The sequence below is a fragment of the Opisthocomus hoazin genome, chromosome 8, assembly GCF_030867145.1.
Source record: "Opisthocomus hoazin isolate bOpiHoa1 chromosome 8, bOpiHoa1.hap1, whole genome shotgun sequence".
Lineage (NCBI taxonomy): Eukaryota > Metazoa > Chordata > Aves > Opisthocomiformes > Opisthocomidae > Opisthocomus > Opisthocomus hoazin.
The window spans coordinates 15595018-15660410 of record NC_134421.1 but is presented as its reverse complement, the minus strand read 5'-3'; the positions used below and the strand labels follow the sequence as shown (position 1 = coordinate 15660410).

General features: G+C 56.3%; 5 protein-coding genes across 7 annotated transcripts; 1 reads left to right on the top strand and 4 right to left on the bottom strand.

Annotated features, from left to right (window-relative positions):
- The first annotated feature begins 2642 nt into the window (after positions 1-2642).
- LOC104332388 (urotensin-2 receptor-like) lies at positions 2643-3789 on the top strand. Its single transcript, XM_075428314.1, has one exon. The coding sequence runs from the start codon at positions 2683-2685 to the stop codon at positions 3787-3789; it is 1107 nt and encodes a 368-aa protein (XP_075284429.1). The 5' UTR covers positions 2643-2682.
- A 2467-nt stretch (positions 3790-6256) lies between these two features.
- On the bottom strand, positions 6257-9800 carry LGALS1 (galectin 1). Its single transcript, XM_009937785.2, has 4 exons — positions 9731-9800; positions 8423-8502; positions 6864-7035; positions 6257-6465 (listed from the first exon to the last, which is right to left on the bottom strand). The coding sequence occupies exons 1-4, from the start codon at positions 9737-9739 to the stop codon at positions 6322-6324; spliced, it is 405 nt and encodes a 134-aa protein (XP_009936087.1). The 5' UTR covers positions 9740-9800; the 3' UTR covers positions 6257-6321.
- Positions 9801-34360: 24560 nt separating this feature from the next.
- Positions 34361-36698, bottom strand: PDXP (pyridoxal phosphatase). The gene is made up of 2 exons (XM_075428328.1): positions 36099-36698; positions 34361-35895 (listed from the first exon to the last, which is right to left on the bottom strand). Exons 1-2 carry the CDS (start codon positions 36670-36672, stop codon positions 35570-35572), a joined length of 900 nt encoding a protein of 299 aa, XP_075284443.1. The 5' UTR covers positions 36673-36698; the 3' UTR covers positions 34361-35569.
- Positions 36699-37236: 538 nt separating this feature from the next.
- SH3BP1 (SH3 domain binding protein 1) lies at positions 37237-47957 on the bottom strand. Its single transcript, XM_075428486.1, has 19 exons — positions 47871-47957; positions 47541-47664; positions 45671-45713; positions 45201-45305; positions 44322-44398; positions 43638-43749; positions 43463-43539; positions 42818-42953; positions 42089-42157; positions 41602-41692; positions 41169-41311; positions 40969-41080; positions 40792-40873; positions 40039-40119; positions 39815-39931; positions 39259-39356; positions 38941-39070; positions 38658-38773; positions 37237-37933 (listed from the first exon to the last, which is right to left on the bottom strand). Exons 2-19 carry the CDS (start codon positions 47600-47602, stop codon positions 37575-37577), a joined length of 2010 nt encoding a protein of 669 aa, XP_075284601.1. The 5' UTR covers positions 47603-47664; positions 47871-47957; the 3' UTR covers positions 37237-37574.
- Positions 47958-49750: 1793 nt separating this feature from the next.
- On the bottom strand, positions 49751-60578 carry GGA1 (golgi associated, gamma adaptin ear containing, ARF binding protein 1). Of its 3 annotated transcripts, XM_075428605.1 has the most exons (18): positions 60470-60578; positions 60122-60206; positions 59754-59829; positions 59126-59224; positions 57693-57816; positions 57071-57171; positions 55898-55978; positions 55338-55475; positions 55114-55195; positions 54604-54711; positions 54150-54305; positions 53274-53338; positions 52953-53131; positions 52556-52836; positions 52095-52264; positions 51732-51842; positions 51447-51557; positions 49751-51326 (listed from the first exon to the last, which is right to left on the bottom strand). In XM_075428605.1, exons 1-17 carry the CDS (start codon positions 60498-60500, stop codon positions 51447-51449), a joined length of 1998 nt encoding a protein of 665 aa, XP_075284720.1. In that variant the 5' UTR covers positions 60501-60578; the 3' UTR covers positions 49751-51326. The 3 variants fall into 3 exon arrangements, with proteins under 3 accessions (XP_075284720.1, XP_075284722.1, XP_075284723.1); XM_075428607.1 differs by lacking the exon at positions 49751-51326 and having other exon boundaries at positions 51336-51557; positions 54604-54708; XM_075428608.1 differs by lacking the exon at positions 49751-51326 and having other exon boundaries at positions 51336-51557; positions 60122-60202.
- Positions 60579-65393: the final 4815 nt, after the last annotated feature.

The following is a 65393-nucleotide window of genomic DNA, read 5'->3' as shown; positions in this document are numbered from 1 at the left end:
AGAGCAGCCAGTGGCGTGTCTGATACTGACTTTGGAGTCTCTGTTGACTTTACTAGAGTGTAGGGGTTGATGTCTGAAGTTAACTAATGCATGGATCTCTGCTCCCTCACTCTCTCTAGCCCTGGGACTTCCATTCTGCCCTATACATTACATATGTATACATTGTATATTATGTACGCATACAATTTTATGCAGTAGTAGGAAGTGTGTATGTTCATGTCCTTGTAGTAACAGTTAGCCCTAACCGCTAAATCAACCCATGATTCATATCGTAAAGATCATCTCTTAAATCTCTCCTGGGAGAGCTGTGTTTCACATGCTGGAAGGACCAGCTGGGTTCTGCTGATGACTGTAGAATCTGATGTGTCTGCAGTTTTATGCAGGCAGTGTGAGAGCAGGCATCTAGTGTGTTAAGGGGAGATAACTGGAATTAATGAGGCAACCAGTATTTTAATTAGCTTCTAAAGAAATGAATTAAAAAATCTGACTATAAGTTATTTTTACTTCCTAAACAAACTGAGCTGCTCACTGCTAAGGCATGAGGTCATTCCTTGAAAAAAAGCACAGACAATCGGAGCAAGGAGCCATGGCTATTGATTGCATTTCCCAGGGCATGTGGACAGTGTATCTTCCCATCAGACCCAAGTGGGCAAAGTCTTCATCCCCCACTGCTTCTCTGGAGGCCCCTCTCTGTGCTGAGACCACCACAAACTTTTGGGACCATCAACTTCTGGGATGAGAAGCAGCACCACTCATCCTGCTGCCATGGCACGGTGGGGCTTTCCACCCAAAAGTGTATTTTCACTGCAGTTTGCTGATCTCTCCCAGTTTGGAGCACGACCATCCTAAAAACCGAAGGCTGTTACAAAGCTTATGTTCCAAAACAAAGTGCCTTTCGGTTCTGATAACGTGAAAATGGGGCAGTCCATTAAAAAAACCCTCAAGCCCCATCTAAACAACCTGCACATTCAGTTCTCGGGTGAAGAGTAGAGAGTGTGACCCAGCCATGCCAAGAGCTGATACAGGTAACCCAGAAGGAGGCCTCTGAAGTTCCCTCCATCAAAGTCATACGTGCCATACACTCACTCCTGTGGCACGGTTGTGCTGAAGCTGTTGCATGCAACTTGTTGCTCTGGAAGGTGCTTGGGTCCTACTGCAGCAAGTGCAGTAATGGTGGGATGCTTTCTTCTCCTGTTTGCTGCCACGTTATTGCTACTGGAGATGAGTGGAGGCATCTAGCTCAGCCACAATGAAGCTAATACATCAAGGATGCAAAAGAGCATGGCTGGAGTGGCCTGAAAACCCCCGGGAACTAACAGCAGAGTGTGTTTGGTAATGGCACGTGTGTTGCTGCTCTGCAACTTCTGTCCTGCTGTCTGTTCCCTGCGACGAATGAGGCTCAGATGTGGGCGAAGAAGGAGCACGGTAGTGTTGGGTGTAGAAGCATGGGGACATAGGTGTCGTGCAGTGATGCCCCGCTAGAAGGCGATGGTGCCTGCCTGACAGGCTTCTGCTCACGGCTCTGGGGTGAGGCAGCAAGTCCTGGGGGTTCGAGGGAAGGAGGGGGAAAGCTTACAGAACGGGGATGGTCTTTGAGCAGAGGGAGGAAAGGGGGGGGGGTGTCTAAAACACCCTTTGAGTCTTTAGGAGCTTGATGCTGCTGGGGGCAGGGCCAGGTCATAGCCAATGTGAGATGTCCTACTACCTGGTGGGCTTGCTTGCAAAACCAGAGGCTACATCCATTGTCTATACCTCAAGGGCCCCTGATGTCCTTGGAAGGGAGTGGGGGAACAGGGCCTCTCAGCCCAGCTTGGCTAAGGGGCAAGGAGAACAGTGTGGCAGCTCCTGGTCTACTGCACTTTCAGGGCTGGCCCTTGTTTCCCTTCTAAAGCCACAGCGTGATGCTTTTCCCCTCCCTTGCCACATTAGGGAGTCTTGTCTTTCAGTTATTTCCTCTCAAATGAGGACAACTGTGCAAGGGGTAGTGGGAAAAAAAAAAAGGGAAACAAGAACAAGATGGAAGAGGGAGCAGGAGGAAGGTGCAGGAAGACACAGGGGAGGAAAGCGTGGCTGCAAGAAAAGGAGGGAGCCAGCATGGCTCCTCAGCTAGCAGCTAAGGGGCCAGTATAAACTGGGACTGTGTTCACACTGGTGTGTGAAGCTGTGAGTCAGACACATTCCTCTGTGCAGTGGGCAAGGCGACTCCAGGGGCTGGTTCAGGGGGGTAGAACCCACCTCTCCAGCGTCTGTCTGAGCTGAGAGGACACAGACTTCAGAGGAGAAATCCACTTGTCCACCAAGTCTGCTGGTTTTTGTGGGCCCAGCGAACGCTGAAGAAGCAACAAATGAGGACCTGGTGAAGAGCAGAGACGTTTCCTCCTGGCTGGCAGAGGTTATTTTGCACCTGTTGGTCTTGAAGAGGAGGGCAGTGTCCCTTTCTCAGCCCTTTGATGGTTAGGGGAAACCGCTGGACAGAGCTTGTGATGGACAAGATCAGCAAAATGGACTGGGCAGCTGGAGGTGAGGAATAGACTTCTCTACAGTACCCTGTGTCTGATGAACTCTTGCCATTCTTCCCTCTTGTGTTAAGGCTAACCGTGTCCCACACAGCGAGGGGGGGAAGGCAGGGTGAAGGAACGGGTCTCTGACAGCCTGACTTGCTCTTGCTCGCCTTACGCAAAGATGTCTTATGACCCTTCCTTCATCAGTTCAGGGCATGAAGAGGATCCCGAGGGTGGCAGCTTCTTGGAGGAAAGCAGCGGTGGGGGTGATGACAGTAGTGTCCTGGGAGGGGACAGCCCGGTCACGGGGCCGCTGGGTGCAGTGCTGCTGGTCATGTGCCTCGCTGGGATGGTGGGGAACATCTACACCGTGGTGGTGGCCTCCGGCAGGGTGACGGGCCGTTCGGCGGGCTCCTTGGGGGTCTACGTGATCAACCTTGCCCTGGCTGACCTCCTGTACCTCTCCACCATCCCCTTTGTGGTCTGCACCTACTTCGCCCATGACTGGTTCTTTGGGGATGTAGGCTGCAGGCTTCTGCTCAGCCTGGACCTCCTCACCATGCACACCAGCATCTTCCTCCTGACCGCCATGAGCCTGGAGAGGTACTGGGCGGTGGCCAGGCCGCTGCAGGCCAGGCGGGCCGGCAACACTTCCCGCAAGGTGGCCAGCACCGTCCTCTGGCTCCTCTCGCTCCTGCTGACGGCCCCCATGATGGCGATGACCCGGCTACGGGAGGGGGGTGGCCCCCACAAGCGCATCTGCGTGCCCACCTGGACGCCAGTCACCTTCCGGCTCTACCTGACCGTGCTCTTCGCCACCAGCGTCCTGGCACCCGGCCTGGTGCTGGGTATCGTCTACGCCCGCCTGGCCCGCGTGTTCCGGTCCTCTGCCTGGGGCCCGGGGCTGCCGGCGGCCAGCCGTGCCCCAGCCCGGAGGCTCTTCTCCAGGATCTCCGCCATCGTGGTGGCCTACTGGGCCTGCTTCCTCCCCTTCTGGGCCTGGCAGCTGGCCAGGCTGTACTGGGGCGAGGGGCTGGGCATCGGCCCCGCCGCCCAGGCCTACCTCAACTTTGGCGTCACCTGCCTGGCCTACGGCAACAGCTGTGTCAACCCCTTCCTCTACACCCTGCTCGCCGGCAGCCACCGCCGGCACCCCAGCCGCAGCGGGATGGGCACGGCACGGCCCCCGGTGCCCTCCCGGCAGGCCGTGGGGAGCCCGGTGGGAGGCCACAGCATCCCCGCAGCTTTGGGAGAGTCGTCGGGGTCTGTGAGGGAGAGCGAGGGGTGAGCAGCGCCCCAGGGTGGGAACATCTCCCAGCCTTTGGCTGGGCTCGAGTCGAGAAATAAAAAGTGCATCACCTTCCATGCCGGCGTGCAGTGTCTTCCATCGTTATTGTGGCGGTGCCTTCCCCACCATGCCTTCCCCTTCACAAGGCTGCTCACCCTCCTCAGCTGGGGGGAGGCTGCTTGTCTTGAGGAGCCTGACTCCATCCTCAGGTACTTCAGCCCTCGCACACCAGCCTCCACCTTGCGCAAGGCTGGGGAGTGGGTGGCAGGGAGCAGTCAGCCTTGATAAGTCTAAATTATAGAGCTGGGGAACCCTCGCCACCCCTCACCTCCTCCCTGGCAACAGGCCAGGCCATAACAAAGTCAGGACAACAGTGAGTCACGGATTTCACAGGACCAGTGAGTCACTGCAAGAAGCAGCCACGCTAGCAGGAGACCTGAATAAGGTTCATCCTCTTGTGGTAAAGCTCATACGCAGCTTTATTCCCCCCACCCTCCACAAAAAAAAAAACACCTGTGAAGAATCTTTCTGAAAAACGACTTCCAAGTGCAGTTAAGAGATGTTGTGAGATTGCTCTGAAGTACAGCTCAGGGACATCAGCACATTTGCTCCACTTTCAAGATCAGTCCAGCAGAGGAAGCTGCAAGGAGAGAGGTCTACTTTGTGTCCATCATCACAGCTCATGGAGGGGCCCCTCACCAGCACCATGTCCCTGCTGTGGTTGAGGAAATCCCCAACTCTCTGTCCTACCAAATGGACCCCAGTCTGCCAGACTGTGTCAATGCCACTGCATATATTGGGCCAGGTATCTCACCCTGAGGCCATCTAGCCTAGCACGGCTCACTTCCACAGAGTGAAACTCTCTTCTCATCCCTAGAAAGTGTGGCCTCGTCCATATCACCCCATGGGAAGAGTACCCAAGCTATGCTATGCCCCAGCCATATCTATGAACAGGGTGGCAATGTAAGCTGTCGTGTTTACTACTATAAATACAGCCCTAAAGAGCGGGATGTGATCATCCAGAGCAGACCGGCTTTGGGCAACATGGGGCTTCAAGAGAGATCCAGCTGCAGAGCCTCAGGTTGCTTGTATACCCTAAGTGTTCCTGGCTCCCAGCTCAGAAGCCCATCTTGAGCTATCATCTCCAACTCGTCTCTTTCTTCCTCAGCCTCCCAGTTCTCAGCAGCCAAGCCTCCTTCTGCATGGGTACCTGAGACACGGGACCTGGCAAAGCCTCACAAATTACGGAGCAAGAGTGGGAGGTGCTGCTGCCATAGTAGCAAGTTCCTGTGCTCCAGCTGCTCTGCGACTGCTTAATGGGAGGAACTGGCCCAGCCAGGCCTATCAGGAGTTCTTGTAGGACACCAAATTATTTGTACTTCGTGTTGCTCATGGCCAAACCTGGAAGCGAGGACACAAAGATTAGGTCCTTCCATCCCAGGTCCACCTGGTAACTGCTGTGCACTGTGAAATGGCCAGCTCTCACCTTTCCTGTGCCCACCAGGCACAGCCTGCCCCACAGCAGTAGTCATTGCTGCTGAAGTAGAATTAGACTGGGAGAGCCCTGAGGCAGCTGCTGGCTGACACCTTGGGTAACAACCCACAGCCCGGTAGGAACTGTGCTGTAACATCACACATGCCTCATGGTCTCCAGACTCCTCAGAGGCTAGCCTCAGTTTAGACTGGGAAGTGCTCAGGCTCACTCGGGCTAGTATGAGTGAAGGGGTAACAGAAGCATAGTGGACACATCTGTAGCATCCCCCGCCCCAGCTGGGCACAGCTACCTCTCCCAGCTCTGGATGGACCAGGCAAGCTGCATGGGGCAGAATAAAACCAGATCCCTCCTGGTTACTTCCCTCGTGTGCCACATGAGCTAGGGCCCACCAGTATTTGTGCTTCTGCAGTTATTGGAAGAAAGGGTTTGGAGGAGGAGCCCACTGCATGCTCCACCACACCCAGCAAGGCATCCTTTTCTACTGCTGTCCCAATGCAGCAGCAAGAAGTCCCAAGAAGACATGGGAAAGCTGTATCATAAGTAGGACCAACCTCTACAGAGGGCTGCAGGCCAAAGCTAGCACAATTAAGGACTTCTCCCTCACTCCATGCCTGAGTAGGCTTACCTAGCACAGCAGCTCAAGGCTGCCTGAGGCCAGCGAGGGATGCTTAGTTTATGGAAAGAAAGATTTAATCCACCCATTTTACTCATGCAGGGTAAGGTGTCAGTCTAGACCTCAAGAGTGGGTGACTGCCTAAGGGACCCATCCAACTCTCTCCCTTAGTCCCATCATTTCCTTCTGAGGCATTTGACCCTCAACTTCCTCTCCATCCAGGACTTCAAGGACCAAGGCTGGCACAATCTTCCCCCCCCAAATGGTACTCAAGCAAACTTGCTTACCCTCCTCCCCCCACCCTGGTAACCAACCCATGTGGACTACCAGTATGAAGCAGATCAGATTTTGAGACTAGGTAGACCAAAACTCATATTTATTGATTTCTTTTTCTGTATCTTTGAGATGGAGGTGTTAGAGGAAGTTATTCCCAGCTGACGGACTGGAGTGTGAAGTCCCCTTGTGTATCAAAGTAGTCAAAGACAGAGAGACCAAGCCGGTTCGGGAATGTGAACTGGTGGCCTGGCAGGTGGACTGTCAGATCATTTTGGTTGATGGCAAAAGCAATCTGGCAAGACAAATGAAAAAGTCAGAGAAAGTTTCTGCTGAGATACCCTCAAGCCTTTCCCCTCCACAGCACTGCTGTGCCACCCTCTGCTTTGCAGGGTGAACATGTTCAGCAGCATAACCTGCTCTTCAACAGCAGGAGTGTTATTCTGGTCTCCCAAGAGATACCTATTCCCTGCTCAGTTCAATAGCAACGTCCCTTTGAGCTGGATGGAGCTTGCATGTTTGATCCCCACCCTTCATCACTGCCCAGAGCCCTGGGTGGTGGCACCGGCCAAGCAGGAGAAGCCAGCTACCTCCTGTACAGCCAGCCCTGAGACAGCCTCCGCAGTTGGGTGCCCTGTGCCAGATACCCTTCCTTCACTGGGACGCGTACAGAGAGTGCACCCCAGGCCTCACCTCTGCTGTGCCCCCCTTCTGGAAAGGGAAGGTAGTCTCCCTGTGCTCTGCACCCCACTCTTCCACCTTCTTTGAGTTGCACACGATGGTGTTCACATCACCATGAGCTTCAAAACGGGGGTTGAAGTGAAGTGCGAGGTTAGAAGCATCCTTCCCCAGATTTATCACAAAGCTGCAGAGAAAGAAGACACCAATACTGTTTTAATCAATACTATGGTAGCATGTTGCTTCTTGCCATGAAGATCTCTGGTTCTGTTGCTTCAAGCCCAGCTGAGGATAACCAAAGAGAAACCCTTTGCTAAACTGCACAGCTTCCCTAAAAAGACAGTGCTGTGTCAGCAAGGGGTACTCTTCTCTGCTGGGGTGACAGACCCCACAGTGCCATCCCTGGGAGAGACACCACAATTTCCACAAAGCTTTTAACAAGAGAAAGGTTCAGCACTTAGAGCCCTGGACAGGGAGTTCTCCTGCACCCAAACCAGCTCCCAAGGAGTCAGTTGCTTGCCACAGATTTCCTTTCAACCCCAGACAGTTAGCTGGTGCTGCATGCTGCCTGACAGCCACTGCCTTCTCCCCGCCCTGCAGGCAGCTGAAATAATTACCATGTCATTAGCTATCCCAAACCATCTGCAACAGCAGTGGGAGGAAGCAGCTTCCTAGCCCAATGTCCACCTTGCCTCCAGGCCTCTTACCCAGATGGGAAGACAGAAGGCATATTATTTGGCAAGAGAAAGCCCAGGAGGCTTCACTCCGACACTATCAAACTTCAAAGGCACTGGGAAGAGCTGGGACACGTTTCCTGGAACACTGCTAGTGCTGGTACAGCAGCTATGGGCTCTGCCTCACCTGCTGAGGAGCCCCACCAGCTGCAGACCTGCACAAGGGCTGGGACCTGCTGCAGAGGCTTGCCTGGGGCCCCAGCCACCCTGGTCCCTGCACATTTAGGAGTACATTTCCACTTAATCCCACCTGCCTACTCACCACCTTCCCTCCTTCCTTCCCTACCAGGATCTGAGAGGCATCTCCACTGGGTGAGATCAGACCTCAACATGCTGAGACCCCCTGCTGCAACACAGAGCCTTCCCATTTGCAGCATCAGCTGGAGCTGTGGCTCAGAGCATCCACGGTGCCAGAGCACCCAGCACCTCTCAGCTGCTTGGGCCATAATCTCCTCCTGCCCAGTGAAGCGAGGCACTGTAATGGTGTCCCCGCTCCTGGGCCATCTTCATGCAGGGGAGAGGATGTGGCAGTGGGGATGGTCTCAACCCAAATCTCAGTATAGGCGTAGCTTCCATTTCCTTTACCCTTCGCTAGAGAGGATGTGGTCACTGCCAGAGCGTGCAGCTGGAGCTTCACATCTGCTTTGGCTTAGCCCCTTGGCAGCACAGTGTGTCTGCAATGTGCGTTAGGCAATGACTCACTGGCAAGCGCTGCTGGTGTTAACCCCTTCGAAAGCTGCTCCTCTCCTACCCGAGGGAGGGACTCCTTTCAGTCCCCACCAGAAAAGGGCAACTCAGTGTGGTGCCTTGCCCGTGCCTGGGCAGCACAACACAGCTTACCTCTTAGCATTTGGTGCAATTTTCCCCTTGGCAATGAGGCGCTGGCCAGGCTTGAGACCCAGGTTGGTGCATACTGGTCCCTGGGGAATGTGGAGGCAGACACATTAGCTCAGTACCTGCTGACTCAATTGCTCTGACTTGGCACCTCTCCCTGCTGCTTTGCAAGACAGTGCATTACTTCGGATCTCTGGAGAGACAGGGGAGCTCCCTTCCTCTAGGGCACTGCACCAGGGACATCCCAGAGAAGTTACCCCAGTCACATGGGTCATGTGCCTGATTTCCCAACCTTTCTCCTGCTGCTCTCATCAACATATCTGTATTTCACAGCAAAGTGTAAGCACCTGCAAGCTCCCATCACACCCACCCTGTCCCAAACACACCCGTGTGCCTCACGGGTCTCACATCATCCCACACAAGCCAGGCTGCACAGGGATGAAGCCTCCACTCCCTTCCCCTGGCTTGGATTTGAACTTCAAGCCTTGCCCAGGTCCAGGGGCTCAGACACTTTGCTCCTCAGCTCTCAAGGGCTTGGCTTTTTTTTGTAGGCTCAGCATTTGCAAAAATATTCTTCTGTTCCATGTACACGCCTTTCCCCACCTTCTCTCTAGGAGAACTAAAGTACCCTGGTAAAGGCATATGAACACATTTTCTATCACAGCAGAGGCAAGACCCAAGAATCTTTCTTCCATCCCACTTCAATAAATAAGCTTGCACTTGGGACAATCCCTGATTAATCACCCTCAGTCTAATGAAAGGTAATTTAATTAAATAAGTGCAATCACTCTGCTGACACAAGCATCTCCCCAGCAGTCCTTGACACTCTCAGAAGGACACTTCTGCATAGCACACTTACTTACAAGAAAGGGAGAAATAACGATCCAGTGATTCATGAAAACTTCAGCCAGGAAGCAAGCAGCAAGGCTGCCCAGAAGAGGTTCTCAGCAAGCAATAAACATTACCGCAGCTGCTTTCCCAGAGCAGAGCTGCTGTAAAACAGGTTACCCCAGCTCGGGAGCCAACCCAGCAAGGACCCCCCACGTACCTCCCCAAAGGGATCCTGAAGGGAAAAAAAAACCTGACTCCTGCCAGAATAAGAAATAGCAGCCACCTCTCTGTAATGGATGCAGGAGGGATCCTTCCTCCCCAGCAGCAGGCACCCAGCTCTAGGACACCCTCTGACACAGGGGCTGATGAGCAGCTGGAGGAGGATAGTGCAGGTCCCCTCACACCACGCCAACACATTCCCCACAGTCCCCCTCCATGAAGAACCATGTCCAGCAAAGCTGCCCCATCCCCTTCTCCACTCACGCAAGACATGGTGCTGCTCTGCAGGCTGATGCTCCTCTCCACCAAGGTGCAGGAGTCCTAGGCAAGTAACTGCAGGGGCCCCACCCTTGCCTTTAAATAGATGGAGAGCTGGTTTGTCCCAGCCCTGCTCCACCCCACCCACCAATCAGACCGAGGAAAGGGTGGGAGGGCTTAGTTCTGGGGGGAGGCAGAGCTGCCTCCTCCCGCCCTCACCCAGGCTCCTCTCCAGGATGCGAAATCCAACCCTTCCAAGCAGGCTGCTGGCCACTCCCGGAGGAGATCCAGCTGTGTGTGGCCACAAAGCCAATGGAAAATAGTTTTACAATGAATGTTTTACTATCCAAGGCTTTTATCCCACGCAGAAAATGGTCAGATGGATGGAGACTTGGCGGGAAGGTTCTGGGAGGAGGCCTGGGCTCTTCAGCTCTGGTTAAATCAGGAGCAGAAGAAATATCACTGAGCGAACAGAGTACCTCAGAAACTGTTTGTGGTCCAGGTGAAGCCCCAAGAGCAGAGGATTGAAGCCAGATCCAGGGTCACCCAGCTGCACTACCAAGCCTTGCTGTCCCCAGAGGCTGCCCAGCTGCTGATCCACCTCTTGCCACTCATTCTTGTAGGTATCAAAGGAGGAAAAACAGTCCTTGTTCTGCAGAACCCCTAGACACCCTCAAAGCTGTGCAGCTGATCTTGGCTGTAGAACCGAGACACACTGGACACACTGGGTGTGGGCTGAAGAACAAGGGGATGGGGAAGGAATTATCCAGGAAAGTTCAGTGCCTGGCTCTTCCACCTAGCCTGGACACACTGAGGGGGGGGACGACAGGGACAGAGGTGGGGGGCTGAGGAACAAGGGGATGGGGGCAAAACGCTCTATCACAATAAGCTATAGGATATATATGTCTTTTGTCTGCCTCCATGCTCTCTTTGTGGCAAATATGATTCACTCCGAGTGAAAGGATTCCTTTGGAAAAAGTTACCCAATTACTACATGGCTCAACTGTAATTACACTGAAAGAGGAGGGAAAAAATTCAGGCAGTGGGCCAAGCCTGCGGCTTAAAGCTCTCCTTGTCTTGCATATTTGTCTCTAAATCACAAGACGCTTCGCGATTTCCTTAAGAGGCCCAGAATTGAAACTCACTGAAACACTTTCTTCTCTTTCTATGAGGCCCATCTGTTCCCCATGTCCTGAGGACGTGATAGTCCTCATCCAGAGGACCTCATGCCAAGCAGAACCCCAGAAGCTGTCACTCCTGGGTGTTTCCAGTTGGTGCCATCAATGTCAGCAGAGGTAGCAGGGAGGACCTCCTGCCTGCTGGAGCTGGGGATGACATTGCAGGCTCCAGCCTTTGCCCAGGTTTGTGATCACCCTGTGACACAAGGGGGTTGGAGTAAAGGCCAAAGTGGGCTTCTTTGCTCTTACATGTCCGCTCCCTCTTTCTCCCTCTTGAAACCTGCCTCAGGGTTTGGTGCTTGAGCCTGATCCCTTCCATGGTGTGCAGTACAAGGAAAAGTGCTCCATACCAGCGGGAGAAAAGTAACTAGAGCCAGCTTTCTCTGCCCAGGAGATGTGTGTAATTAAATCAATTCCTTTGAAATCCACGATTTTGTGAGACCGAACCCCTGCAAAGGACCGCAGATATCTCTCCAAGGAGATGAGCTGCTGCTGGAGCCATGATCTAGCAGGTTGCAAGGGCTGGACTAGGAGGGACTGCTCCCTTGCAAGAAATGTTGGACAGGGAAGGCAAATGTGGAGATCTTTGCTCACTGAAGGCTGGAGATGGGGGAGGCCATTTAAAAGGTCAGGGGTAGGCTCTGTGTTTCATGCATTTCTGGCAGCTGGGCACTGTAACCCAGCCTTAGTAGCCACCAGCTCCTTGAGCCATACTTGTCCAGGTACCTTCCTCCAGATGCTGCTGGAAAGACTAAAGGCCAACTCATGGATAAAAGGCGATAATGAGGCAGGGGATACCGTCCCAGAGGAGATGCTGGAAGGGCTATTCACATCAAGGAAATTCATCCTTCTTGTGTTTGTCTAATGGAAGTCCAGGTGTCTTTACTGGCTTTCAAGAAGCCTTCAATTAAATGGCATAAGCATTACAGGCGAATACCACAGGCAAGAAGGCCTTGGAGTGTCCCACTGCCTGTAGGCCATGGGCTATCTCCTTCAGTACAATGCCATGTGTCCCTTCTTACGTCTGGGTTGGAACCACCATAATGAGGTGACAAAATCTAAAGCTCCAGCATCAGTGTCCTCGCAAGGTATGGCTGAATTCAGAGGAAGGAAGGTCCCTGCTCACCCTGATGGCACACCAGACAGGGATAGTGTCCCCAGCTGCAATGACACCTGCTCCACCGCACTGAAGATCCAGAGGTGCTTGGCCATTATTTTCAGGAGAAATGTGGTGTAGGAAGAGCCACTGTGGGTTGAGAAGGGCAGAGCCAGGCTGGTTATAGCTGGTAGTCCTCACCTCCCGTTGTCTCACTCTTTATCAGTGTCCGACAGGTCAGACAGCTAGGGGATATGCCAGCAGGTTATCAGCCCATCCGATCTGCGAAGGATGGAGATGAGGAAGATGTGGACAGATCACAGCAGACCTTGGTGGCATGGGCTTATCCTGCTGTGTGGGAACTCAGCAATGGGATAGGTCCCTTTTCCTCCACCCTTCTGGCCAGGCTCTTGCTCACCAGGAGAACTCTCCTGCCACACAAGGCAAATCCTTACTTTGTATTAAAGGGACAGACGCTGATCTGCATCATATCTTGGGAAGCAAAAGATCTTCTTTGCCCAAGCCAAAGGGATTGAGTGGACCTAGCCAAAGGGATTGAGTGGACCTGATGGTGTTGCCACAAACAGTGCCCTTGGCCATGCTGAACTGTTGGCCAGAGGGAGCCCTAAGTGTGGAGAAGGGAGTCATGTCTGTGGGATATTACTTCAGCAGTGCCTCATCTCTGGTTATGAGGGTGAGGCAGGTGGTGTTTGCATCAGCATCTGCATTCTCCAGACCGAGGTTGTGTGTCCTGGACAGGATGGAGCCAGGAGAAGCAGGTGTAGGAGAGCCAGCTGCCATGGCAGGGGCAGACGGAATTTGCAGCCAGAAATCACAGCAAAGACCCCACCAAGCAAGTCCTATGCAAGAGGTTAGGCATCCCACTCAGGTGGTGACCCTGGGCAGTCCCTGTGGCCCATGCTTCAGAGACAACCTAGCTCCTGGTAGCAACTCGCTGACCTCTCTCTGGCCTTTCCTTGCACAATGTCCCTGTCTGCTCACTCCTCCTTGGAAAGTGCAAATTGCCCTTGTACAGTGAGCAATCCTAGACAGTCCTCAAAGAACTGTTGCTGCCTTTGGGGTCTGAGCTCATCCCCCGATGCTGGCTGTGATCCATCATTCCCACAGAAGACACCAGACACCACCATCTGTTGCTAGCGCTGCCCATGGTGTTCATTGTAGCTCTTCTACCAGAGCCTCAGCCTTCTTTCTGCGCTGTCCTTGACATCCAAAGAGCCCGTGCTGATCTCTCCATGCTGAGATGGCATTGTTTCTTGAGCTCCCAGCTTTCCTCGTGGACATCCCCACCCCTCCTAGCCTCCAAGCTGTAATTCAGCTTGGGTTGAAGAGGGAAACGTGATTGCTAAGGGTGAGTTTCATAACTGTGAGTAGCTTTGATTAAGGCCCTGCCTTCTGGTCTTGCTGATAGGCATTGGTATACCTTAGTGTACCCGGACTGGTCCTGCATGCTGAGGGCTGGAGTCCAGCTACTGCACGCTATGGGGTTGAGTTGAACTGCTGGGCTGAGCTGTTGGGTGGCTCTAACCAAGGTGGTTTGTCAGCCATCAGAGAAATAGCCCAGTCAGGCAAGCATCTGAAGCAGAAGAGGGAAGATCTGCCCCCAGATCTGCTTGTGAGGGATGCAGTGACAGACAGGGCATTGCCAGTCATGACCTTGGAGGACGGGGAGAGGGCCTGGCTGACAAGCCCGTGGACTACGTGACCAAAGTCCACCTGTACACATTGCTCTCCAGCTGGCAAAAGACTGTTTCACTTGCAATTACTCCTTCAGGGATTTGCAACATCTTTCCACTGGGAAAGCGTCTTTGTACCTGTTCAGCCACTTTGTGTGATGTGGGCTGTGGTATTTTAAATTCAGGATTAGGTGTGCTAAACTCAGATTTATTATCTCGCGGACACAGAACCTCACATCAGGAATGAGCCACAGCAGGATCTTCCAAGCTTCGCCTGCTGAAACATTTCCAGCCACCTCCAATTTCCTGGATTAGGAGCCGTCTGCGAGTCTCCGGTTCCTGCTGACTCCAGAATCTCTGCTTTCATTAAATCAGTATGGAAATATGTTCCCCAGTGGTGAAGATAATCCTACAAATGTTATCAAAGGGTACCTGGACAAGATAATTTATTTGGGTGAACCTGCAATTACAGCTTGGGGAAGAGGGAATGACTCCTGCTCACGCTAAGGACACCAAGACGTGTTAGACAGACTGCAAAGTGCGCCCCGGGAGCTCCCCAAATCCATGCTCCCCACCTCCTCCCCCGCACCTCTGTCTGCTCACATTGGGCTTCATCTTGCCTCTGGGGTGTAAATTGTCCCCAGGCACAGCGGGGAAGGGAGCACGCCTACTCTGCCAGCCGGGGTGGCATCCCTGCGGCTGCGGGACGGGCACAGCACCCTGGCCAGGATGGCAGGGACGGAGCTCGGTGCTGGGTCATGGCTGTGGGCAGCATGGATCAGCCTGTGCCAGCCCGTGGAGATGGTTGGTCCAAGGCATTCGAGCACCCTTCTAGCATGCAAGAACAGCAAGAAACCACCAACTGATCTGGGTTAGCTCCTCTGCCTGAGTGACAGATACCTCGCATGACGGTGCTAGAAATACTGACAGCACAGCAAAAAAGCACCAAGCTTTCGATTAATTTGGGCGTGAAGGATCCTGATGGTGAGGCTGGAGCAGTGGAATTAGCAGATCTTTAATCCCAGCCAGGCGGTGACTGGTCTGGAAGGCTTCAGGCCATTTGCATTTCAGTTCAAGGGCACTTGGCCCAGGGCGGCACAGCAAAGGCAAATAAAGGAGGGGCAGCCTCATGCTTTAGGAAAGCACCTTCTTGGTTTTGACACGGAGAGGGTTGCTCGCAATGGCGCAGCCCAGACTGGGTGGTTGCTGCACGTTGAGGATTTCCAAGAGCTGCAAATGCAGGTTAAGAAAAGCCTTGCAGCAGGTTGGGCAATGGCTGCTGAGCCAGAAGGGGCCAGCGGACCGAGGAGAGCTGGAAGGTGAACGGGGCAAGGCTGAAGTTCTCCTGCAGGCAAAGTACAATTAGGGACCTCGTACAACTCTGCCATGCAGTTTGAAACAGATAATATTTTTCTCATTTAAAGAAAATGGGAAATCAGCTTCTGATGATGTGAATTTCCAATTTTCTTTAAATAAATCAAGTTGAAGAAATAGAAAGAAAGGAAAAGGTAGAAGTGAAAATAAGTCGGGGTGCAGCATGCGTTGTTCAGGCTGTGCAGGCACTGCAGGCAAGACTTTAAACCTGACTTTTAAGAAATGACATGTTTCGAAAGCAGAGCTACAAGCTCAGAAAATGCTGACTATAGAGGGGAAAACATTGCCACCGCTTGTCTGGATGTTGGCTAATGACTTCCAGAGGGCCTGCAACATAAGCCCAGTGCCACCGCTGCAGGAGAGAAAGGGAATGTTGTGCTAAAATATGATGCTAAGGAATATTCCTGGGCTGCCGGTTAGTGCTGGGAGTTCAAAGACAAGGAAATGCAGCTCCATGCAGTAGGGTCAGACGTTTTGGCACTGATGTGCTGAAGCAGGAGAGCTGCAGGCTATCGACTGATTGTGACCACCAGCTCTGCACTGCCATAATACCCAAATTGGTGTCCTTGCAGTGCCTTAGAAACCTGCCATCTATTGAGCCTATTTCAAGCCTAGAAATGACCTGCTGAGGCATATTCCCTGTCTCGGGTTGTCTGTTAAAGTGACTTTTGAGGTCCTCTGGGCAGAGGTTTGTTTGCTATACTTAATATGCAAACTGTAAGTGGATGCTGTGTTTGAACATGTTACAGCAACTCAGATGCTGGTTTCAGCTCTGCTCTTCCAAGAAACAGTGCACGGGAGAAGTATGCTCATGGAATACAGGCACGTTCTCCTGCAACACCCTTGAGACCGAAACTCAGTCATATGCCATTTTGCAGTGAGTTATGTGTGTGTAAAAAGCAGTCTGGAATGATAATCCTAAAGAAAAGGGTTGCCTTGACTAGGCTTTGCTGGAAGGAGACAAAGAAGCCTGAAAACACCCTTTTTTTGTGCATGCAAAGCAGTACCTAGGGTGTAGGATGTGATATTAGTCTCCACACTTGGCAGAAACAGCATCAGAGCTGCTCGGGAGGTGAGGCCGGCGGGGAGCCTGGAGCATGTCAGGTTTTTCTCACTGTGATGTACCCTGCATGGGCCACTGCATCTGCTTTGGCAAATCTGTTAATCTGCAGACAGCCCACCAGCCAGCGTTAGGGGCACATCTCGTGCTTGGAAAGCCTCCAAAGCGTGTGGCACCACAAGGCATCAGCACAGCCGGGCTGAAGCCAAGGCAGGCAAAAGGCCAGCTTGGCCTTTGTGAGGGGCAGCGGGGCCCTGCCAGGCAGCAGGAGCTGGAGAAAAGAGGATTGCCTCATGTGGACAGGCTCCTGCCCTCTCTTGGGGTCCTGCGGGTGGCACAGCTCGTCATTCCCCAACGGGGACACATCCTCCTGGCCCCAAAGTCAGTGCAGCCTGGGACTCCCCCCTGCTTCTTGACTAAGGAACCCTCAAAACTCCCTTGGGGGTTTCAGCTGCATGTGCCGTCCCTGAGTTGGTGCCCCAAACGGGTGTTACTGAGCCGTGTTAGGCAGCTGCTGCCTGCCACCCCACAGCCAGCCGGAACAATTAACTTCTCGCTAGCAAGCTGTCTGTTAACCGCCGGGATTAGCTGCTGAAATGGGAGGGTGTTTTGGCAGGGCTTGGCACTCTCCCTTCCCCGAGGCTCATACTATTTGGGGAGAGAAAGCACAGGGCGCTCCTCTCCGATGGTATCGCGGTTTGGAGGCAGTGGGAAGTGCTGGGATGCGTCATCCCCTGCGACGCTGTTGGTTCCCACCCTCTTGCAAGGGGGCTTAGGGACCCTCTGGGGCTGGTGAGCACATCCACATCTCTGCTGTGGTGAAGCTGTGTCTCTCTTTCGGGAGTTTTTGCAAGCAGATCTCTCTGAGGAAGCCTCTGGCAGCGCCATCTCTACCTCTGCCAGCAAGCACACCTATCCATCACCATGTCCCACACAAGAGCTCACTCTTCCTCATCTCTGGCTTCTCTGACTTTCTCTGCTCCCCAGGCTGAAGCACCCAGCTGATGCCAAAGCTGGGCTTTGCCTGCCTGTAGTGCTCGGGAAGAGCCGGCCTTGGGCACTCAGCACAATCCACGTGTCAGCTGTCCACACCTTATGGCAAAAGATAGGCTCCACACTTGGGATCTCATCAGTTCCTTCCTCCAGATCTGAAGCTGGGTCAAGTTCTCAACAGCAGCTGGTGGGGTGGTAATAAAGGCGCTTTCGTCAGGAGCACAACTCACTCCCCAGCACTGGCAGCACAGATGTACTCTCTCTATCTTCCACCTTGTGCTCCAGGGTTGGGCTCCTCAGCCTCTCCCAAACAAAGGACCATCTCATTTTTCTGGAAGAAAGCCAGTGAGCAGCTCACATCCCAGCAGAACTGGGTGGCTTGGAAGTGTGCTGATGCACTGAGCACCCACGTAAACAACATAGCATTGTTCTATGGGATCATAGTCTTGCTCTCGTTATGACGGACATTGAGGCTGAGCACTGACGAACTCCTGGTTTTGGCCAGAGGGGTAGATCTTGACATGCCAACTGACTGCCTGGCCATGGGCACGGCTGGGGAGCTTTTCTGTGGGACAGCGTTGAGGATTTTACAAAGCATTGTTGGCCCGTGCACTGCTGGTTGAGAGACGTTTCAGTAGGCGGTAGGGTCACAGAAGGGGCAAGGGGCTGGGTAGACATAGTATCAGCGTCTGCTTAGCCTCTTGACCGCAGGAGCCTGTTGGAAGAGGGGTGGACATTCACTCGCAGCATCTGTGCTCCAGCGATTTGGTGGCAAGTGCTGCTTGCATGAGCATGAAGCCTGCTCTTCTCTCCCAGCACGGAAGGGAGAGTCCATCAGCCAGCCAGGTATTTTCGGATGTACCCTATATACCTCACAGGTAGCCAGCCTGCGGGGCGTGCATCGTGCGGTGGGTCAGTACTGTCGGTTCAGCCCATGGCAGGTTCACCAGGTACACTGTGAGGCCAAGGGCCATTGCACCGGTGGGAGGCTCAGCCTTTGCACCCCGGGGTGCTGATCCCTGAGACTCCCCCAGAGCTGGGAAAGGCATTAATGCATTTAGCTTCTCTCTTGGCAAAAGCAAAGTGAATGGCTGCAAGGGAGTGCAGCCCTGAAGGGACGGGCAGAAGGCACGGACTGAGGATGGAGGAAGGCGCTGGGCACATCCCCGTGGGCAAGACGGGACAGAAGCATCAAGGAGCAGAAGTGGGACCCCTGCGAAGTTCCCTCCAGTACAGAGAGGCATTTATCATTTCCCCATGGCTCCAGCTACTGATGGCGGTTGCCCAACAGGGTTACTAAACCTGCCTGACTTCCCCTCCCACCCCAGATCCCGAGGAGGTGACAATGACAGACCACACTGACCTGGTTCGCGTGGCGTCCCCTGCGCCCCTGGCTCCGGAGGGCTTGTTCATGCCTGTTCACCATTGCCCCGGAGGTCCACAGCCTTAAGGCCTACAGTCTAAGGGTTTTCTCATGCAGGATGGATTAGCTTCAAAAACCCTGGACATCTGAGAGGTACTGGCCTCCAGGCCCTCGGGCATTTGTTCCAGAAGCAGGTGACAGCTGGGATGTGTCATTTCCACTCCCACCAAAACAAAAGGGAAAACCAGGGAGGTTCTCCTGGCCTCTGCACTGGCTAAATTTAGTCCAGCAGGTTCAAGCTGCAATATAATGCACCTCCTCCCATTCAAAGGGAAGGTGGGGGGATGAGAGTAGTCTGCAGGTCAAGCCCATGACAAGGAGGTAACCTCAAAGGGAAATCAATGTCCCTGCAGGGTCTCCTGTTCTGTAAACTTGTTCTGACGGGGACAGGCCCTTACAGGACCAACCCTAAGCCAAGCTCTGGGCGAGGTGTCCCCCAACACAGGCAGGCTGAGCATCCTGGGCTTGTTTCACGGGTGGCTCTGCCACCCGTGAGCTCCTGGAAGGAGCAACCCAAGGAGCTCTGCTGGGTGCAGATGTTGGGCTGGAGCAGCGTGAGCATGGTGTTGGGCAGCTCCAAGAAAAGGCCACATCTTTTGAGCTCAGTTTTGGCACCTCGTGGGGTGCCTGCCAGCCCAGGGGCACATGGAGAGGTCCAGAAATGGAGGCCTCCCTGCACACCCCTTGGCGAGTGCCAAGCTGGTGTCTGTTCAGCATAAGAACGGTCGGGGCGGGAAGTCTCCCTGGGCAAGCAGGCATCAGCCGTGACTTTCCTGGAGAGAAATGAGCAGGGGGCAAAAGGCTCAGCTCCCTCAAATGCAACCCTTCTTAACAATAACACTGTCAGCAAGGACTTGTGCTGCATGGCAGTGCTCCCCATGGCCCTCGGGGACTTCTCTTAGCCCTGATGAGACGCAGGGAGACGTGCCATTCTGACAGTCCTTCCCGCTTTGGAAACAAAGGCGTTTGTCTCTGTTTGTGGTGGCCTGTTTATTTGGGGGAAAGGGAAGGAAAAACAGTAGAGAGCAGAACAGGGCCTTGCCCCATGTGGTGCTTTATTCGGTTGCCTTGGGCAGGGAATGTTTTACCTGCTGAGCAAGTCAGGAGGACCTGCACCCACGAGCAGGGATGAGCAGTGCAGGAGGCAAAGCAGGGGCTGGGAGAAAGACCCATCGGGGCTGGTGGGGCAGGGTGGCTGGGGGCCAGCCCTACAAGTGGACAGGACCACCTCTCCAGCTGTGAAGGTTTGAGTCCAAGGAGGGTGGCCAAAACCACAAGCAGCTTGCCAAAAACTGTGAAGGTGCTCAGCCTTCCCTAGCTGGCTCCCCACTGACTGTAAGAAGTTACCTGACTTGGCCAAGGTGCCCACCCCACCTTCCCTAGGGTCTAGCCCTCTCTCCAATTGGCCAGGCACTCTCTTGGCTTGGATGCCAGAGAGAAACCAGAGCTGCTGCTTCCCCTCTCCTTCTCCTCCTCCTGTTGTGCTGAAGGCTGTGGTGGGACGACTGCCCGCCTCACCTCCCCACGGTGCTCAACACTCCCAGCTGGTGGGCGAAGGTACTTGAGGACTTGCTCGACAGGTAAAACCTTCCCTCCCTGTGAAGTCTCTACCTGCGTTTATGACTGCCTGCCTCTGAGCCAAGGATGCCTTTTTGGCAGCTCCAGGAGTGGGCTCGGCTGGGTGCGGAGCACTGTTTTTCTCTGGGATTTTATTACTTGCTTCGTTTCTCAGGGTGTCTCAGTTGGACTTCCTCTAAACTCTCCATCGCTTCATCACTATCTGCTCTCTTCCTTCTCCCAGCCCTGCACGGACCCCATGTGTGGCATGGAAACCACAGATGACACCTGGCATCTCCCAGAAATCTCTCTGGCCAAAACACCTGATACTGAGCTGCGCTACCACCTCCACGTAGAGCAAGCCATGCAGCATCCTAGTGACATGACCGGTGGGCTGGGGAGTAGATGGGGGCTCATGCAGGGCCTCTGCTGCTGCTGTGCTCCCATCTCCTCCTACTCTCTGGCTGTGCTGGGAGCCTGTCACACCAGTGCCAACACCATCTCTTGATGGGCAACGGGGCTGAGCCCCCTGCCCTGGCACAGGGCCACCTAGCCACATGTCCTGGGCTACCTGTTCTCTGTCCCTCTGCCTTGGGATTACTGCTTGCCTGCAGAAAGCCCTCAGGGCAAGGGAGCGGGCGGACCTCCCTGGGCCCAGGCAGGACCCTCCAAAGAGCACCACCAAGGCCAGTGTGTCTGTCCTTGCTGCTCAGACCCTCCAAGCACAGCCTTGGCGCTGAATCAGAGAGAAAAGGAGCAGAGAGCCCAGGGCTGATGACGTTCATTCCCAGATGTCTGGGGCAGCCCTCTGTCAGGGCAGGATGCTGTGCTGCAGGGATCTGGTCTCACCAAACACCAGTCTTCATCTCTTCTTGTGTTGTGCATTGTCCATCAGGCTGAGGCTTCCAGAAAAACACCTCCTCAGGTTCCCAAGACTGGCCAGAGAAACCCTGTGACCTGAGCCTGGACTGAGAGGATCTCAAGTACTGCAAACTGCTAAAGAATTTGCAAAGACACAAGAGGAGATCAACCGACAGCAGCTTTTCTTGCTTTGGAGCAACTGTGTCTTATGGGAACAGCCAACCTGTTGCTTCTTGGGCCCTGCATGTATTGTGGCCTGAGCAAGGTCAGGATCTGTGCTGGGACAAGTTCCCTCAATGCAATGGGGCTGGACGGGTCGCTTTAGGGTTGTCAAACCATTTTCCGGGGGAAGAGGCAGGCCAGATCGCCGCAATTGCTTGGTTAGGCTGAATCCAGCTGCATGGGGCGGTGGGATGCCGGAGGGGCAGCTGTCAGGCATCTCTGACCATCTGCTCCCAGAGCTCCCCAGGCCTCTTGGGCACATAAAGGGATTTGGGATGAAGACTAATCCACCTGTAAAGCTGCTAGCTGTCACGTGAAGGAGATGGCTTGCAGAAAGACTGCATCTCCCCAAAGAGCGATGTCTAACCCTGAGAAGCCATCACACCCCATGCTCTGGGACTCAGGGATGGGGGACAAAGGGAAGTGCCATTCAGTCCTGGAGAAAAAGGTCCATGGAAAAGGATAAAACCCTGTCCTCAGAATCAAGGTCTCCTCCTTCTAACCCAATAATAAGTCCCTAGTCGAGCAAGGGTAGTCCCAAAGTGTATCTGTACAGCTCTGTGGTGAAGCCCAGGGCACTGGGCCAGCTGGAGCCTTGCCAGAGGAAGCCTAACCCCTCCACACACATACCCATCCTTGGGGATCACAGCATTGCTGCGGTTTGGGTCAGCCTCAAAAATGCCAGGCTCAGCCTTCTTGAAAGCAGGCAACGTAAGTGAAGAGCGTGACTGACCAAAGCTGGTGGACTGCAGCTGCCCAGGGGATGCTCTCAAGGACCGGCCCTGGATGCTAACCGGCTCCCCACCAAGTCACCATTTACCCTTCAGAAAACCAGCGCTCTCCCGCTGTAGAAGGTCGGGCTGTGCCCAGCGCGTGTCTGCATCTCAGCTCGGCTGGAGGACAGACGGTTTTACCCCTCAGAGTGAAACTGAGACGCTGGGCTCTGCGCTGCTATTCCCAGAAGCAGAAGCGGGTGAGGATGCCTGGCTGTTCCACGAGCCAGCCATCCCTCTTGCAGGCAGGAGGGTGGCTGGTGGCTCAGACCGATACTCCCCAAGGGGAAATGGGATGCTTTCCGAGAAAGGCAGGCTCTCAGCAGTCAGCATGCCAGCAGCACTCCCTGGGCAGGGGCGAGAGCTGCTGGAGGTGGGGTGGTCTGGTGTCGCATTAATAGGGCTAAGGGATGATGATAAGCGGCAAAAGGAAAGCCCTCCTGTTGAGTCACGAGGTTCAGAGCAGACCCCCCTGCATTCTAAACTCTCTCTTAGAGGAGAGTCTAGATGCGGCTGGATCTGCTCCTAGTCCCAGACTTGGTCAACGGTTTATGTCTAAAGGGTTCAGTGTGTAGCCACTGATCAGGTTCAGCTTGCCTGCCAGAGCCCTGCCAAGGACTTTCACTGAAACAGTTTCGCAAAGTTGAAACAACGGGTAATTTATCCAAGTGACAGGTATCACAGATTGGGGATTGCCATCGGTAAATGCACTGTCTACAGAAGTTGAGCTCAAGGTAATGGTTCAGCCCTTTAGTTAATGTGTTCCCGGGGATGCGTCTGACAAAGTCAGAGGTGCGATTCTTACCAGAAAGGCGTCCCTTCCTGGGGGGAGAAGAGAGGTTCAGGCCCATCAACCAGTCCGTCAGGTGAAGTTCTCGCTTGGCTCTTCCTCCCAAAGAGAGTTTTCAAGTGCCACTTTTTATACATTTGAAAATCTTTTGGCGAGGTGGGACTAAGTCAATTATTATGTGTCGATTGGCTCTTGGCATGGAATGTCGTGTCGTCACAAGTGGGACTCAGCAGTTGGACATGCCTATGGAGCGGGCATCTTGGTAGGTGCTCAGGAGGGCCATCTGTTTTTTATCCGAAGCAACTTGGGGCTGCATAGCCTCTGCTGCGCCCCGCAGATCACCTGATTTACAGTGATGGGCTATCCCACCCTTATTTCTGTCTGATAGATAAGTGCAAGAAAATTACTCCATTTGTTAACTCTTCATCTCTTGACGCCTGAGTCCAAGCATGTATTTTGTCTTGCATTGACAAGTCCAGCAAGGCCATCAATAATACCCGGTTTGCTAGACGCTTGCTCACCCTTTTCAGGGAAGACTTGCAAATGGCTCAGAGAAGTTTGCCTCTCTGGGTTTTTTGGCCTGGTGCGGGTCTGCCCAAGGCAGAACGATACCCCTGCGTGTTTGCAGGGCTGCCCTCTGTCCTGAGTGCCCAGGACAGGGCGTCTCAGCCCAGCCGTGCAGAGCCCCAGCACCGTGCCAGGTACCCGCGGTCGGCAGGGAAGGATGAATCCCAGGGGAAGGTGGAAAGCAGGACAAGCACTACAGTTCACAGCCAAGCTTATCTTATTTTTTTAACTTTCTGGGGGTGTTTCTAAAGATGAGATACTCTTTGGTCCCTCCAAGAGGCTGAAACATGAAATGCACTGCTTTTCTTTCTTTTTTAACGTAAAGTCATTCGGTCTTCTGGGTTGTGCGCACACACTTCTGGGAACACCACGACATCCATTAAGGAGAATCACCCAGTGCTGTAATGCCACACACCAGGCCTCAGCAGCACCAGCAGATGGGAACGCAGGCTTCGGCACATGGCACAAGAGGCAGAGTCAGAGCTGGCCTGGCCAGAGGGAGAGAGGATGGTGGGTGAAGCAGGTGGTGCCTTGGGTGTGAGAATGCGGATCCTGAGACCTCTCAAGGCATCTCCTCCTCGGGGGATGTACAATACCGCACTGCTCCTGCCTTCACCGAGCTGACTGAGGAGGATGGTCAGGGCACGCCATCACTCCCCAGAGCAGTTCTGAGTGGATGTTCGGCAGAGTAAGGGCACACCATCACCCCCCAGAGCAGTTCTGAGTGGATGTTCGGCAGAGTAAGGGCACACCATCACCCCCCAGAGCAGTTCTGAGTGGATGTTCGGTAGAGTATGGGCACACCAGCCATTAGCACAGCCAGACTGGGTGCCTGAGGGAAGCCCTGCCTCTCCCCGGCACCTCGTGAAGGTGGCTCCCCAGGCTCCCACCGCTGGTAGCATCTCAACGCCGCACCAGCTGCGGGTGGACTGAGTCCCTGGCCTCCTCCATCTCCAACCAGGACAAGCACCAACAGGCCCCAGCTCCCCAGCACGCCATTGCCCAGCTGGCGTGTTCCCATTCTGTCTGCATAGGAGCAGAGAGCTCCCTCTCTGCATTGCACCAGTCGGGGTGCCAAGCCCCACTTTGCTGCCGGCCGTGCCTGAGGGCCGTCTGACCACAGCCCTGGCTCTCCCAGGGCTGGGCACGCCGTGGTGGCAGCCTCACTGGCGTGGCAGCTGCCCAGCTCCGGCGGAGCGTCTGTGGCCTCCTCCTGTCGAAACACCATCCCTTGGGGGCAAACCAGCTGGGCACCAGTGAATGAGCTGGGATGAAGGCGATGGCTGCCATTACAACAGCAAGGCTGCGTACGTGCAGCTTCCCAGCATCGTGCAACCACAGTCCCAGGTGCTCTCCTTCCCCCGCCTGGCCAGGCCTGCTTAGCTGCAGAGGAGAATGGGCCCTGCCCGGCTGTGCTGTGAAATTTGGCTGCTCACCCAGCCCTCATCGATAACTGCCCTCCACGTGGGTCTGGAAACAGGCACCCTTCGGAGGGGTTTGCAGGTGGCTCACAAGAGCCGGTTTGGTCCTTTTCCCCACCTCGCTGCTCCAGACTTCAAGTCTGATTCATAGAGATGTAAGGACCTGAAACTGCTGCTGAAGGTTTTTGTAGCCGTGCCTGAAAAGGTTGGGTCCTCCTTCACTGTGACCTGGATAGGCAAAAAAAATGTGCTGGCAAACAGAAAATGCGATTCCTGTGGTGGTGCAGCCGATGGAGCAGCAAGTAAAGCAGCAAGCAGGGCGTCTGGTATTCATCAAGGGACAATGAAGAACTGCGTAAGACAGCTATTGAAGGGAGGATGACGTGCAGACTGGAAAACATACTTCTATAGCATTGAAACTATAGAGCATAGATGGAGGGCATGGTCCCTCTAAAAGCAACTGGAAGCATGACAGAAGATGCCAAGCAACAGCGCGGCACAGAAGGAGCTGATCAAGCATGCACAAAAGGGAGCCGTGACTTGGATGCAGACTGTGGCTGTCAGCCACATTGTGTGCTGTTTGCTCTCCAGGACACAGCCTTTGCTCGCCAGCGACCGGGCTCTCCTCAGCAGAGACGCTTGCGTGATCGAGCTGCTGCCGATGGGAGCGTGGGGATGAGCTGTGATGAGAAACAGCTCTGGGGCGGAGAGCGGCAGCCGCGGGGTGGCTGGCTGCACCCGGGGTGCCAGCAGTAGTCTAGGGCCCCTGCAGTGTCGACAACGGCCAGCGAAAGAAGCTGACACCCGACGAACAGCCAAAACTGTCTGTAGTTATAAATCTGGCTTTTCAGCCCTCGGGAAGGGGGCTTGTTCAACAGCTTGGAGGAACGCAAGTTGTGAGTGTGTGAAGGGACAGGACTTCACACCCTTTTGCCAGCCAGCTGCCATTTATCAACCTGTATTTCCCGTGAGTGAGCTCGCATCAGCCAGGAGGACACCCTGGACCACCCCATCCCGCACTCCAACCTCCAGCTGTTCGCCCCTGCCTGGCACAGCCTCCTCTGTTGTGGTGAAGGCATTCCTGTCACTGAACATCAGACCGACGTGAAAATAACTGATTTTTTTGCAGGCAGCACCAGCTTACCTTGGGTTTGCGGAGCTGTGGAGCAACTCTGACACGGAACCTCCCACTCCTTCCCTTCTCCTGAAACAGACAGGCAGACAGGAGGCTCAGGCAACAGGGAAAGTGAGGTCTGCTGGAAAACAATTTCAGCTGCACTTCTTTCTATACAGTTGCATTTTTCTCACTCACCATGCCTAGTCATGAGGCCTCTAGGTATCACCCAGCTGTGTGTTAAAGGACAGGGTAACAACTGGTCTTGGTGGGCTGGGTGGTGGCGGGGACTCACAGCTCACACTCCATTTTTACAACGATCTGACAGGCAGTGGAGCCCATGGTAGTTGCAATAGAAAGGAAAAAGGAAAGAGAAAATTTGATGTGAATATTATGAAATGAAAAAGAAATCTGGTGTCAATTCACCCCAGCCGGCATAACGGGAACACAAGGCAGAAGCCTCTTCTAAATTTAATTTCAGCCTAGAAAACAACAGTCCAGGAGATGAGAGAATGAGAGCCCTAGACAGACGACTTACTAGAGATGTCTGATTTACTTATTGTTCCTGGCAGCGTATCCAAGTTCAAGAGACAAGGAGACATAGGGATGATCCTTTGCAGGTGCCTTACTCTTCTGCATTGCAGAACATTGCCAGGGCAGGAGGAGAAAATATGGGTAGTGAACAGGATGCCTCCATGTTGCTGATCTTGGAGGTTTTGCTGCCAGAAGAAGTCCCAGACTAACTCACAGACTCCTTTTCCAGGGAGTCATGTCTGTTCCTAAGTCACTGTAGGGATCAGACAGATTTTTTTGCTGCTGCTGTTTTTGTCCCCGTTGCTGGAGACCCTGTTCTGGAAAGCTTATGTCACACCCACGAGTAGCAATGGCAGAGTTTTGTATTGCATCAGCAAGCAGCACCAGGGGGTCTGCCTCAGAGCCTGACACTTTAAAGATGTGCCACACAGGACCACGTGCTACTTGCAATGACCACCCACCTCCACTCCTGGACTGACCTGAGGAACCAGTGTGCTCCAGTAGGAAGGACTGTGCTTCTGCTGCTGGGCCATTAGCAAGTGACAAGTGACCTTTGGGATGAGGAAGACCACTTCTGCAGAGAGTTCTCTTCAGCATCCTAAACATCAGGCTGCCCGAACAGATAACTGAGAAGAAAGCAGCTCAAAACCCTGCACCAACAGGTACATTTCCAGTGACATTGGCTCAAGGACATTTGGAGTTGCCCGTGGCCAAACAGGAGTTGAACACAGTGTGGGATTGCTCAATGACACAGGTCCTTTCACCCCTGAAATTGTTGCGGGAAGGCAAGTAATGAGGCTGTAGTGGATTAAAAGGCAGTGAGCATCAGGAAGCTCAGCCTCAATACAGCCTATGGTCTCCACTGGATGAGTACGTCCACCCCATCTCATGAGACGTGCCAACCTCCAGGTTACCAAGGCTGTGGCAGGCACGTGGTGTGGTGGTGCAGGCCCCCCTCACAACTGGCAATCCCAGAACCAGCCAACATTGTATTCTTGCTTACACTACAAGAATTGTTAGCTGTTTGCTTGCAGAGCTGTCAGTTGGGACAACTTGGCACTTTCCTTGTCTTTCTACAAGAGCAGTGAGTTGGGCTGATCAGGCGCTCCCAGACCTGAAACTCCTGATGCCTGGAGTTGCACCTGCCTGGTAAATGTCAGAACTGTACATTCTGCATAGCACTAGAATTGTGTAGTTGCTGTCTAAATATCAGGATCTCATCATGTGGGTTGTGACCAGGATGGAAAACTACTGACACCTAAAGTCAATCACCTTGAGACCCTATAAACAGCGGTACCAAGGAGGGCTCTTTGAGCTCTTCTGGTCCGCAATGGGCTGTGCCCAGTAACTCCCTCTGAGTGGGATGCTTCTCAGAGTATTTTGCAAACTATTTGGGCTGATCTCCTTGAGACTCAGCCTTTGCCCATTGAGATATCCTTTGATTTGAAGTGAGTATTTCACTCATCTCAAAGGAAATTTATATGATTGCATGTGTGTGTGTATCAATTCAAAACATCCTATTCTATTCCTGTGATTGTAACAGCAAATGCTTTTTAATCACTCAGTAAATGCTAAGTTAAACAGTGATTAATAGCTGCTAAATTCCTGTGATTCTCTTCCGCTCTTTAAACTGTGAACACACCCAGAATTGCTGCTAAACATATTCTTTAGACATAAACCGTTGTGGTCTAAGGCCGGTTCCGGACCTAGCTGCACCAAAGCTCCGCTCTGAGAAGGAGTTTAGGAAGCAAGGGGGTCCAGTCCAAACCTGGTGTCTCAACGAGAGGGTCTCCCTGCCCCCTTACACTTTCTTTCACTCTGTATAATTCATTTTCTATTCAAAACCCCTTTTGATTTTGTAATAATTTTCACTAATAGAGTGAACCTTGCCAACGAGCACCGCAAAATCACATTTTCTAAATTTTCAGTAAAATCTTTTCTTGCAAAACCCTTGAGTGATCATTAAAGCGACCTAACCACTCATTCGCGACACGTGGTCCCCTCGTTGAACCGGAGTGCTGAATGGGAGCATGCTGCCATTCTTCACACCTCCACCCCTAAACTTCGCAAGTGCACAAACAGGGACTGGCACCGCGCCACACTGCTCCGAGGCTTTGCTCAGCGCTAGCTGAATCAACAGCCTCCACGCATTGGGCCAGAGGAGGACACCAAGGCAGGATCGCCTCTGTTCCGGGGGGGAAAGGGCACCTTCCCAGGGCCACGTCCATTGTTGTCCTGGCAGGTGGGAAATCTCTAATCTAAGCCCACAAAGACTCAGCTTCCTCTGGCGCCTGGGCTGCAGAGAACAACGACTTCACTTGCACGCAAGCAGCTGAAGTAAAACAGTGAAGTGCACCTGAAGGAAACAGAAAACTGAATCTGAGTCGTTTCAGGTTACTTGAAACGAGCCAAGCAGAGAAGCAATTCCTTCCCCTGAATTTTAACCAGGTACCACTTTCTGTGCAGCTTCTGTGGGAGCCAGGCTAGAGGTTCAGCAAGGGCTGGTGAGCAGAAAGCCTGTCACAGGGCCTTGGGCAACCTGATGGACAACAGTGCCATTTCAGGGACAGCTTTCTCTCACCCATAGTAAGTGAAAAGAGCATTTCACTGCTCAGCAGTATCCTATTTACAGCACGGGAACTGCTATTTGCTGGAGCTGCACATCTAGGAGGCTAAATCACAAGGCAGAACAACCTGGATGGTCACAGACAGCTGCCCTGTGACCTGGGAATGTTTCTGGCATCATATCTCCCTTGTCTCCATGCTGACGGCTTACAGAGCTGACAGTGCTTTGCTGCGGTGGTATGTTGAAGCTACAAAGACCAGTTTAACTCTTTAAGTTGGTGGAGTTCTTAATGGCTTGAGCTGTTCAGTATCTCCCAGGAATTACATGAAGCACCAAAATAGCTTCTCTGCCAGAAGCGCTTCCAATGCATTATCCACACACCATTCCCAGGCAGGCAGAGTCCAACGACACAGCAGCAGGTCCTGGATGTACATTGCCATGCAAGTCTTCTGGGCTGCCTGGTGAGACTGCTGGGGTCAAAGTCTGCAGAGAAGCGAGGCAGCAAGAAGGAAGGAAAAAGTGGATAATGACATGGGGATGGCAAAGGGGTACTTGAAAGCCCATGTTATGGGGTGGAGAGGGCAATGCCTTGTGTGAGGAGCGAGGAGAGGGAAGCTGTATTGCAGAGGAAGGACTTCTACCCACATTGCTGCTTGGAGGAAGAGCAGATGCTGGCTGCCTCCCCAGGGCAGGCAGTAACAGGCTGCTGGTCCTCGCCTGCTCCTGCTCCTCCTCCTCCTCCCTGCTCCGGCTGCTGCGGGACAGGGTGGCGCCGGGGCCGCCTGCCTTGGCAAAGTGAATTCTCACATCAGGTTGGGCAAGTATTGAGCCAGTTCCTGGGATCATGATCCTTTCTTGGCTCTGGAGGCACTTTCCCATGCAGAAAAACCTCCTCTGTCCTGCCAGTTCCAACACCTTCCAGATCCTCCCAGCTCTCTTACCATGTCATGTGGCTGAACACCAACACCTTTCCAGCCAGGATGATCATTAGTTCCTCATATTAAAAGCATCTACTCACCGATTAATATCTCTGGTCCCATTTGTTGTCTTCCTGAAGTGTCGGTCACTTGACCAACTTGATAAACTTCTACGATGAAATGACTAGCGTGGCAGAGGACGAGAGCGCAGCGGACATTTTCTGCCCTAGCTTCAGTAAGGCCTTTGATGCTGTCTCCCGTAAGATCCTCACAGAGAAGCCAATGGAAGTATGGGCTGGGTGAGCGAACAGTGAGGTGGACTGAAAACTGGCTGAATGGCCAGGCCCAGAGGGTGTGATAAAGTGTAGTTAGAGGCCAGTAACTAGTGGTGGACTCCAGGGGTCAATGCTGGGTCCAACTCTGTTTAGCATCTTCATTAATGATATGGATGATGGGGCAGACTGCACTCTCAGCAAGTTTGCTGGTGACACAGAACTGGGAGGGGTGGCCGATACACCTGAGGGTCATGCTGCCACCCAGAGGGACCTTGACACGCTGGAGAAGGGCTGGCAGGAACGTCGTGAAGTTCAACAAGGAAAATTGTGAAGTCCTGCACCTGGGAAGGAATAACCCCAGGCACCAGTAAATGCTGAGGACCACCCAGCTGGAAAGCAGAGTGGCAGAACAGGGCCTGGTGTCCTGTCGGACACCAAGTTGAACATGAACCAGCAACGTGCCCTTGCAGCAAAGGACGCTAACAGTATCGTGGGCTGCTTCGGGACAACTGTTGCCAGCAGGTTGAGGCAGGACTGTGCCTAGTTCTGGGCACCCCAGTACAAGAGAGACAGGGGCATACCTGAGGGAGGCCAGGGAAGGGTCACAAAGATGTTTAAGAGACTGGAGCATCTCTTCCACAAGGAAAAGCTGAGAGAGTTGGGACCATTCAGCCTGGAGAAGAGAAGGTTCAGCAGGGACCTTATCAATGTGTATAAATACCTGCAGGGAGAGTGCAAAGAAGACAGAGCCAGGCTCTTCTCAGTGGCTCCCAGCAGCAGGACCAGAGGCAATGGGCACAAATTGAAACGTGGGAGGTTCCCTCTGAATGTCAGGAAACACTTCTTTACTGTGAGGGTGACTTAGCACTGGCCCAGCTGCCCAGAGAGGCTGTGGAGTCTCTATCCTTGGAGACAGTCAAAAGCCATCTGGGCATGGTCCTGAGCTGCTGGCGCAGGGAGCACTGCTTGAGCAGGATGGTTGGACCAGATGGCTTCCAGACATCCCTCCCAGCCTCAGCCATTCTGTGAAAGGGAAGAGAGTAGCATGCTTGAGAGGGAACATAGGAAGCACCTGTTAACATGCTGATCCCAGGAAAATAGGAGCACGGTGAAGAACATTTCGAACTAGGGGACATGGGGTTGCCAAAGCCTCAGCGCCCTAGAAGCCAGGCCACTGAGAGCAGTCTAGCCACAGGTCACAAAGCAGTAGAGGAAAGCAGCAGAGGAAAGCAGCAGATGGCCACGGAGGAGCACACACAGGTTACCTGCCATCAAATCATGAACACTGCAAACAAATGGCAGCAGTATAGCTTGGTTCCCTCTGGCTCAAGGGATAGTTTCCTATGGAAGCAGGCTCACCTAGTCACATATCCAACCATTTTCCTCATTGCCCCAAGCTCCCAAGAGCCCAGGGAGACTTCTCGCAGCTCTCTGCCCCCTCCACCCATCCGTGCCTAAGGATGGCTGGAGTCCAGGAAGCAAGATGAAGCTGCCTCTCCCCCAGCCAGGGGAACACAGGCATCCCTAGCCTCTCCCCTGGGCCTTGCCCAGCGCAGGCGATGCTCAGCAGGCTGCTGCTTGCATCATCCAGCCAGCGGTTGCCACAGTAACCACACTTAGAGATGAAGGATGTGAGGTTCCTGGGGTAATGGAACGACCGCCACCCGCCTGGGTGTTGTCTCTGTTGCACGGCAGGAAAGGACGATGCTGTTTTCTGAAGGTGAGCAAATAAATACCCTTCCTTACACTACACCAAGCCAGGCTTCCCATCCGCTCCACCTTCCCATGCGCTGCCACAGCTCCACTCTCCACAGCCCTGTGCTCCCTGGCAACAGCACTGCTTGCTGGAACACTCAACCCAAGACGAAAAAGTCCTTTAAACAAGAAGATATCATCCCACCCAGGCAGGAGCCATCACTTTTTTTCCAGTTTCAACAGCAGATGTGCTTTGCAGCCCCGCCAGACCCACCCTGGAGGAAACCAAAGCCTGACCCCTAGGAGGATCACCAACCCCTTCATGCCAGTGGTTGAATGGATGTCCAAAAGGCTTGGATGGAGGACTCCCCATCCCTGAGGGACCCTTCCAGTCTAGTTTTCTCGTGAGATCTGCTCACGCTCACCTCCATTACACACAGGAGCGATAGTGGCAGAAGAAAGCCACACAAAATCGAAGCCAGGCAGACCTGATGGACCCCTATAGTGCTGCTCTCATTCCCATTCAAAGCAAAAGCAGCCCCATGGCTGGAGAAAGCACTTCTCCCTCTGCTTCCGTTGCTGGGGAGAGGAAGCATCCACAGAATGCAGGTCACCCCTGCCTGGTGCCCTCAGCTACATGAGGAACCAAGGGAAGACTAGGTAAAGCCTATTCCCCTTCTGCTCCAAGTCCACCTCTGCTAACAAAGCCCTCAGGGAGAGGTGCACCAGATCAAAAGAAGTTGTATGGTCATAAGAGACAGGGATCAGCGATCGCCTCTGCTGAACTCTGTTTTCAGCAGCAGCCGCGTGAAAAAGAAAACCTACTCTGCAGGCTCACCATTTGGGATCCAAAGGGCAAACTCCAAAGTCGCTTTGGAGAGGGCCCAAACGCAGGCTGTTATGATCCAATGAGCTACTGAATTCCCTTCTGTTTCCTGGTGTGCTAGCCTGGGAGATGACAGCCTCCAAACCCCCGCCTGCTGGCTGGGAGGGCTGGAAAGAACAGAGAGAACAAGGCAGAGAGCACGAGAAGGACTCGCCCCCAAAGCACCCTAGAAGAAAAGGGGGCAACTGCTAGGGATGCTCCTGCTGTGCACCATCTCCTCTGTACACACACACATAACCAACTCAACCTATGCAGTTTGCAGCCGTACTGAGCATTCCCAGCTGTGGCCCCAAGTCACACCAACAGCGCTCCGAGTTTCAGCTGGATACAAGAACTGAGAGCTCTGAAAAATAAATCAGGATCTGCGTATCTCTAGTTAGGCAGCTGTAGTTAGCAGACACATTAGGTCTTGATCTTGCCTCTGCCTGATGATGCAAGTGTTGGTCAGGCGCTCGTTAAGGGAGTACCAGTCGTCTGGTTTTCTAACTGGAGAGGGGACGGACGAAAGGGAGAGAGAGACACATAGAAAGGGGACCGATTAAGATGACAGGCAGTCTTTAGAGAGCTCTTTAGATGTTCTTTTGTTTTGGAGGGCCATTTCCTAAGTTATGGGGTGGGGGGAAGACACTCAACACCTGGAATTATCCTAGGATCAGTAAGTTGCATCTAATTCTGCCACATGAGCTGACGGAGCATGAACTTACACTGAGGCTGGTTATTCAGCTGAACAGCTCATCCCTCAAGTGGAAGATGTGATGCTTGGTTACCACCAACAGCTGTTAAATCACAGAATCACAGAATGGTAGGGGTTGGAAGGGACCTCTGTGGGTCATCTAGTCCAACTCCTCTGCCGAAGCAGGGTCGCCTACAGCAGGCTGCACAGGACCTTGTCCAGGTGGGTCTTGAATATCTCCAGAGAAGGAGACTCCTCCCATATGAGGAAGGGAGGCAAAGTACCTTCAAGTGGTTCCGAATGCTTTTCTCACCTAATCTGTTTTCTCCCTCCGGCCTGGGATCACAGCCAAGCTCAGGGAGAAGATGCAGGACAAGGCAAGCTACAGTCCGGTGAAGGTCACCTCCAGGGGTACAGTGACACCCACCTCCCCTTCACTGAAAGCTCAGCACGTTCAAGAAGGGTCACAGCAAAACCTTACCTGGGCAGTTCCCAGCCCTCTGGAAGCTAGATGCGGGTGACAGGCTGCACCTCGCACCTACCGCCAAGCAGGGCAGGACACCGCTGCGTCGGGATCCACCTGACTAGCAGCAGGCAGACCTCAGGCGCAGCACAAGAACTCGCCGCTCCCCAGCGAGGAATCGCCTGTGCTGCGAGATACAAAGGCAGCTGCCAGAGATCGCATCGCTCACTGCTCCGACTCACCTGGCCGGACCCCGCACCCTACGCCATCACCCCATCGGCCACCTCCACCCTCAATGCCAGTTCTGAGACCCTGGTAACAGACAGCAGCAAACGGCAGCACGCAGACACGGCCCACAAGACATTGTCCACCTCTCTCTTGTGTACCCAGCAGCACCCCCTTGAGTGAGCAAAGGTCTTGCCACGTTCTCATCTTTGAGGGCTCAAAGACAGATACCCAGGCCATTCTCATCTTGATGGGACCACAGGCAAAAAAGGGAGGCCGTTTCCAGCCTACGCTCACACTTTATTATATACAGAGACACGGTGAGTGTAAGAACATCAACATGAGACGTGGACAGTAAGGGAGGCCCAAAGGCGCTGCCCCCTGTCCCCTTGGTGCAACCAGTCAGCATAGTTTATACAAATAATACAGTATTTGACCAATAAATAAGTTTCATAAATAAGATCAAGAAATTAAAAAACGTAGAAAGACAAAGCAGCAAGGAATGATTTTGAGGGCTGCGACACATTCACAGCAGCAACAACACCACCAACACCTCACCCGCACACCAGCGGCTGGAGCACAGACCCCCATCAGCCCTTTTCTCTCACCGTACTATGGCAAAACCCACTGAGGAGGGGGAACCGGGGAGAGTCGTACAGTTCACTACCGCTGTGCTGTCACGGTCTCGGAGCCCTCTCTCCTTCACAAGCCTCCTTCAGAAAGGGCGCTTTAAAACAAGGTACAACTGCAGAGCCACCGCACGCACTCACAGCTTGTCTGTTTGGCACAAAACCCCTTGAACCAGCCTCTTCTGTTTCTGTAGCCCTTCAGATGGACACTGGCACCGTTATTAACCGAGTCGGGGCAGGGGGAGGTGGGGGAGACATCTCTAAGGAACGGGGCAGAGAAGAGATGAGGCGATGCTCCCTTTCCCTTGTGGGAGGCAGCGATGCTCTCCTTCACCGCTCCGGAGCTCCGGCACGCTCCTTCTGCACGCCCTGGCACCGACGGAGACCAGGCTGGTGGCAACACCAGCCCGTTCCCTGGCGAGGAGAGGGTCACGACAAAGACTGCAGGGATGCAGCTCAAAAGTGGAGAGTTACGAGCGAAGGGACAGCAGTAAAAGGCTGCCACTGGGGACCGAAGAGAAAAATAAAGACAGCCGGTCCCTAACCCCTGCAGGGGGAGAGGCCACACAGACACACTGATTTGACCCCCCCGTAAGCCTCAAGGCCTCCAGCTCTCTTCCAGAGTCACTGGCAGATGAGGGAGAGAAGGACTCGGTCCATCACGGATAGCTCTCAGCAGAAAGGAGGGAACTTGAACCCTGCCCCCTCCTACCAACCCCCCTCATTTTGCCCCCAGAGAAGGGCGCCGGAATGTGAAGAAACCAGGATTCGAGGGAATAGGGCAGTGAGAGAGAAATGGGAACCGATGGGAGATCTGGGATGGGGAAGCTGACCCCTCTGCCCTCACGCGTGCGGCCTGCTACTCATCCAGGCCCGGTATCAAGTCCGCGATGCTGTCCACATAGTAATTGGGCACCAGATCCCGGGCAGCGGCGCTGTCGCTGGCCATGTAGGCCTGCGCCTCCTCCAGGCGGGAGACACCCGTCAGGGTGAGGATGGTGGAGAGGCCGCAGTTCTTGCCGAAGAGGATGTCCGTCTCCAGGCGGTCTCCCACCATCAGGGTGCGGGACGGGTCGACGCCGAAGCGCTCCACGATGCAGTCGAACATGTAGGTGTTGGGCTTCCCCACCACCAGCGCCTTGCGGCCCGAAGCGGTTTCCACGGCGGCTGTGAGGCTGCCCGTCCCTGGAGGAAAATTAGGGGGGGGAAGGAGGAGAAAATGAAGCAGCCGCGGGGTAACGGGGTGCCGCAGCTCCGCAAAGCGGGGTGCTGGCGCCACGGCCTCGGGAACCGCCGCGGCTTGGGATGGCGACCTCCAGCCGAAGCCACCCCCCATCCCCTACCCGGGGGCCCGCGGGTGAGGGGTCGGGGGGGTTCCTCGGGCTCACCGGGGGTGCGCCGGCCGTCGCTGAGCGGGTGCCAGGGGTCGGGGTCGGTGGCCACCAGCAGGCACTGCGGGTCGCGCAGGTACCCGCAGGCCTGCGCCAGCTTGGCGAAGGTGAACTGCTCGTCGTAACCCACCAGCACGGCCCGCACCGGCTCGCAGCCGCCGGCCGCCGGCTCGCCCTCCCCAGCCAGGCGCAGGCCGGCGTCGCGCACCTCGCCGCGCAGCCCCTCGCCGCCCAGCACGAAGACCCGGCCGCCGTCCCCCCCGCCGGGGAGGAGGCGCTGGCGGAGGAAGAGCGCGGAGCAGAGCGCGGAGCTGAAGACGTGCTCGGCGCGGACGCCGCGGAAGCCGAGGCGGCTGAACCGCCTCTCCAGCTCGGCGACGGAGCGCCGGCTGTTGTTGCTGACGAACAGGGCGGCCTTGCCGCTGCGCCGCAGCCGCTCCAGCAGCTCCGGGGCGCCGGGGACGGCGCGCTCGCCCGCCCACAGCACGCCGTCGCAGTCGAAGAGCAAGCCCTGCGCCGGGCCCAGCACCTCCCGCAATCCCGCGCCGCTCAGCCGCCGGCAGCTCGCCATGCCGCCGCTCCGGCACCCCGCCCGGCCGCCGGCCGCCCCGCCAATCACCCGCCCCTCCGCCAATCACCCCGCTCCTCCGCCCGACGAGGGGCGGGGAAAGCGCCGAGCGGCAGCCGCGCTGCCCTGTCGCCCTGGAGGGGAAGGGGGCGGGGAGGCCGGATCGCAAAGTGACAGCCGCGCCGCCCTGTTGGCTGCTGAGGGCGGCGGGACAGAGCCCGAGCGCGCTGGGCGATTGGCTCAAGCCGCCCTCTCCCGGCCACCGCCTCTCCCGGGTGAGCGCGCTGCGGCAGGGCGCCCCCTGCTGGCGGGCGGGGCCTGTGGGCAGCGGGGCCGCCATTACGCCTCGCCCCCGTCCTCTTCCCCTGCGCTCCTGTCCCGTCCCGTCCTCCCGCTCTGGGGCTGGGCAGTGCCTCTCCGTGTCGGCAGCCCCACCGAGCTCCCCTTCCCTCCTCCCGGCTGCAGCCTCCAGCGCCTCGAGCTGCCAAGCGCGCCCCACTCGCACCTGCCCGCCGCCATGACACCAGCCCTTTAAATAATTTAGCTTCAAAATATATATCTATGTATTCACGTGTATATCCGTCTGTGTGTCCCTGGGGCAACACTTTTTGAGGCAGAAGGGGCTGGGACTCAGGCCCTGCGCCCGCAAATGGCGCCCCGGGACCCAGCCTGCCTGTGCTGTCCCACCGGCCCTCCCCGCCTCGCCCCTCCTGCCCCCCGGGCACCCGAGGGGGTGGCTCACGAGGCGCCGGGGGATCCTGGCCCAGGAGCCGGGTCCCTGAGGGGTGGCAGGGCCTGAAGCCCAGCCCAGCTCCCCGGTAGGGACATGGTGTTGTGGGGAGGAAGGCGAGGTGGGCGAGCCAAGGAGTAAGATGGCCGCCGTGCCCCCCCCCCCCCGACCCTCCTCAGTCCTCCGTGGGCTGTCCTGCCGGTGGTGATGTGGCCGGGGGACTCCTTTCGCCCGCAGGCAGCGGCTGCCCCTTGTCCGTGGCTCCTGGGGTGCAGTCCGTGGCAGCCGCCGCGTGGTGCTCGCCGGCGGGAGGCCCGGGGCACGATGGTGGGGCGTCTCGGCTGCGGCGACGCGCCGGCTGCGGGGGGACCGGCGGCGGGATGGAGGGGGCTCGGCTGGGAGCCCCGACAGTCCGCCGCGGCCGGGCTTTGGGGCTGGCTGTGTGCTCAGGGGCCGCCGGGGTGGGGGCCATGCTGCGGGGATGGGCCACGGGCGGCAGCGGTGTCGCGGGTCGGGACGGAGCTGGACGCTTGCCTGGAAAGAAAGCCAGGGTGGGCTGGGGTCCCCTCTGCCGGGGTCTCTCCCCGGGGCAGAGGGGGCTGAGGTGCCGGCCGTGGGTCAGGCAGACTGACGGACAAGCTGCCCCTCGCCCGGCTCCCACGCCAGAGACCCAAGCGCATGACGGGGGCTTTTCACAGAATCACAGAATCACAGAATGTTCGGGGTTAGAAGGGACCTCTGTGGGTCATCTGGTCCAACCCCCCTGCCAAAGCAGGGTCACCTACAGCAGGCTGCACAGGACCACGTCCAGGCGGGTCTTGAATATCTCCAGAGAAGGAGACTCCACAACCTCCCTGGGCAGCCTGTGCCAGTGCTCCGTCACCCTCAGAGGGAAGAAGTTCTTCCTCATGTTCAGACGGAACTTCCTATGCTTCAGTTTGTGCTCATTGCCCATTGTCCTGTCGCTGGGCACCACTGAAAAGAGTTTGGCCCCATCCTCCTGACACCCGCCCTTGAGATATTTGTAAGCATATATTAGGTCCTCTCGCAGCCTTCTCTTCTTCAGGCTGAACAAGCCCACCCTCGTCCCTTCACAAGGGGCTGTGAGCTTTGACACCTCTTCACGGGGGTGCTCACCCCAAGACGGGATGTCCCCAGCACCCTTTCTCACGGGGAACGGTGGGATGAAGGCAAACCAGGGGATGTGGCGTTGGGAGGTGTCATCTCCCAGGCACTGTGCAGGCTGCGGCACCCTAACCTTTGCGGGCGGTGTCATCAGTTGTCTGCGGAGCCGGTGGCCCCATGGCTTCGGGAGACGGTCGGGTCACCGCTGGGGATCGTGGCTCAGACACGGCCTCGGGGTCCCTTGAGGTGCTGTGTGGAGAACTGGGCAGGTCATGGTTTGGTTGGGCACGGCGGTCCTGGCCATGAGGCACCTTGCATCCCTCTGGCAAGGACACGGCTGGTGGCGCGGGGTGGGATGAGGGGAGGACATGGGGAGAGCTGGGACGGGCAGAGCCCCCAGCTCCCGCCGGACTTACGCCTCTCCATCCAGGAGAGCGGGGGTCCCGGCCAGAGGGGGCTCGGGCGACGGCTCTTCCACTGGGTCGGCCTCGCCAAGTCCGCTGCTTGCGGGCAGCGTGAACATGCCCGAGACGTTGAAATCTACCTCTGAGTGGAGAGCAAGGAGGAGACCCCGTGAAGAAGCGCTTGCCGTGCAGAGCTTCCCCCGGCGACCCCACGGCGGGGATCCACAGTAGCCCCCTGTGTTCCTCCTCCTGGCGATGGAGAAATGTCCCCATCCCTTCTGCCCCGCTTCACCCTCTGCTGCAGCCCCCCGAGCCTGGCCCTGGCCCTACCTCCAGGGAAGAGGGTGTCCGCATTCTGGATGAGGGCTTCCACCACGCCAACCACCTGGATGGAGGACACCGAGGCCAAGTCCAGCTGCACAGGGTCTCTGAAAGACAGGGGTGGGGGAGGCATCAGAAGAAGGTTTTTGGAGCATTAACCCTTCTGGTGTCCATCCCTGAGGGGGCAGAGCCTAAAGGGAGACAACCCAGCCGAGGGGGTTGGTAGGGTGGGAGGTGGGCCATGTTCCCTGTCCTGGAGACCCTAGTTTGGTGTTGGAGGCCAACCTTGTTCCCTGTCCTGGAAACCCTAGTTTGCTGTTGGAGGCCAACGGTGTTGGAGGCCATCCATGTCACAAGTCCTGGTCTCAGCCCCTTCCTCTGCTACTTTGCAGAGCGGCTCAGCAGACGTGTGCTTGGCGAGGGGACGTGCTGCTCTGGCCGTGCGTGGGTGAGGGATGGAACTTGAAGATGGAAGAGGCTGCAGGTGCTTTAGATCAGCCTTTCCCACGGTGTCAGTGCTCAGGGCACCCCGGGCTGCCTCCCACCCCTCCGAGCCAGGCCTTACCCTGTGCTCTGCTGCGCCCACAGCAGGTTGGGGCCCAGCACGATGGCGATATTGCTGGGGGTCATTTTATTCAACTCTTGGTGTTCGGCCAGCTTGGCTAAAAACTTGATCAGATACCTGTGGGGCAAAAGGAGGGCAAGGGGGCAGTAAGTACGGATTCGGGGAGGGAACGACTGCCCCCAGTGATTGCTTGGGGCCGAAGAAGCCCCGTCCCTGCAAAACACCTCAGATTGTTGTAGCTCTCCCGGGGCAGGCGGCTGCAGGTGTCTTGCAGGCTCTGTACGCGGCTGTCAACATCCTTTAAGCTGCGAGAGAGAGGAGGGAGGAGCGGAGAGCTCAGCCCGCTCCCTACGGCAGAGAGGGACGTGGCAGGCAGGGGAGGAAGGGCAGCGCTGGCCACCCCGTGCGGGGATGGAGATGCTCTTCTGCTGCCTTTACTGCCATTACCGCATCCCAAAGGCTCAGAGGGATTCAATACGATGTGAACATAAGTTGTGGGAGGGCCTGGGGACGAGCACTGCCTTGCCACGAGCAGCAGCCCTATTTCACCACAGCTACAGGGGTCAATGGCACTGAGCTGATATCTCAAGAAAGGTGCCCTTCCCCTTCCCCCAGGCTTTTTGCTGTGCCGCCTCCACCACCCCTTCCATCCCGAAAGCAAGAGGCCAAACTGGGCTGGTGGGCCGGTGAGGTGAAGCTCATGCCATTGAAGCCATGAGGGTCTTCATAGTTTGAGCGCTTCTTGCAATCAAAAAGGCTGCAGCCTTCCCGCTCACCCTTCTGTATTTTTTTATTGCTATTCTCTCAGATTTTGGGCCATCTGGTTTTCAGCCGAGCAGGGGACAGACCAGGCGCTGCGTTCTTACCTCCCCACGTGGCAAAGGAGCCTGTTCCAAGTGCTGGGAGGGATGGAGGGAGGGTGGTGATGGGGCTTTTTGAGCCCCACCAGCCTTTTCCGCCCCAACGCCCGGACCCACCTGGCCACTTTGACCCATTCGTTGTAGAGCTCGAAGGTCATCAAAGGCTGGGGCAGCTCCCGCAGGTAGGATTTCAGCGCACCTTGAAGGGGAGGGGGAGCGGCGGAGGCAATGGTGGTTGGGGGATGGCAGGAGCTGCCTGACTGTGTCCCCCCATCCCGCCTTGCTGGCACCCACCGGCCACGGCGTGGGGGTCCGAGTAAAACTCCTCCAGGGCGTTGGAGCCGCTGGCCAAGCTGCTCTTCAGCTTCCTCAGCACCGAGGCACCCGCCGCCAGCCGGAAGAGTCCCTGGGGATGGGGTGAAGAGGGAAGGGACACGGGGTGCTGCGTTTTGGGGGGGATGGTGGCAGGGTGGGGGGTCAGGAGTGCTGCCTACCTCCTCCCTCATGCCGGAGGCCAGCAGCATCATCACACAGGCTTCGATGGGCAGCGCGATCTCCCGGCCCAAGCTCTTGAGATGCGTCTCCAGGGGCACGCCATAGTACCCTGCCACCGGGGTATCTGCAGCAAAGGAGGGCTCTGGAGGGGGGAGGTGAATGTCGGGAGGGATGGTGGCTGCCAGGGCCATCCAGGATCTAGCCAAGCCAACATCTCGCTGTGAGCAGGGGCTGGCTGGGTGGAAGCCGAGGCAGGGCAGGCAGCATCCCCAGCCCGCCTCAGGCTGCGGTCCCCATCCCGCCAGCCCAATGTGGGAAGCAGCAGCAGGCACAGAGAGGGAAATATTGCCTTTCCCAGCCTCATCAGCCACGCTCGCATCCCCCGGGCTCAGCTGCGGCTCTGCCCGGGCTGTGTGGAGAGCCGGCGGGTACCTGTCGGGCTGTGGCTTTCCTTCAGCTCCGCCAGAGCCGAGTCCAGCGATCCCAAGGACTGGCGGTGGTACTGGGCTTGGATTTCCAGCAGCTGCCGGACAGGGAACACACAAACAGTGCTCAGTTCAGCCTCCGCCCCTCTTGGAGAGACCCCCATCCCCAGGACATTGCACCCACATGGAGACAGGGCAAAGGGGAAGCTGCAAGGGGAACCCCTCCGGGGTTTGTGGGACCATGGCTGTGGTGAGGGGTAGAGGGCAAATTGGGGATGGGGGGGTCATCGGGACAAGCTGCTCTATTTGCAGTTGGTGCTAGCGGCGATGTGCAGCTGCGGTGCATGGAGCAAGGCCAGCTTTGGGCATCTGCTGGTGCCTGGGGCTGTCCCCTGCCCCGGCCGGAGGGCTCTCTGCGAGTGGGGACGAGGATGGGCTCACACATGCCCCAGGAGATGTTCACATGTGGAGGAGAAGTGCGAGAGAGGACTTACTCTGATGAAGTAGCTGGCGTAGCTGTCCTCTTTGGTGGAGAAGTGGTAGAGGTCAGCCATGTACTCGTCCTGGGAAGGGAGACACAGAAAAGAGCAAACTTGCACCTCCTCCCTGGCACCCAAGGAAGAGAGGATGTCTTCTCAAAGCTCCTCGGTCTGGGCCATGAGTCACCCGGACAGGGTCTCTGGGATGTGGTGGGAAGGTAGGCTAGGACCACATGGGGATTTATCCTTGCCCCCATTGCTTGCATTTGGGTAGCGTCAGTGACCTGGCCTATGATCAGGGTCCTGCCACAAGAGGCTCAGGGGCAAGAGGTCCCTGCACCTCCAGCTCCAGCAGGCCCATGGGATCTATCAGACAAGGCACTGGGCTTTTCAGAGAAACAGGGCAGAGGTGGAGAAAGCTGATGGGAAAGTCCTCTGCCACCCAGCACAGACCCCAACTCAGCTGACTCCCAGCCTGAGGGGACCCCATAAGCTCCCTGCTGTAGCCTGGAGCCTCCTATCTGCAGCAGCTTTTGCTTTGAATCCTTTGCCCTTCTTCCTCCCCAGGCTTGGGGCATCTCCCTACTTCTGCTCCTCGAGGGACTTGGTTTGCTTGTAGAGGGCAGGATGTGCCAGCTGGCTGCATCTGACTTGACATGGGGTCACCTTGGATGGAGCCACTGGAGGGGAGCAGGTCTCCAGCCCTGGAGCTGCCCCACAGGAGAGAGCGAGTGATGTTCTCACCTTGCACTGCTCCACCTTCCTCTTCACCTCCTCCTCCTCTTCCTTCAAGATCTCCAGTTTGTTGGCAGCAGAAGATGCTCCGGGGCCAGTGCCAGCACCAGAGCTGTTACTGGAGCTCTTGGCAGCTTGGTTCAGCCTTTGGGGTGGGAGAGAAGAGGCAGACCCACAGCCTCAGCACCAGGGACACGGGGTGGGAGGGGTGTGCAGAAAGGGTATGGGGACCGTGAGGGGAGTGGCAAGTCACAGTACTGTCCTGCGGTGGCTTTCCTTGGCCTCTCACTTCCCACCCCAGAGGAAGATGCTGTCACACCAAGGGGTGTGACCTGGTCAAGATGGGGAGCACCTGGCACGGCTGTGTGAAGGACCCAGGGTCTGCAGGACCCTTCCCAAGCCCTGTTCCTGAGATGTTCCCTCCTTTCCTCCCTCCAGCCAAAGGGAGGGCAGTGTGGAAACAAGCCACCAACGACCCATGGCTGCCCCACAGAGAGAGCCTGGCTGGGCGCTCCTGAAGAGCTGCTGCCTCTTTGACTTCACCTCCAGCCCTGGGAAATTTGGTCCCAAGGGCAGTCATCTTCTCTCCCCCAGCCTAGCTGAGAGCTGCGCCCCACATGCCCTGGCCCTCCCCATCCATGCTGTGCCCTGTACCGGCTCTTGATGGTGTTCCAGTCAGAGATCAACTTCTGGAGCGTCTTCTTGCGCTTCAGGATGATGGGAAGATCCTCCTGTGGGTGAGAGGCACCAGAGCGAGTTGCAGAGGCTTGGGGACGGAGCAAGGGGAGGTGGGATGGGAGAGTGGAGCCAGGAGGGCAGCCAGGGCTACCTCGCTGAGCTTGTTGAGTGGCTGCAGGACGTCATGCTCCAGGGCGATCTCGAACTCAGCCAGGATTTTGGCCAGCGAGCTCTGTATGAAGCAGCCCATCTCCAGGGCTTTCCTGTGTGGGGTCAGAGAAGAAATGACTGTAGGCTGGAGCCATGCCACCCTCTGACACAACATCCCCCCACCATAGGACAAGGGGCAATGGTTTTAAACTAGAAGAGGGTAGATTTAGACTGGATAGAAGGAAGACATTTTTTACAATGAGGGTGGGGAAACACTGGAACAAATTGCCTGGATTAGTGGCAGATGTCCCATACCTGGAAATGTTCAAGGCCAGGTTGGACGGGGCTCTGAACAACGTGATCTAGTTAAAGAATTCTCCTCACTGGGGTGAGGGGGGAGGGGTAGACTAGGTGACCTTTAAAGGTCCGTTCCAACCCAAACTATTCTATGATTTGATGATTCTGTGATTCTATACCCATACTCATGTGGGACCCTGAGCCAGCCTCTGCAACTGGAGGCTGAAGGTGCTGTCTGTCCTTTCTTCTTCTGCAACACCAACGTTTCCTCTGAGGACAGGGTTTGACAGCTCAGCTTGGCTGTGGAAGCTCCTGAGCCAAGACAGTGGCTCTGCCAGGGTCTGGCTTCTTCTGGGGTCGCCCAGCCCTTTGTCCCACTGGCACTTACCCGAGGCTGGACTCTGTGTCCAGTTCCTTGAAGCTCTCAGCCATCGTCATGGACAGAGCCATCAAGGGCAGCTTCTTCTGCACAGAGCGAAGGATTCGGGAAAGGGATGGTGAGCTGGCGTGTGGCAGCTCCCTCCCCATGAAGTGTGCCACCATGGCATGGGAGGAAGTGGCCAAACCCTGTGCTGGGTCCTCACATCTTCCCCTGGCCCACCCAGCCCTGTTGGCCCTGGTACCTGAGGAAGGGCCTTTTGGATGTCCCTTCAGCTAAAGCCTGGATCCAGTTAGCTAAACAAGGCACTGAGGCTCCATAGTTTGTTAGAATGCCTGCCATGGCTTCAAATGTATGGAGTAGTTTAATCACTGGGAATAATTAAGCCAAGCTGGGGCTTGTCAGGCTGCCAAGAAGAGAGGAGCCCACAGAATCATGCAGGGGCTCAGGAAAGTGCAGAGGGATCCACTGTTTGCTTCCCAGACAAGGGCTGGTGAGCATCAGCTGGGAAGAACTGGGTGGGAGGTTCAAACCGAGGAGGTGGCACCACTGTGCCCAGCCACACTGTGGTTCTTCTCACCGCAGGGCACTGTGGATGCCAGAGGTTCACAGGGGTTCAGGAAGGGACCAGGACAACAGGGCTTTGGAGGGTTATTCAATGCAAAGACATCATCGCTGTCTCAGGAGGCCTCAAGATAGTGATGGAAGAGAGGTTTGCCCTGCTCTGCTCTACCAAGGCACCTGCTGGTATCCACTGCTGGAGATGGGACCTGGGCTGGGCTTTAGGCCACCCATCAGCAAAGCCTGCAAAGCATGGGCCTGGCATCCCCTTTGCTGATGGGGACAGAGCCAGGCGAGTGTGGGCTGTGGAGGGAGGACTCCACTCACCACTCGCTTGTCCATCTCGGAGCCGCATTGCCCCTGCAGGCAGGCTTGGAGCCTCTTGGACACGCTGTGAGCTGCTCGCTTCGCCGGCTCGATCCTCTGCTCAATCTGGGGGCAGAAAGGTGGGACTGGGGAAGCCCCTTCACCATCCATCCGTAGGCGCCCCGAGGCCATCTCCCCACCACCCAGCTCTGGGCATGGGTGAGCCTGCCCAGCATCCCCGGCCCAGGGAAAAGGCAGCTCAGCTCCTGGTCAGGATTCATCCCTCTGTGAGCAGGTGGGGAAGCCCTTTCCCGTGGCAGGAGCCTGCCATTCCCTTAATGCCATGGTCCTGGAGTTGTCCTCCGGCACGTGGGCAGATCCCAGCCCTGTGAGTTGGACATGCTGGCCAGGAAAATGGCAGGCAGGAGCGGGCAGGTTCCCACGCCCGGGCACAAGCAGGCACACGTCTGCCGGCCCAGCCCGCGCCTCACCTGCAGCAAATCTTCCGGCAGGAGCTCGGTTGCTTCTTGGGCTCTGCGGAGGAAGAAGAAGGAGCCGTCAGCAGATGGAGGTGACCTCCACTCAGCCTTCTTGGGAAGGCAGGTCCTTGTGCATCCCACCTGCCTTCTCTGGGTTCCAGGGACCCGGAGAGGCTGGCTATGGCCTGGACCACCGTACACAAGTCTATGGACAGAATGAGCCTGGGGGGACGAGAACAGCAGGAGCACGGCAAGGGAGCCAACCTTGCTGGCTGGTGGACACCCCATCAGGCAGGGTTTCCAGTTCAGAGCACCACAGTCAAAACACTCAGATGCGGCCTGGTTTTTGGAGACAGGGTGCCTAGTGGGACCACGTCATGGGTGGGATGTTTGCTGGTGGAACATTCTACCCCCACCGCCCGCCTCTGCCCTGAGGGCGAATCCAGGGCAGCGCTGCTGGAGCCCAGCACACCTCTTTGCAGGCCCGGGTAGCCACCGGCTGTGGGGCCACCGGTGCTGGGGCAAGGATATCTTTGTGCTCATGCTGGGGACTGAGACACCAGCCACCCCCAGAAGTGACTATGTGAAACCAGCTTTCTGCTTGGCTTTGCAGCAGGTATTAGGAGCAAGTCTGGCAAAGGAAACCTCTGGTTTTCAGCAAATTCTGCTCAAAACCAAATTCAAAAGCCACCGGCCGCCACCACCACCAAACCTCCCTGATGCCTCCTGTAGAGAAAACCTTGCTCCACAGCCTGCTGCCATTGCTACACCCAGGGAACCCCGTTTGCTTTCTCTCTGCTGCTGCTGCTTTTTCCCCAGTTCGTGTTTCTCTCTTTTCACCGCCTGCTAGAACCGATGTGGGACGAGGCTGTGGAACCGCAGGAAACGGGGGCGGCTTGGTTGAAGGCAAGCGAAATCACGTGAGATCGCAGCCCGCAGAGGAGAGGCTCTGCAGCGGGTGAAGACCTCGCTCTTGGACTGCATGAGCTGCTTGAGACCTCCTGCCTGCCCGGCATTAAACGAAAGGGAGGCGCGTCTAGCAGAGATGAGACATCTTGAGGGAGGAGGGATGGCAAAGGGGATCATGCTCCCCTCTGGGGAATGCAAGAAGAGCAAAAAGGCCACCAGGATGAGGGAGCTGCTTCCCTGTGGTCACTCTGCTGGGCTGGCTGAAGGACCTCAGTGGTCCAGGGGACACGGTTGGGCCCGCTCACCCTCCCAGTGCAGGGGAACCTGCGGGCATGGCTGTAGGGAAGAGGGAGTGAGGGGGCTGGGAAGGGAGGGCCCAGCCCTGTAATTTCAGTGCTGGGTTTTGCAAGGGGAGAGCTTTGGAAAGCTGAAGAGAAAAATAAGGAAGCGACAGAGGTGGGACGGGGCCAGAGGGATTTGTGTGAAGCTGTAAGTCCTCCATGGGTCCTCCGAGGACCGCACTGCTGGGCCAGCTAGAGCTATGCAGGGCATCTGGCTCCCATGGGGCACCCCAGTCTCAGCGAGGAGGGCAGGTCCCAGCTCCAAACACCCTCCGCAGCCAACGGCATATGGCTGGAAGGTCCCTCCCCACTGCCCTCACATCCTGGGGAAGCCGAGCTTAGGAAAGGCCCGTTTCCAGGTGGACGTAGCACCTGTGGGCCCTGGGAGAGGTAGCCGGGCTTGGGGATCACGTCGCTGCTGAGCAGCACCAGCGCAGCCTTCCTGGTGCCCCACGAGTGCTGGGGAGACATAGCCCCTCGGCTTACACTGAAGATGCTCTAAACCTGCGGTCATTCCCCGTTTCCCCTTGCCACCGGCCGCAGAAGGTCAGTCCAGCCCTGGCGCAAGCCCTCCAGGACCCTCGTCCCACTCCCTCCCAGCCCTCCGGCACCGGCAGTGGAGAATTCCTTACCGGCTGGTGATGTTGGGATGGGACAGCTGCTGCCGCATCCGATTAAACTGCCTCTTCATCATCTTGAGAGCCGGGAGGGGACCACGAGAGCTGCTCCGCTCGGCTGTGCCCGCTCAGCACCCCTCTGCAATGCTTGGCATTGGACGCTGGCAGCCCCTCGGCTCCCCAGAGCCACTCTGCCCCTTGCTTTTCCCTGAGGACCTCTCCCTCCTTACTCCTCTCGTTCCTTCTTCCCTCGTTCCCCCTTTTTCTGTTTCCCCAGCCGGTCCCCTCCCTCGTCCCTCCCTGGGGATGCCCTGCCTGCTTTCTCTTCCCCTCCTTTGGACTCACTTCTCTCGCTCCCTCTCTTTCTCTGAGCTTCCTTCCTCCTCCGGCCGCCCCTCCGCCGCAGATCAGGTAAGAGCAGTTCAGGGCTCCTGCTCCGCTCTGTGTTCCTGTCACCACCCCGCAAGTATAAATAACTTCAGCCCAGCCTTAAAGGGGAAATATTATTACAGCAAACACGTAACAAGGCAGGACAAGCACACGCCGCTGCAGAGCCAGAGCGAAGGGCCCACGCTCCGTTTCTTGCTCTCTGTCTCAGCTGGGATGGTTTTTTCCCCCCTCGTGCCTTGCCCAGCACCAGCTGCGCCGCAGGGCAGCCCATGGCCGTGCCAGCTGGCTGTGCGGCACGTACCGGGTGCCTGATGTACACCCTGCCCTACCTGGTCACCCAAACTCTGCCAGCGCCCCTCGGGCACCTCTCCGTGCTCGTGGGTGCAGCTCCAGCCTCTCCCCCCTGCCCACAACCTGTCCCCCTCATCGCGACAAAAGCGAGAGGGCGAGCAGCAAAGCCAACCCTGCAACCCCTTCCACAACCCACTTTCCTGCAAGGGTCTCCTATGAGGGTCTCCTGCAGCCTCGGGTTATTACCCCTTCGTCCCCACTCCCCATTACTGGCAGGGCTCCTCCGAGCAGGGCGGTCGGGCCCAGCGCAGAGCATCGTCGCCCGTGCAGTTGCACGGGGACCACAAACGCTCCGTTCCCAGGCTTGGGTGCTGCCTGCTCTCTGCAGAGCTGCAGCAGGGCTCAGCTTTTTTTTTTGTTTTTTTTGGTCTAAAAGCATCCTCCTTGCAGCACCGCCACCTTTGCTTCTGGCTCTACCAGATGTAAACCTCGCCTTATCTCTGGCTACCTGCAGCTGGGACTTTCCTCCTGCACTAAGAAAAAGCAGAGGTTGCCGTCGGACGGGTTACGTGGCTGGCAAGGGAACTAGTGCCCCAGCCCAGATGGGAAGCGGTCAGTTTGTGGACAGATGAGACAAGCAGCAAAGGAAAATGAGGTGGAAGGGCCACTCCACCTGTGCCCCGAAGCCTGAGGAGCAATAATCTGGGGGCTGCTGGGCTCTGCTCCTTCTTAGTGGGTGTGCGAGCCTCCAGTGAGTGCAAAGCAAAGCAGTGCTGGACCTCTATTTTCCAGCGGGGACCAAGCAAGTGAGCACCGTTCTCCCCACCAGAACACCAGGTTGCTCTAAACCTGTGGCCAAGCACGCCCCGAGCCCTGGGGATGCTCCTAACGGGCCTTTCGGTCACTGAAAGCAGGCAAGGGCTTCAAGCACCTATTGCCAGGACACTGAAAAGCCCCCCCAGACTCTCGCTGGCTGCATCAGGCGGTGGCCAAGCCGTGGCCTCTTTCCTCCCATGCAACGGCAGAGATCTGCTCCTACTGCTTGCTGGAGCTGATCCCGCTCCTTGCACCCCTGCAACGAAACTGCCCGGGGAGCTACTTCCGAGGGGCAGCCGCTTCCGAGAGGCAGCCCCGGGGAAGGGGAGGAAGTGCTGCTGCAGGCAGTGGCGAAGCTGCACACAGAGGCGTGCGGCACCGGAGCGAGCTCAGGCCCTGCTCCCCGTGGGCTGCCGGGCACCGACCCCTGCCCGCTGCCTCTCCCCGGGGAGGGAGGGAGGGAGGGAAGCAGGCAGCACCCAGCTCGCGGCCTGGAAGTGACTCTGCTCTCAAACAGGAATTGAGAGCGGCTGGGGGACTTCCACCACCCCCTCGCCCTGCTCACGGGAGTGGGGAAATCATCGTGGCAAGGCCCCGGGTGACCGGGGGATGAATTAACAGGATTGCAGGGGCAGGATTTGAGCTCGAAATGACCTCTCGCAGGCTGGAATCAGCTCCTCTGCAGTCAGGGGAGAGGAAAATACATTTCTTGGGTCAAAAGGCAGAAGGACAGGAACAGGAAAGAACTCTTTTTATTTCCCATAAATACAGCAGATTCTTCGCGCCGGGCGTTTCGTTTTAAATCTTTTCGTTTGTTTGTTTTCTTCCATTTACAGAATTTTGCACTGAAAATATATACAAGTCTGTTCAAGAACCAAACAAGATCTGCAAAGAAAAAAACCCATACAAAACCCTGAAAAGAGACCAGAAAGGGAAGCAGGACAGAGCAGAACCCCAGCATAAAGACCTTGCTTCCCCCTCTCCTCTGTCACTCGCTGCACCCAGCTCCAAGAAACCTCACCTTCGCTGCTCCCAAGCCGTGAGCGCGAAGCACCCTGCTCGTCTCCATCTCTCTAACTCTGGCAAGCCAGTGCAGGGCACAGCTCGCCCCTGCTTTTAAGATCAGGCCCTGTTAAAACCAGCTGAGGGATGGGAAGTGGCTCCTGTGGTCGCAAGTCCCATGGGGATGGGGATAGCTCGGGACGTGCCACCCCCTGGTCTCCTCCGCTCTTGTGTCACAGTGATCAGGCGGCTGGGGTGAGCCCCCTCCCTGCCGCAGGGAGCCGGGCCTGCCCCCGGCTGCGGGCGAAGGTGTGCAAGGCACAGCTGTACCCCCGTACCCCACCAGTGCAGAGCTGGGCTCCCAGTGCAGGGCTTAGGGGTGCCCCCTGGTGATGGCTGAGCTCCAGTCTCTCCTCGGCTCCCAACCCATCACCCACCCCAAAGAGGCTGAAGAGCTGAGAAAGCCCCTGCCCTACCACACTCTCCAGCCCAGCCAGGGGGAGGAAGACCATGTGCTGCTTCCTCTCCCTGCTGGGCAGGGGGCTGCGGGGGGACTCAGCCGCCGCCCCCCCCCCCCCCCGGGCTGACACACGGGACAAAGTCCCGCAGCAGCCCCTGGGGCTCACTGCGGGAGATAAAGCAATGGGAAGGGTGTGGGCTTCCTCGCTGCAGGGGCTCAGTGCGCAGGAGCTCCAGCTGAAGGGGACTGGGAGGCACGGAGCAAGCCCTTCCGGGCCCCTGGGCTCCCACCGCAGGGCCCACCTCCCACCAACAGCTCTGTAAGCAGTTGGAAGAAGAGGGATATGGGAAGATCTCTCCTCCCTTGACCCCTCGCCAAAAGCAAGGGCACCTGTCTGCTCTCTGGTGCTGCAAAGACATCCAGTCCCTGCTCAGCCTTGTTCCAGCTCCAGGGTGATCCCACCAGAGCGGGAACCACTGGGGCACAGCTCCAAGGAGGGGGCAAGGGGGACAAGAGGGAGCACAGCAAAGCACAAAGCAGCTGGAGGGCTGAGAAGGGCAGAAGGGACAACAAGGAAAATGATCTTCCTTTGCTAGGCCATGCCCCGGGCTCAGGCTGTTAATGCTCCGCATCCTTGTTCCCCACTGCAGCTAGGGGAAAGCAGGGTTAGAAGAGATCACTGGACAGACTGGGGAGGGAGCGATGCCTTCGGAAGAGCAGGGAAGGCAACTGTTCACCCACACGAAGCTTTGCACTCCGCTCCTGGTCTTGTGGGATGAATATCTCCTGACGTCTCTGCTCTCCTCCTTGAGGCACGCTCCCTCCGGCCCTTGCCCGGCCATCTGGAGAATAAAGCGTGAGCAGCAGCCCCCCACCCGCCCTCCCCGGCTCCTCAGGCTGCTCCGGCCCCGCAGGGCTGCCTTCCCAAGGACTCTGCGGTGTAGTGCCTCCAACATGCGGACCTAGAGGTTTCCCCAGGACTCCGGGGGGGGGAACTGGTCCACATCCCCCATTTCATTGTAGGTTTGCTCTCCCACGGTGAAGGTCAGCTTGTACCGTAGCCTCACTTTCTCCTGGAGACAGGGGAGAAAGGATAAGCAGTCAGAAGTGGGGGAAGAAAGGCACGAGGCACAAACCATTCGGGCCTCTAGGAAGCTCCAGAGAGCAGAGGGAATAGGGACAGGGTAGCCAGGCTTTGTCCAGGCAGCAAAACCAGCCCGCTCATGTCCCAGGGACGGTGCTGTTACCTTCTGTGGGTTAGCGAGCAGCAGGACTTGTGTGATGGCACTAGGGTGGACAATGGGGTTGAACGCTGGCAGCTCTGTGCCCGAGGGAGGCTGTAGCTTCACCTTCATCACCTAGGGAGAGAGAAGAGCATCCCACAGTCCTGAGGGGGACTCAGCAGCAAGAGGCCCCGCTCACATCAGGCATTTGGGGAGCTTCCACTGTCTAGTCAAAGAGAAGAGCATTGCGCTGGTTCCTGCTAATCTGAAGGCAGCACAACTCGCTCCCAGCCCCACGGAGCTGTCTCCACCCACCCTGCCTCTCCTGCGAAGGGAGAATCACGCTTCAGCCCAGCCGGAGGACCTCCGCCCCAGCAGCTGCCTTACCTTGGGGACGGCAGACTGAAAGACAATGTTGCGGATGGGCTGCGGGGCCGTGCTAAGCATAGAAATCACCACCACAAGCACATCGGGCCTCTCGGGCAGGGCGTCCTTAGCGAAGTGGAAGAGGACGCGGAAGCCGTGCTGATCATACACCGTCACAGGGAGGATGCTGCCTGCGGGAAAGGCAGGGACAGGCAGCGGTCAGCCAGGAGGCAACTGGCCCTGCAGGAACCTTTCCCCATCACCCAAATTACATACAAGTGACAGAGACACCACTCCTCCTCAACCTCCACAAAATCCAACATGCAAGAAGTTTCCTCGCATTCTTCCCTTACATATGCACATGGTTTTTGTTCCACCTTCTTCATGCCCTGTCCAGTTGTTTCTTTCTTCCCCGATTTGTCTGGCTCCCTTCCAAGCAGTCCACCCCCCAAGCTTGCCCCCCTCTTTCGCCCTGGGCTCACTGGGTTTGATTGACTCCAGAGGCACAGTGATGTTGGCCAGCGAGATCTCCTGGGGCAGCGCGGTGGCAGGAGGCCGTGGTGGTGCGGTACTTCCTGCTGGTGCGGTGGCAGCTTTCGGAAGCGTAGCAGGGGCAGGGAGCTCTGAGGTCAGGGGGAGCGTGGGGTTAGGGGAAACACTCTGGAGCACAGGCAGAGTGCTGGGATTGTGGGCTGTGGTGCCAGAGCTGCTCCTGTTCTGGAGGTCCCTCAGGGTGAGCCGGGGGGGTGGCTGATGCTTCTCCCTGTAGGGGGAGAGAAAGAGAGCATGGAGTGGAACAGGTCTCTGAAATGTCCGTGTCCAGCACCCCAGAGATGGAAACGATGGGGAGAGATGCGAGACTGCACTACTGCTGCTTACCAACGCACTTGTTGAGACTCTGGAGGCAAAGACTGTTGCAGCAGAGTCTTGCCCAGGAGGTCCAGGTCATCCAGGCCACTGGTGAAAGGAGAAGGTTTGGGGGAGGATGCGCCAGCGTCTGCTTTGACTGGTGGTGTTGCCGTGACAGGGGTGATACTGAGCTCGTTGCTATCTGATGACTGTAGAAAGAGTGCACAGGAGAGCCCCCCAAGCAGGGTTGCGTATCAGCACCAACCATCAGACGCGGGATGCTTCCCTGCCTACTCCATCTGTTGCTTCCACCACCCTCCTCGCCTTCTGCTCTGGCTCCCAGCACGTTACCTGGAAGCTGTTCCAGCCACTGCTGTCACCAGCCTGGGCAGGATGCGGTGCTGGGTCATTCAGGCCTGTCGGGGGTAAAAGCAAACACGAAGCTTAGCTACCAAGTGGACGAGGGTTAAACGGGGCCTGAATAAGGTGCCTGTAACCAAGGTCCCTCTGGTTGGACAAGACACAGAAGCAGCAGGGCAGAACCACCACCATGGTCTCAATCTCTAACCCTCATCCTTGCTTGGGGGAGCACAGGGAGGCTGACTATTTTTTCTGCTCGGAGATCCTCACTTACAGTCTAACTCCTAGTGCAGCTGGCAGAGAAGTGAATACTACTGGGGTGACAAGCCCCACTTGCACCTGCATCTAGGGGACCAAGCTGTCTACTTCATGCTGTTGTACTCAAAGCACGTATCTTAGCAAACAGACACTTTGTTGGGAAAAGCTGGACTCTAGAGCCTTCTAGGACTGGCACCTCATAAGACATCCACGTGAAAAGTTCTCTAAGTCCTATGCATCTGTCACCAGCTCATGACTTCAACTGCAAGGAGTAAACATGAGGAGCTGGGGGTGATCCACCCTTGTGATCCCACCTGGGGATGGCCATTGCATCACTCTTGATTCACCCACCAGTTCAGTTTCCCCAGAGCAAATCAGAGGGCACATCCCTGTGCGTTCTCTCTGAACACCGTGGGACTGAAGTTCAGAATCATAGCAGGGTCCTTCCCTCCTTCTCCCTCACACTAAATGAAGGACACCTCTTGGTCTTCCATTACTCACCTCTCCCAGAGCTCTCCCTTACTTATGTTCCTGCCACAAGGAGAACCATCCATGCAGACTGTCCAGAGTCACGCAGAGAATAAAGAGCTTTTGCTCTGTATTTCTTACCTAAAGACATGAGTTCATCATCCAGCAAGGAGACAGAGCCAGTTTGGTCAGGCACGGGGACTGCTGAGCCACCTGAAAGGGTGGGCAAGGCTGGGTAGGAAGGGCCTGTTGCCGGAAGATCCAGGCCCGACAGATCCAGAAGCGCTGAGGTGCTGCCTGAAAGAAGGAACAAGCTGAGAGACAGAAACATCATCCAGTCCTTATCTGGTGTTCTGAGGCCAGTTCCCATCCCTCCTCACCTGGGAGAGCGAACTCCCCCTCTGCTCTCCCTTCCAATTCCCTCTCTTCATGCATCAGTCATCTCCACAAGCCATTTCCCCATCTCACCAGCCCCACACTGAGCTCCTGCAGGTTTCACCTTCCAAATTGTCTCAGTCTTCGCTTACATTGCGGGAAGCCGGCAACAGAGTCCCTCTGGTTGACCCTCCTGTCGCCATTCCCCAAGTCTCCTCACCTCGAAGGGGACCGGCCACTGTCTCCCCATTGATCTCTTCTCCCCGCACAAGCTGCTTGTAGAGATTGATCACCTGTGTCAGATTGTCATTGGCTTGCAGGATCTCTGCTGAAATGGAAGAGGTGGGAAGTAAGTTCAAGTCGTGAAGAAACGACGAGAGCGACTTTTATACCCCAACTGTGTCTACTCCTTCGAAGCAGGGCCTGAGGAGCTGACAGCAGCCCACTGCATTTTTGCAATTGTAGCTGCAAACTGTGTCAGGGTACATTGACACCTCCATGGCACTCTCAGCAGGGCAAGCACAAGCGTTGTTCCTACAGCGAAGCAGAGGAAGGCTGTAACGCCGCTGACTGCTGCCATGTGTCCCCACTTAGGGCCAAGCTATAGACTGACTAACCTACAGCGAGCAGCCACCCCAAACAGAGCGGCGGCTGCTGACAGAGGCCGTGCCACGCTCCCTGAAAGATGGAGGGAGAAGGGGACAGAGTGAGAAAGGACAGATAAGCTTACCCAGAGCTTCATCATTGTCTTCTGTGTCACTGGCGAGCCGGAAAAGCATGGGCCTCATGCGCTCGCAGCGCTGATACAGCTCCTGAGGGAGAGGAGAAAGGGGTGCTGAGGCAAGCAGCAGGATGCTCAGCTGGGGGTGCAAAACAGGCAGGAGGAACTTGCAGGGATAAAGGTCACTCATCTCTGCTAAGCTCAGGGAGGATGCTGGGAAGGCCTTTCCTCACCTTCATTAGGTCCTCATTGCTCTCCGTTGTCTCCCCCCTGCTGTGGTTTGTAACCATCTCTGTCAGCAGCTTCACGTTGTTGTTTACCTCCTCGATGGCATTCACCCTCTTGGAGATCTTCTCCATGCGCTTCTGGTCCTGGAGGGGAAGCACACGGGGAAGGATGTCCTTGCTCCTGTCTGCAACTTGGAGAGGAGGAAGGCTGGGCCAGCCAACACACCACCTCCCTGGACTACAGCACAGCAATGCTGCCCTCCAAACAGCTCCCACTCCAGTATAAAACTCCAGGTCATCTCTGGGCCAGCACTTCCCAAACAGTGATGGAATTGCCACAAATCTAGTGCTGCAGCAGGGCTTGGGCCACAGAAAGCACCCAGAGCCATTCCTTCAAGTAGCCAAAGGATGACAGAAATCACACACGGACTCTTTAGCAGCTGCTGCTGCAAAATTTTGGGTAGCAGCTCCTTCTGTCTGCATGAGGATAGAGAGCCACTGCTCCCTTGGTGCCAACCACTGCCACCCAGACCACGACCCCCCGCTCCCCTTCTCCCCAGCCGCACCTCCTGAACCATCTCCTTGATGAGCTTGTTGGCAGCCCGGAGGTCCTCAGGATGGGAACTTTTCAGGAGACGAGCCAGTATCTGCACGAGAGAAAGCACCTCTGAGCCCAAGCTGGGAGGTGGCAGCCAGAGTCACTCTTGCAACACGAGAGCCGGTGGTTACCCCTGCCCCAAACCCGTATCTGTCAGAGGCTGCGGACAACGCCAGCCGTTTGAAAGCCGAGCCACGAGGGCTTGTGGGCTATCAGGGACCAGGGAGAGAAGAAGTACAACTGGTCTTCCTTTTCCCGTTGTGGTTCTGGTTATGTAAGACAGGTCTTTCCCTGAAGATCCCCTGCATTCAAAACCTGCTCCTGCCTGCCCGTCATGCACCACAGAGACGCCGGAGCACAGCAGCACTAGTGCTGAGAAAGAGGGAAAGCCTGGTTTACACAGGAATTGCCATAGGATTGCAATGGACTCCTACTCGGACCTCTTCACACGCCTCTTCGCAGGTGCAGTTGGCGAAGAGGGAGAGCTCCCACTTTCTCTCCCCTTCTGTAGTCAGTGAACTGACTGGCCACCTACAAATCCTCATTTGCATGCTGTGACCCATGGAGGAAAAATATATCCCCTGCAGCAAACTGGCATCATGCTTCTGCTGCAGAAGTAGACCCCAAGAGCCTAGTACTTGCTTAAATATACCAGCACTGATAAAGCAGAGGTTTGCCCGAGTGGTGACACAATTCTGATGGAAAGGCAATACAAGATGGGTCCACAAAGGTACGAGTAGTTGGGCAATAAGTAGATTGCAGTGCTGGAGGTGGGGAAGAGATAAGAGCAGCAGCATCTGGGGCTGGGATTTAAACCTCATGGCCAGATAACTCAGAGGCGTGGAGACCACACAGCAGCAAACCTCCCAGAATCTGCTGGGCTAATGTCAGCACTTCACCCTTTGCACCAGCCTGAAGCTAAGCGTTCCAAAGGTCAAACAGACCCACATGCCCCACCTCTGGCTGTTTCCTCTGTCAGGATTTTGGAGCGGGCCCTCAGCATTCCTGTGATGCATTTTCTGAAGGACAGCATGTGGAGCACAGGCCTTGAGTCTTTCTGGATCTCTGCCTCAGGGCAACAGGAGATCCTGGAGCAGGGAAGATGTTGCCTGCTGTCCCTGCCCTTGCACAGTGCCCTTACCTTGGATTTCTCTTCATCATCAAAGATGATATTCTTGGGCCGAGGGGGAGGCGGCGGAAAAGGAGCATCGTCAGGCAGTTTTGGGTCACATTTCACGATCCCTGCAGTGGAGACCAATGGAGAGGTCAGGAGGGGGGACCCCCCACTGGGGGATGGCACTGCCACCTAGGTCATTTCTTCCCTCATGGACCACCAAAGCCAGCTGGGACCGAGGGGGTTTGGGTCTGCTCCCACTACCCATGATCCTGGACTGTGTTTTCATGCAAGAACTGCCCCCTGCCCTCCACCGATACCCTATCTCAGAAAAATCCAGCACTGACTGCCAAAGCACTCGCAGCCCTCCAGCCCCAGCCCCTTCCAGTACCCCACCTCCTGCAGGAGCAAGCAGATGTCCTCTCCAACCCATCAAACAGCTCAGACCACCAGCAACCCCCCCTGCCCAGTCAGGAGCCCCGAGGCACGCGCTCCTTCGCCTGCCCCTGCTGCGGAATCAGCCAGACTGGCGGATGTGCTGGGTCTGGGCACAGGAAGGGAAGAGTCTGTCTCAGATTCTGCCCAGACAGAAAAAGAAGGGAGGGCAAACCGTCCACCCACCTTCCCTTTCCAGGGCACTGCCTCTCACCTTGTTTCTTCAGCATCTGGTAGGCTTCTGAGATCTTCACCTCGTGAGGCAGCCCTAACGTCCAGCTGTACATCAGCTCCAAGATCTTTGACTTCACTTTTTCTGGTGTCCGGCTGCCAAGATACTAGAGGAAGAGGGAAGAGGTGGCTTGAAGCTGATCTGAGCCGTTGCAAGCCTGGCCTGTTCCTCTCCTCCCCTCCCCCAGGAGAAGTGAGACAGTTCCCAACGACACAGGGAGGAAGAAAGAGGAAGCAAGCAGGAAAGCTCACGAGGCCCTTGCAACACGTCCTATGCTGCGCCTGGTTTCCACCACAGCAAAACACAAGAGGTGGGAGAAAAGCTGCACCAGCAGCCCCTCAGTGACACCTGGGGACAGGTGGGAAGGCTCAGGTGGGTCTCTCTTGCCTTGTGAAGGAAAGGGTACTGCTAACAGAAGCCGCTCGGCAAGGCAGCCCTTCTGGAACAAGCGGACAGCAGGGCTGGGAGGGGAAGGACTGTGGGGAACGGTCCCTGAGCCCAGCCCTCTCTGAGGGGCACTCTCCAGCACAAGTGCCTGGCACCCTTTTGAGCTAGGTGAGCCCCAGATGACCAGCACCCAGCAGTGAGACGTCGAAACGTTACAGTTCTCTTCTGGCCATACAATTATCCTCCACTCTTCTCCTGTGGGTCTGCTGGGGGCATTGGTGGTAGAAAACGTGCGTGTGACACCAGAGGCCAGTGGCTTAAGATAGAGGACATTCTCTAGAATGCCTAGCAAGAGGATTTTAGCGTGCTGCTGTCACTGTCCCTGGCTATTCCTCATCATAGATCACAAGCTGTGACTGGCACATGAAGGTTTTCCTTAGTCATATTTAGTTTGTGTTCCTTTAACTCCATACTTGCTGGTGTTAACTGCCTCAGCTGAATAGGAGAGCATGCACAGCTTGTTTTGCTGCAGGAACAGCAGCATCAGCAGCAGAGCAGGTAGGGACTTGGTGCTTCAGGTGGACTTGGCAGAGCACCACTGACCAGGCCTGGGCTTGCCCTCTGAGAGTGTCTCAACCAGGCTGGGACATCCCAGAGAGACGGGGTCACCACGTCAAAGCTGAGGGAGGTTACTGAGCACGTGCAACACAGACAGGGCCCAGGAGAGATGCAGGGAAGATGACTCTAGGCACACAGGTGAGCTCAGCTGTCTCACAAGCGCTGGTTGCATCACGTCTAGCTGGCCCTCGGCTTCCTGTGTCAAGAATCAGCCAGGAGCAGAGGGGTGAAAGTTCACCTTCCCACTGGAAAACTCATCGGGGAACAAGGACTAAATCTCCTACTAGCACTGTCCTGTTTCCCCCACATCCCAGTGGGTGTTTGACCTTTCTGCTCAGCCACTACTTCTTCCCAAAGCCCTCCTGCCACCAGGCTCCGATTCCCCTCCGGCACCATCCCGTAGGACCCACCTTGGGTGACACCACTTTGATGAGCTCATTGAGGAAGCGGAACTTGCCCACCTCATCGTGGAAGCGTTTGCCGCAGCTCTTCATGCAGGACTCCAGCACCTGAGGAGAGGGGCCGGGTGAGCCCCGGCACCGGGACAGCAGCAGGTTCAGGCGCTGGCTCCCTCCTCCTCCTCCCCCTTCGCCAGGCACGGAGCCTGTGGCTATCCTCACAGCAGCGTGGAGGGACACTGCCTTTCCCTCCCAGGTGGCCAAACACCCTCCCAAAGAGAAGCAAGAAGATTTTCCTCTTGGGGGTCAGTCTTTGTAGAGGTGGCTCTCAACAGCCCATGGAAAGAGATACACCCTTAAGAGAGCCCGTAAATGCTTTCATAGCATGGATATACAACGCAAGTAAGGGAACAAAAAGCTTCCTGTTGACTTCAACAGGCTATGATCCTTCCTAGCAACAAGACCTTTCCCACCAGTCACCCCTCCTCTCCTGTGCAACCACCTTCAGCCCCAATCCCACCCAAGGGCTCCAGGACTTTCTCAGAGGGAGTTCAAAGCTTCCTGTGTTCCTCCAGTCAAACTGGAGCAACCCCACACCAAGGTCCTCCTTCTAGTTCTACCAGCCTGCAGATGCCCTTACCGTGAGGGCCTGGATAGCTTCCCATTCCTGCGGAGACTGGATCTTGTGGGCCAGAAGTCGGGTAGCGAGCGGAGGACTGGAAGAAGCAAGCGGAAAAAAAAAAAGCTAGCCGGTTGTTGATGAAAAGCTTGGTACCTGTGTTTCTAGCTGGAAATCCAGCGCTGAAAAGCAGTTTGCAAGTTTAAGGCAATGATAAGGCGCTAAAACTCTGTGGGAGCCTCCTGTTTGTGGGCCAGGACCCCCGACCCACCTCTGCTTTGAGGTGCCCAGCCAGCTCTCAGCACAACCCCACCGAGCCTTACTGGGCGGGCACCCGTAACCCAGACCCCACAACCCGGAGCAGGCCGGGGGAAGGCAGCACAACTTACCTCTCCAGCTCCTTGTTGAGCTGCTCGCAGAAAGCATTGATGCCGTCCCAGTCCAGGTCCTTGTTCAGGGGGTTCGTCGCTCTGTCTGTGGGGGGTGCGGGGGTTGGGGGGAGAAGGGGGCGGTGAGGAGGTGTCGTGTCCATCCCCCCCCTTCACCCCCCGGCACCCACCCTGCAGAGGTGAGGGGCGACATCGCTCCCGCTCCCCGCCAACCCACAGACCCCCACCCCCCCCGTCCCCACACCCCAATTCCACTCCCACCCCCCCCTAGTAGCGAAGGCCGGGGGCCGCTGGCGGCGCGGCCGGGCCCGGTGGCGTCAGGGGTAGGGCGATCCCAGCCTCACTCACTGATGCGCGCCTCCAGCGTCTCCGGCTCCATGGCGGAGGCCCCCTCCCGCCCGGCTCGGCCCGGCCCGGCCCGGCGGCTCCTCAGCGGGGCAGCGCTCCGCCACCCGCCCGCCCGCCCCGGCGGCGCCGAGCCATCGAGAGCGCACCGTCGCCGTCTAGAGCGCCGCTTCCGACGGCCTCACCATCGAGCGCCGGAAGTTGGTGGCGCACAGCGCCCCCCCGCCCCCAGCGCGCCCCCTGGCGAACCACACCCAGCTGCGCCCATAGAGTTCCCCGCTCTCGGGAAAGAGAGGCGCGGGACGGGGAAGGAAGCGGAAGGCCTCCGGGAGAAGGGCACGGAGAGCGGGGCGGGCCTGAGCGCCGGAAACCAGCTGCTACGGGGAAACAAGCTGCCTTCGCCCTTCCCGGAAGAGTCCTTGTGCTGGCAGGTGAGGCCACTTCCGGCGAGGAGACGGGACACTTCCGCCTCGCGGGGGGTTGGGGGGGGAGCGCCGTGTCCTTTAAAAGGACGCGAGGCTGGCTGCTGCGGTGCATGCGCGGTGCGCGCCCGCCCGCCCGGCCCGGCGGGGAGCGGGGTCATGGGGCGGCTGGGCCTCGCCGGCTGTGTTTAGGCCTTGGCGGCTCTGCGGGCCGCGTCCCGGGGCGGGAGCTGGAGGCTTAGAGAACGCTATAAATGCCCTTACGCCATCCCCCGTGCCCTGATGGGACTGGTCTTTAAATAGCAGCCAGCCCCCCCCGGCAGGGCCCGGTCCGGCCCGGCCTGCTCCCGCCCGGCTGAGAAACTGAGAGGAAAGCGGGGAGGCAGGTGGAGCGCTAGGGGTGATGAAGGGCTCCAGGGAAATAAACTCCGTTTGTCCGCCTTCTCCTTGTGGCTCTGGTAACCCGGGCCAGCCTGAGCCGTGTCGCTTCGTAGCGCTTTGTTTTCTCTGCGCTCCACCGGGCTTGGAAGGAACAGCGCGTCTGTGTCGCTGTGGTGATTCACTGCCTTTGTGGTTTGTTTTCTTCTTCTTGAAATAATGCCGGTGGAAGGTGCCAACTCGATGACCTTCGGGGAGCGTAGGCCGCCACCGGTTTGAAGAGCCCCCGGCGCGCTTCTGTCAGCGCTGGGGCTGGCCCTGCCGGGGCGGCCGCGATAAGAGCGCGGGTAGGATGCAGCCTGTTCGGCCTTAAAGCGTCTCATCCTGGAGACAGGCGTCTGAGTCAGGGTGGTCCTGCCGCGGGTTACTCATTTACAGCGCTAATCCCGCAGATGGCAGGCGAGGGAATTGCCGTGATGTCACACCCTAATGGCTTTTCCTTGTGGATAGCCATTGTTTTGGGGGGGATTTTTTGGCCATTAAAAGGTACTTTTTGGCGCTTGAATGTAGTTCTTTTTTTAACTGTTACTGCCTTCCATAAGCCTTTTTAAAGTGCCTTTCATATAAATTTGCCACATCCTTCCCTGTGCTGTGTTCAGGCACATTTTAAATGAGTTATTTTAATCTTATGAGTCAGCCTTGCCTATCGCTGCTACCTCTTTGATTTTTCTGTGAATCCTTAAGTCATCTTTGGGAGGCCGAGGCCTAGATACTGCACTTCTAGGTCATGTACAACCTGCATATGAAGGCATGCGTCTCGTCTCTCCGACCTGTGAGGTGATGCCTCTGAAGGAGTGGTTTTGCAGCCTGGTGCTTCGCAGCCTGGTGCTTCACAGCCCCTTTTTGCTCAGGTTTCGATCTCTCTGAGTCTGAAGGTTGTTTATTCTCCCCTCTTTGGGAACACCCAGTGGTTAGCAAGCCTAGGATGAATGGAAAGCTGCACCTCTTTTCAGCTGGTTGCAAACAATGGCAAGTGAACTCATGCATAACAGTCATGTCAGCAGCGGCCTTTCAAACCTTGCTTTTATTTCTCAGAGGTTTAGGAGTGTTTCCCCTTGGTTACATCTGTATGAGAACCCTAAGTGCAGCAGAAAAAAACATCAGTCTGACTTTCGCTCCCTGTAACAGTGGTTAGATGATGTGTGAGGAAAAATCTTTCTCCTGTCCCTAGACTTATTTTTACCGACGGCTGGGATCCCAAACTACGTTTGGATGGAGTGAGATGCTCCATGTTGTAATTAACACCGCTCCAGAATGGAAGTACTGGAGCTATAATTAGCTCGTATTCAGTTGCAGAGGACAGTGATTACGTGCTAGCCAGAGGCCTGGGTAGTTGGCGTGCTGGCAAAAGGAAGGCTTGCGCTGGCGGAGGGGTGCGGGATTCCAGTTTTGGCAGGCCCTCAGCAGGCTGTCCCGCAGAGGGCAGCAGCAGGCAGGAGAGCTCCTGCCTGATCAGCCTGGACTTAGCAAACGCTGTTGTGCTGCCTGTGCAGTCGTGGTGGATCACAGAACAGCCCAAGTCACCCTCGGTGGGGAAGGGAAGGCGGCCTTGCAGAAGTGGATGTGTTGCCCAGGAGGGGGGTTTTTCCACCCGTGAGGTGGTCTTCAGCCAACCACAGCCGCCCTGCCACCCTTGCTCTGTCCCAGCGTTTGTTTGCTTTCTCTACCTTGTGTGCTTATGCGAATGCTGCGATGTTTTTCAGATGCAGTTGTGTGCAGCAGTGAGAGCTTTTATGCGCTTCCTGCTGGGTCGTCGGCTCTGGCCCGTGATGTGAGGTTCCCTTTCTCTTGTCACATTCCTTTTTCCTTGCAAGGCGTTCTGCCAGAGAGCTTTCACTTTCTTGAAGCTTGGTACTGCGGTCATTTGTTCCCTTTTCTTGTTTTCCAGCTCCAGCTGACTGCAGCAGCCACTTCCTGTGTTTTTTTGGCTCAGTTTTACCTCTGCTACCTTCTCCTGGAATGGGGCTGGCAGCACCTCCCCTGACATCACCTTGGACCACGCACCTCTTACGCAATCCTCTGGAATTGCAGCCCTGCTTTTCCCTGACCTTGGCTAATCTCCTTCCTTTTGCAATACTTCTAAGCACCTTTCCCAGCAGAGGGTTGCAATTAGAGAGGCAAGTACGGAGTTGCATACCTCTGTAGAGGGAGAGCAGGTCAGAGCTCCTTTAATCTAATAGGAAATGTCTCCTTCCCTGTCATATGCAGCACTTTCTTGTGGTAGGCAGTCATCCACCAGGATTGCTCCCTTCCATTTCTTTCAGCGCTTCCCGTTTCGCTGTGGGAAGACCTGTCCCTGGTGATCAAAGGCATCCTTCTGCAACTACAGGAGCAGAATGAGGAAGAAGGATTCTGGATGAGGGATCAGAAGGCCTGCTGGCTAGATCTCTGCAATTAAACGTGTCTTGGAGCAAGACTTGAGGAAATGCATATCTATGCTCCCTGCCTCAGTTTCCCTCATCATTAGCATGGGGATAATTGCGCTTGCTTCCTCTGGGGAATGGACTTGACCTCTGTATGCTAAATCTCCTTTCCACATGTGCCCTGTCATTAGAGCAACTGGCTCAGCGAGACAAGCAAACGAGAGAAGCAAATACCAGAGTTAGAGGTGAGCTGTGCAGCTTGCTGCTTCCTCGTGTTCGAGTCCTCCTGCGAGACTGGGCAGCTCGAGGGGTGTCTTGATCCCTCGACCAAGCGGGTGGCCGTGCCCTCCTGGCCGGTGTAGGGACTGACAGTGCCTCGCTGGGGAAGGCTTGCCTGGGTTTGCTGTTTTGTATTCCTGAGGGGGGAAGGTCCAGGACAGCCAGGGGATGCTCTGAGAACATGGGAACGCTCTTGCTGCTGAGGAACAATATTGGCAGCAGGCAAAGATGAAAGAAAACCGAGAGGACGGAAGCCTTAGTCATAGCCGTGGTGTGGGGGCTGGTAGGTAAGGTATCTGGGTAAGCCGAAACCAGAACAGAGAGAGGAAGACCTGCCAGGTTGGAGAGAGCACCTTGAATTTACGGGGCTGGAGTGAAAATCGAAGGCCTCAAGCCCGCGAGGGGGAGCCCCGATGAAGTCATTCACTGCACCACTGATGAGGTCAGCTCCAGGCTGGAACAGATCCCCTGCCGATACCGCGCGCTCCGCATTCAGGTGTCAAGAGAGGCGCTCGGAAAGGTGAACAGATTCACCCGTGCTCGCTCTAGCCCTGACTTGCTGTGTTATTGCTAGCAGATGGAAGGGACATCATTAGAAAGCACAAGTAATGGGGAAAAAATGGCTTCAGAGCCTGGATTTTGCTGAGATACAGCCTGGCTGTGAAGAGCAGCAGGAGGGAGAAGAAGGAAAAAAATCCTATTGTAAAGGCATTTCTCACAGGCACCCAGGCATGATCTGAGCAGAGGTTCTGCGATGCGAAACTAGGCATCCTGGAGCAAGCCAGGGCGCCCAGCTGCGGCAGATCCCCAAGCCCGGATGACGAATACATCCCCGCATTGCGGCGACAACGGAGTGTGACTGAGCGAAGCGTTTGCCGGGGATGTTTAGCAGCAGCGCGGGGAGCTCAGAGGCGCAGCCGTGCGCAGCGTCTCTTTTGCGGCGCGGCGCAGGGAGGAGGCATTCCCGCGGCAGGGTGCCCCAGCGCCGAACGCACGTGCTCTTGGCTGTGCACCTGGCACCTGGCTCAGGTTTGGCAGCTGATGAGCTTGAATAGATGGGCTTTGGCCCAGACTTGAAAAATCCCCCATTGCCAGCGATCCTGCTTTGGCTGCAGCTGCCTCAGGTTCCCTAGGAAACTTCAGCGCTGGCTGAAGTCTGGGCTGCGAAACGGCAGGAGGAGGTAGTCTGGTGGCTCTTTCCCTCCAGCCTGGCTGCTCGGCCTCTGCTGCTTGGCACCGCAGCCAGCTTCAGCCCTGCTTTTGGCAGCGGTGAGGAGCAGCAGGGCGGAGTGAACCCAGTGCCGGGGCACAGCAGACGTGGGGTTAGGAATAAAAAGAAAACTACGACGTGGGAGGAGGAGGAGAGAGATGCAGAGTCTGTATATGCAGATTTCCTGAGGACAGAACTGGCCTTTCATAGGCTCC

Coding starts and splice junctions, on each gene's coding strand:
- LOC104332388 (XM_075428314.1), top strand. CDS start 2,683: ATGTCTTATGACCCTTCCTTCATCAGTTCAGGGCATGAAGAGGATCCC.
- LGALS1 (XM_009937785.2), bottom strand. Junction 7,036..8,422: donor ATTGCACCAAATGCTAAGAG/GTAAGCTGTGTT, acceptor CTTTCTCTGCAG/CTTTGTGATAAATCTGGGGA. Junction 6,466..6,863: donor AGAAGGGGGGCACAGCAGAG/GTGAGGCCTGGG, acceptor TTGTCTTGCCAG/ATTGCTTTTGCCATCAACCA.
- GGA1 (XM_075428605.1), bottom strand. CDS start 60,500: ATGGAGCCGGAGACGCTGGAGGCGCGCATCA. Junction 57,817..59,125: donor TCAAAGTGGTGTCACCCAAG/GTGGGTCCTACG, acceptor CTCTTCCTCTAG/TATCTTGGCAGCCGGACACC. Junction 55,979..57,070: donor ATGATGAAGAGAAATCCAAG/GTAAGGGCACTG, acceptor TCTCTCGTGCAG/ATACTGGCTCGTCTCCTGAA.
- SH3BP1 (XM_075428486.1), bottom strand. CDS start 47,602: ATGATGAAGAGGCAGTTTAATCGGATGCGGCAGCAGCTGTCCCATCCC. Junction 45,306..45,670: donor TGCCGGAAGATTTGCTGCAG/GTGAGGCGCGGG, acceptor TTCTGCCCCCAG/ATTGAGCAGAGGATCGAGCC. Junction 37,934..38,657: donor TGATGACACCGCCCGCAAAG/GTTAGGGTGCCG, acceptor CTTTCTTTCCAG/GCAAGCGTCCAGCTCCGTCC.
- PDXP (XM_075428328.1), bottom strand. CDS start 36,672: ATGGCGAGCTGCCGGCGGCTGAGCGGCGCGGGATTGCGGGAGGTGCTG. Junction 35,896..36,098: donor CGACGGCCGGCGCACCCCCG/GTGAGCCCGAGG, acceptor ATTTTCCTCCAG/GGACGGGCAGCCTCACAGCC.